At 42.5% G+C, this 71135-nt stretch overlaps 15 non-coding genes across 15 annotated transcripts; all 15 read left to right on the top strand.

Annotated features, from left to right (window-relative positions):
- The first annotated feature begins 6915 nt into the window (after window positions 1–6915).
- Window positions 6916–6997, top strand: TRNAL-AAG (transfer RNA leucine (anticodon AAG)). Its single transcript has one exon. It is a non-coding gene; the product is annotated as a tRNA-Leu (tRNA).
- A 21086-nt stretch (window positions 6998–28083) lies between these two features.
- On the top strand, window positions 28084–28165 carry TRNAL-AAG (transfer RNA leucine (anticodon AAG)). Its single transcript has one exon. It is a non-coding gene; the product is annotated as a tRNA-Leu (tRNA).
- A 1379-nt stretch (window positions 28166–29544) lies between these two features.
- Window positions 29545–29626, top strand: TRNAL-AAG (transfer RNA leucine (anticodon AAG)). The gene has a single exon. It is a non-coding gene; the product is annotated as a tRNA-Leu (tRNA).
- Window positions 29627–31630: 2004 nt separating this feature from the next.
- TRNAL-AAG (transfer RNA leucine (anticodon AAG)) lies at window positions 31631–31712 on the top strand. The gene has a single exon. It is a non-coding gene; the product is annotated as a tRNA-Leu (tRNA).
- A 1379-nt stretch (window positions 31713–33091) lies between these two features.
- TRNAL-AAG (transfer RNA leucine (anticodon AAG)) lies at window positions 33092–33173 on the top strand. Its single transcript has one exon. It is a non-coding gene; the product is annotated as a tRNA-Leu (tRNA).
- A 2833-nt stretch (window positions 33174–36006) lies between these two features.
- Window positions 36007–36088, top strand: TRNAL-AAG (transfer RNA leucine (anticodon AAG)). Its single transcript has one exon. It is a non-coding gene; the product is annotated as a tRNA-Leu (tRNA).
- Window positions 36089–37469: 1381 nt separating this feature from the next.
- On the top strand, window positions 37470–37551 carry TRNAL-AAG (transfer RNA leucine (anticodon AAG)). Its single transcript has one exon. It is a non-coding gene; the product is annotated as a tRNA-Leu (tRNA).
- A 1381-nt stretch (window positions 37552–38932) lies between these two features.
- Window positions 38933–39014, top strand: TRNAL-AAG (transfer RNA leucine (anticodon AAG)). Its single transcript has one exon. It is a non-coding gene; the product is annotated as a tRNA-Leu (tRNA).
- A 2838-nt stretch (window positions 39015–41852) lies between these two features.
- TRNAL-AAG (transfer RNA leucine (anticodon AAG)) lies at window positions 41853–41934 on the top strand. The gene has a single exon. It is a non-coding gene; the product is annotated as a tRNA-Leu (tRNA).
- A 12257-nt stretch (window positions 41935–54191) lies between these two features.
- Window positions 54192–54273, top strand: TRNAL-AAG (transfer RNA leucine (anticodon AAG)). Its single transcript has one exon. It is a non-coding gene; the product is annotated as a tRNA-Leu (tRNA).
- Window positions 54274–55653: 1380 nt separating this feature from the next.
- On the top strand, window positions 55654–55735 carry TRNAL-AAG (transfer RNA leucine (anticodon AAG)). The gene has a single exon. It is a non-coding gene; the product is annotated as a tRNA-Leu (tRNA).
- A 4490-nt stretch (window positions 55736–60225) lies between these two features.
- TRNAL-AAG (transfer RNA leucine (anticodon AAG)) lies at window positions 60226–60307 on the top strand. Its single transcript has one exon. It is a non-coding gene; the product is annotated as a tRNA-Leu (tRNA).
- A 1378-nt stretch (window positions 60308–61685) lies between these two features.
- On the top strand, window positions 61686–61767 carry TRNAL-AAG (transfer RNA leucine (anticodon AAG)). The gene has a single exon. It is a non-coding gene; the product is annotated as a tRNA-Leu (tRNA).
- A 2829-nt stretch (window positions 61768–64596) lies between these two features.
- Window positions 64597–64678, top strand: TRNAL-AAG (transfer RNA leucine (anticodon AAG)). Its single transcript has one exon. It is a non-coding gene; the product is annotated as a tRNA-Leu (tRNA).
- Window positions 64679–67708: 3030 nt separating this feature from the next.
- Window positions 67709–67790, top strand: TRNAL-AAG (transfer RNA leucine (anticodon AAG)). Its single transcript has one exon. It is a non-coding gene; the product is annotated as a tRNA-Leu (tRNA).
- The last annotated feature ends 3345 nt before the right edge of the window (window positions 67791–71135 follow it).

Here is a 71135-nt window from a genome sequence, read left to right as displayed (position 1 = left end):
CTATTTTTATTTGTTTTTTACAGGTTCTCGTTTTTTCCTTGTAACACATTAGTGCCTCCTTACTGTTTTCCTGTTTTAATCTCTTGAATGCCTCTTTTTTGCTATTTAACGCCCCTTTTACGTTCTTGTTCAACCATATTGGTTTCCTCTTATTTCTGGCCCCTTTATTCCCATACGGTATATACCTCTCGCACTGAGTATTCAGAATTCTTTTGAAGGTTTCCTCTTTACTATTCGTATTCCATTGATTAAGTATTTTGTCCCACTCAATAAGTTGAAGGTTTTCTATCAGCTGATCAAACTTCGCCCTCCTAAAGTTTAATGTTTTTGTTGTTCCCTTATTGATAACCCTACTGAAGGGCATTTTGAAGTCGATAATATTATGATCGCTATTACCTAGGTGCCCCCCTATCTGTACCTCAGTTATTCTATCAGGCCTATTAGTCAATATTAAGTCAAACACGGCCTTCCCTCTTGTTGGTTCCTGCACTAGTTGGGAGCGATAATTATCCTTAATATTTGTCAAGAACCTTTTTCCTTTCTGAGATCTACAGGTTTCTGTTTCCCAGTCAATATCCGTGTAGTTGAAATCCCCCATTACAATCACTTCATTATGTTTTGCTACTTTGTCTATTTGTCCTAATAGCAGATTCTCATTCTCCTCTGTTATATTTGGTGGCTTATAGCAGACCCCCAGTAATATTTTATTATTATTTTTTGCCCCCTCTATCTCTACCCACATGGACTCGACCCCCTCTTCTCCCTCTCCTATAGCTTCCCTTAATCTGGGTTTTAGGCATGACTTTACATATAAGCAGACTCCTCCGCCTTTTCCCTGTTTCCGGTCCCTTCTAAATAAACTATAATCTAATAAATTTACCGCCCAGTCGTAGCTATCGTCTAGCCAAGTCTCTGTTATACCTACGATGTCATACCTCTCCTCCGATATAAGCGCCCGCAGCTCATCCGCCTTATTGGTCAGGCTTCTTGCGTTGGTCAGCATGCAAGATAAAACTTTGGGGTTATTTAGCATCCTATTCTTCTCTAACAATCTAACTGTACTATCCCCACCCCCCTCTCCACCCTCATTATATTCACTTCTCCCCTTCCCCCTTGCTTCCATCACATCTCACCTATTTCCTTGGTTCCCCCCCCATCTCTAGTTTAAAAACTCCTCCAGATAGCTACATAGTAACATAGTAGCATAGTTTGTAAAGCCGAGTAAAGACTTGCGTCCATCAAGTTCGACCTGTTAGTTCTGTAATTGCTAAAGTTGATCCAGAGGAGGGCAAAAACCCCAAATGATTTAGCCAATCTTCACCTGAGGAAAAATTCCCTCCCGACTCTGAAACCAGCAGTCAGAATAAATCCCTGTATCAACCTACTATTTTATTTTATTTTTAATTATACGCTGAAATCTGCATGGTATCTAGAAATGCATCCAGTCCCCGCTTGAACTGGTGTACTGAATCCGACATTACCGTCTCATCACTCAGTGAATTCCATATTCTCACTGCTCTTACCGTAAAGAACCCCTTCCTATGCTGGTGCTGAAACCTTTTCTCTTCCAGTCTTAGTGAATGCCCTCTTGTTACCGTAATATCCCTCCTTTTGAACAATTCCCGGGCAAGATCTCTATACTGTCCCCTAACATATTTGTACACATTTATTATGTCCCCCCTCAACCTTCTCTTTTCCAGGCTGAATAGTCCTAGTTTTGCCAACCTCTCTGGGTATTGCAGTCCCTCCATTCCCTTTATTAATTTTGTTGCCCTCCTTTGTACCTTTTCAAGCTCATTTATATATTTTCTATATATTGGGGCCCATAACTGAGCACAGTATTCCAAGTGTGGTCTGACCAGTGCTTTGTACAGTGGAAGAACAATGTTCTCATCCTTTGCAGCAATACCTCTTCTGATACATCCAATTACCCTGTTTGCCCTTACAGCAGCGGCCTGACTTTGGGCACTCCAATTTAGTTTGCTATCAATCAAGATGCCCAAGTCCTTCTCCATCTCTGAATTCCCCAATGATTTCCCATTCAGTGAGTACTGGTGACTTCCATTTTTCCTTCCCATATGTATGACCTTACATTTATCCTCGTTAAACCTCATTTGCCATTTAATGCTCCACCTACCCAGCTTATCCAAGTCCCTCTGTAGGTCTGCACTGTCCTATTTTGTATTAATTGTTTTACATAACTTTGTGTCATCTGCAAATATTGATATTTTACTACTTATCCCGTTGACTATGTCGTTAATAAAGATATTAAATAACATTGGGCCTAGTACTGACCCCTGTGGTACCCCACTAGTGACGCTTACCCAATCTGAGTATATTCCATTTATAACCACCCTCTGCCTTCTATCCTTTAGCCAGTTAGCTACCCACTTGCAGACATTTTCCCCCAGCCCCATCATTCTCATTTTGTATACCAACCTATTATGTGGCACGCTATCGAACGCTTTTGAGAAGTCGAGATACACGACATCCACTGTTTCCCCCTGATCTACTCGAGAGCTAACCTCCTCGTAGAAGTCAATCAGGTTTGTTTGGCAGGAGCGATTCCTCATGAATCCATGTTGGTTCTCATTTTTTCCTTGTAACACATTAGTGCCTCCTTACTGTTTTTCCTGTTTTAATCTCTTGTATGCCTCTTTTTTGCTATTTAATGCCCCTTTTACGTTCTTGTTCAACCATATTGGTTTCCTCTTATTTCTGGCCCTTTTATTCCCATACGGTATATACCTCTCGCACTGAGTATTCAGAATTCTTTTGAAGGTTTCCTCTTTACTATTCGTATTCCATTGATTAAGTATTTTGTCCCAGTCAATAAGTTGAAGGTTTTCTATCAGCTGATCAAACTTCGCCCTCCTAAAGTTTAATGTTTTTGTTGTTCCCTTATTGATAACCCTACTGAAGGGCATTTTGAAGTCGATAATATTATGATCGCTATTACCTAGGTGCCCCCCTATCTGTACCTCAGTTATTCTATCAGGCCTATTAGTTAATATTAAGTCCAACACGGCCTTCCCTCTCGTTCGTGCCTGCACTAGTTGGGAGAGATAATTATCCTTAATATTTGTCAAGAACCTTTTTCCTTTCTGAGATCTACAGGTTTCTGTTTCCCAGTCAATATCCGAGTAGTTGAAATCCCCCATTACAATCACTTCATTATGTTTTGCGACTTTGTCTATTTGTCCTAATAGCAGATTCTCATTTTCCTCTGTTATATTTGGTGGCTTATAGCAGACCCCCAGTAATATTTTATTATTATTTTTTGCCCCCTCTATCTCTACCCACATGGACTCGACCCCCTCTTCTCCCTCTACTATATCTTCCCTTAGTCTGGGTTTTAGACATGACTTTACATATAAGCAGACTCCTCCGCCTTTCCCCTGTTTCCGGTCCCTTCTAAATAAACTATAGTCTAATAAATTTACCGCCCATTCGTAGCTATCATCTAACCAAGTCTCTGTTATACCTACGATGTCATACCTCTCCTCCGATATAAGCGCCCGCAGCTCATCCGCCTTATTGGTCAGGCTTCTTGCATTGGTCAGCATGCAAGATAAAACTTTGGGGTTATTTAGCATCCTCTTCTTCTCTAATGATCTAACTGTACAATCCCCACCCCCCTCTCCACCCTCATTATATTCACTTCTCCCCTTCCCCCTTGCTTGCCTCACATCCCACCTATTTCCTTGGCTCCCCCCCCGTCTCTAGTTTAAAAACTCCTCCAACCTATTACCCATATTCTTCCCCAGCACCGCTGCACCCTCCCCATTGAGGTGCAGCCCGTCCCTATGGTAGAGCCTGTAGCCGACCGCGAAGTAGGCCCAGTTCTCCATGAACCCAAACCCTTCTTCCTTGCACCAACTCTTTAGCCACTTATTCACCTCCCTAACTTCCCGTTGGTTTTCCTGTGTGGCTCGCGGGATTGGTAGTATTTCTGAGAAAACTACCTTGGAGGTCCTTGCCCTAAGCTTCCAACCTAGGTCCCTGAAATCATTTTTAAGGACCCTCCATCTACCACTCACTTTGTCATTGGTGCCGATGTGGACCATGACCGCTGGGTCTTCGCCAGCCCCACCCAGTAACCTGTCAACCCGATCCGCGATGTGCTGGACTCGAGCGCCAGAGAGTTAGCACACCCTTCGGCGATCCCGGTCTTTGTGACAGATTGCCCTGTCTGTCCCCCTAATAAAAGAGTCACCCACTACCAGAACCTGTCTTGCCTGCCCTACACTTCCCCCCTCCCCCTCATTACTGGAGCATACACTCCCCCGGCGGTCAGAGGATCTGTCGTGCTCCAATAATGACGGTTCTGAACCAGCCTTCAGATACTTCTTCCCTCTATCCCTCCTAACTGTTATCCAGCTCCCTGCCTGTTCAGCCTGCACTTCCCCTCTATGCTCCACCCCCAGTATTGACCCATTGAGTGTCTGCTCGGTGAGCAGCAAACTCCGTTCCATGTTGTCGATGCTCCTCAGTATCGCTATCTGAGCACTTAGGTCCAGAATTTGGGCTTCCAAGTGCACGATATGCTCACATCTCTCGCAGCAGTATGGATCCTCGAGCGGTTGCTCATGGAATGCAAACATTGCGCAAGATGTACACTGCACGGCTCCGGCCAACATGGACGTCATTCTAAATATGGGGATACAGTCAGTATATATATACAAGTACAAAACACAATTATTTATATATAGGTGTATGGACGGGGATCAATTAGGGATGTGCAAGTGTATCAATTAGATATCGGTGGGGGATCAGTTAAGTATGGACGGGGATTAATTAAGTACCAAGTATGGACGGGGGAATCAGCTAAGTAGGTCAGGTGGATAAATTAAGTAAAAAGTAAAGAAAGAATGAAATACAGTCAGCAATTCAGTCCTAAGTCCTCCCTTCCAATCTCCCTGAAAACAAAGTCACTGAAAAGCAAGTCACACACTTATTTTCGTTCGCACTTACGCTCCGGACACACGCAGCTTGTTCACACTTGCAAACTAAGAGATTTAGAGAGTTTTTTTTTTTTTCCAGCAATGCACCCTTCACCTCAATGCACTTCCATTGAGTGCTCTGCACTGCTGTATAATGTCTTCCTTGCTGCTGCTTCTGATTATCTGTTACGTACAGGCAGGGGTGTAGGACTCCTTCATGTTTGATTGTCCTGTATATGGGAGATCATAGCAAGTAATCTATATCACCTAATTCAGTGATATCTAAAAATTAGCGGATGAGCCAACAGAGGAAAGATTGGTTAAATATCTGGATACAAGTCATATGTTTTGTAAAATGGTGCCCCAGAGTCAATGTACAAACAAATCCATGATAATTACATTGCTGTTGCATAATAACATTTGTCTTTTTGTCTTATTGGATATAAAATATTTTCTGCCATTTACATCAAAAGCAAATTTCTGATTTAAAATAGTTTGAACATCCATGTGAGGTAGCGTGGCCGAGCGGTCTAAGGCGCTGGATTAAGGCTCCAGTCTCTCAGGATGCGTGGGTTCAAATCGCAACACTGCCATTATTTATTCAGATCTAACTTTTACCAAAAATTAGGAAACGGTTGAGGAAGTAAAGAGTAATGAGAATTTAGGAGGCAGCGTTCATGCTATCCTATAATTTTGAACTACAAAAGGTGAAAAACCTGCGAAAACTGAGATTTTAAGATTGGACTGTAGAAAGGCAGTTTTTAATGGACTCAGTAAAAAGAAAGGAAAGGTAGGATGTTCTAAAGCAAAGAAATGTCCAGAAAGGATGGGAGATTTTGCTAAATTAAATTCTCACTGCACAGTCAGTAACAATCCCAAAAAGAAGGAAGAATTGAAAGCATTTATGGAGGCCAGGATGGCTGAATACTGAACTTAAAAGCTTGCTAAAAAGGAACAAAGAAATGAATATCAAATGGAAAGAAGGGTTCATATCTAAAGAAGAATATAATGCTGTCTGCAGGGAAAGCTGGGCTAGCGTTAGAAGAGCTAAAGCCAGTAATGAATTGAGGCTTGCAAGAGAGACCAAAAGCAATAAGAAAGGATTTTGGAAGTAAGTCAAAAGTTAAAGAAAAGCCAAAGATGCTATAGGATTTTTAGAGGATGAAAAGAGCAAAGTGGGAAAAAATGATGTTGAGAAGACTGAACTTTTAAATTCCTATTTGGCTTCTGTGTTCTCTAAGAAAGCAAATGTAACATCACGTGATCTTCACTGTGCTGTAGAAGAAAAGGAACATGTGAACAAGTCATAAGTATGAATACTGCATATGAGTGGTCATGTTGGCTTTAGGCATCAGAATTAATTACATAATTTACCATCTATGTTACATCCATGTCAGACCAATCAATGATCAACCATTCTCAAAATTTGCCAAAATCAATCTTGGTCAAAAGATGTCTTACTGCTAGCTCATAACCCTGCTGCCTTTTTAGGGTTATCAATACAGGATGAGCAGAGTGATTAGCAAACATAAACAGAGCCATGCTGCTTCTGCTGCTTTCCAGTAAGTCACCCTAGTGATGGATTCATAGCTACATTGCTCTGCACAGCTGTATAATGTCTTCCTTGCTGCTGCTTCTGATTATTTGTTACGTACAGGCAGGGGTGTAGGAATACTTCATGTTTGAGTGTCCTGTATATGGGAGATCATAGCAAGTAATCTATACCACCTAATTCAGTGATATCTAAAAATTAGCAGATGAGCCCACAGAGGAAAGATTAGTTAAATATCTGGATAAAAGTCATATGTTTTGTCAAATGGTGCCCCAGAGTCAATGTTCAAACAAATCCCTGATGACTACTTTGCTCATGCATAAGAACATTTGTATTTTTGTCTAATTAGATATACAATGTTTTCTGCCACTTATATCATTAGCAAATTTCTGATTTAAATAAGTTTATTCAACCATATGAGGTAGCATGGCCGAGCGGTCTAAGGTGCTGGATTAAGACTTCAGTCTCTCTAGAGGAGTGGGTTCAAATCCCACCGCTGCCATTATTTATTTGGATCTAATTTTTACCAAAAATTAGGAAATGGTTGAGGAAGTAAAGGGGATTGAGAACTTAGGAGGCAGCGATCATGCTATCCTACAATTTTGAACTACAAAACGTGGAAAACCTGAGAAAACTGAGATTTTAAGATTGGACTGTAGAAAGGCCGTTTTTAATGGACTCAGTAAAAACGAAGGAAAGGTAGGATGTTCTAAAGTAAAGAAATGTCCAGGAAGGATGGGAGATTTTGCTAAATTAAATTCTCACTGCACAATCAGTAACAATCCCGAAAAGAAGCAATATAATGCTGTCTGCAGGGAAAGCTAGGCTAGCGTTAGAAGAGCTAAAGCAAGTAATGAAGAGAGGCTGGCAAGAGAGACCAAAAGCAATAAGAAAGGATTTTGGAAGTAAGTCAAAAGTTAAAGAAAAGCCAAAGATGCTAAAGGATTTTTAAAGGATGAAAAGGGTAAAGTGGTCAATAATGATGTTGAGAAGACTGAACTTTTAAATTCCTGTTTTGCTACGGTGTTCTCTTAGAAAGCAAATGTAACATCAAGTGATCTTCACTGTGCTGTAAAAGAAAAGGAACATGTGAGCAAATCATGCGTATGAATACTGCATATGAGTGGTCATGTTGGCTTTAGGCAACAGAATTAATTACATAATTTACCATCTATGTTACATCCATGTCAGTTCAATCAATGATCAACCATTCTCAAAATTTGCCAAAATCAATCTTGGTCAAAAGAAGTCTAACTGCTAGCTCATTTCCCTGCTGCCTTTTTAGGGTTATCAATACAGGATGAGCAGAGTGATTAGCAAACATAAACAGAGCCATGCTGCTTCTGCTGCTTTCCAGTAAGTCACCCTAGTGATGGATTCATAGCTACACTGCTCTGTACTGCTGTATAATGTCTTCCTTGCTGCTACTTCTGATTATCTGTTACGTACAGGCAGGGATGAAGCAATCCTTCATGTTTGAGTGTCCTGTATATGGGAGATCATAGCAAGTAATCTATACCACCTAATTCAGTGATATCTAAAAATTAGCGGATGAGCCAACAGAGGAAAGATTAGTTAAATATCTGGATACAAGTCATATGTTTTGTAAAATGGTGCACCAGACTCAATGTACAAACCAATCCCTGATAATTACGCTGCTGTTGCATAATAACATTTGTATTTTTGTCTTATTGGATATAAAATATTTTCTGCCACTTACATCAAAAGCAAACTTCTAATATAAATAACTTTAAATTCTGTAATAGGTAGCGTGGCCGAGCAGTCTAAGGGGCTGGATGTAGGCTCCAGTCTCTTTGGGGACGTGGGTTCAAATCCCACTGCTGCCAATATTTATTTGGATCAAATTTTTACCAAAAATTAGGAAGCGGTTGAGGAAGTAAAGGGGATTCAGAACTTAGGAGGCAGCGATCATGCTATCCTATTATTTTGAAATACAAAAGGAAGAAATCCTGCGAAAACTGAGATTTTAAGAATGGACTGTAGAAAGGCAGTTTTTAATGGACTCAGTAAAAAGGAAGGAAAGGTAGCATGTTCTAAAGGAAAGAAATGTCCAGGAAGGATGGGAGATTTTGCTAAATTAAATTCTCACTGCACAATCAGTAACCATCCCGAAAAGAACGAAGAATGGAAATCATTTATGGAGACCAGGATGGCTGAATACTGAACTTAAAAGCTTGCTAAAAAGGAACAAAGAAATGAATATCAAATGTAAAGAAGGGTTCATATCTAAAGAAGAATGTAATGCTGTCTGCAGGGAAAGCTGGGCTAACATTAGAAGCGCTAAAGCAAGTAATGAATTGAGGCTTGCAAGAGAGACCAAAAGCAATAAGAAAGGATTTTGGAAGTAAGTCAAAAGTTAAAGAAAAGCCAAAGATGCTATAGGATTTTTAAAGGATGAAAAGGGTAAAGTGGTCAATAATGATGTTGAAAAGACAGAACTTTTAAATTCCTAATTTGCTTCTGTGTTCTCTAAGAAAGCAAAAGTAACATCAAGTGATCTTCACTGTGCTGTAGAAGAAAAGGAACATGTGAGCAAGTCATACATAAGAATACGGCATATGAATAGTCATTTTGGCTTTAGGTATCAGAATTAATTACATAATTTACAATCTATGTTACATCGATGTCAGTTCAATCAATGATCAACCATTCTCAAAATTTGCCAAAATCAATCTTGGTCAAAAGAAGTCTAACTGCTAGCTCATATCCCTGCTGCCTTTTTAGGATTATCAACACAGGATGAGTAGAGTGATTAGCAAACATAAACAGAGCCATGCTGCTTCTGCTGCTTTCCAGTAAGTCACCCTAGTGATGGATTCATAGCTACACTGCTCTGCACTGCTGTATAATGTCTTCCTTGCTGCTTCTGATTATCTGTTACATACAGGCAGGGGTGTAGGAATCCTTCATGTTTGAGGGTCCTGTATATGGGAGATCATAGCAAGTAATCTATACCACCTAATTCAGTGATATCTAAAAATTAGCGGATGAGCCAACAGCATAAAGATTAGTTAAATATCTGGATACAAGTCATATGTTTTTTAAAATGGTGCCCCAGAGTCAATGTACAAACAAATCCGTGATAACTGCGTTGCTCATGCATTATAACATTTGTATTTTTGTCTAATTGGTTATACAATGTTTTCCGCAACTTATATCATTAGCAAATTTCTGATTTAAATAAGATTGAACATCCGTTTGAGGTAGCGTGGCCGAGCGGTCTAAGGCGCTCAATTAAGGCTACAGTCTCTCTGGAGGCGTGGGTTCAAATCCCACCGCTGCCATTATTTATTTGGATCTAATTTTTACCAAAAATTAGGAAACAGTTGAGGAAGTATAGGGGATTGAGAATTTAGGAGGCATCGTTAATTTTATCCTATACTTTTGAACTACAAAAGGTGGAAAACCTGCTAAAACTGAGATTTTAAGATTGGACTGTAGAAAGGCAGTTTTTAATGGACTCAGTAAAAAGGAAGGAAAAGTAGGATGTTCTAAAGGAAAGAAATGTCCAGGAAGGATGGGAGATTTTGCTAAATTAAATTCTCACTGCACAATCAGTAACAATCCCAAAAAGAAGGAAGAATGGAAAGCATTGATGGAGACCAGGATGGCTGAATACTGAACTTAAAAGCTGGCTAAAAAGGAACAAAGAAATGAATATCAAATGAAAAGAAGGGTTCATATCTAAAGAAGAATATAATGCTGTCTGCAGGGAAAGGTGGGCTAGCGTTAGAAGAGCTAAAGCCAGTAATGAAGTGAGGCTTGCAAGAGAGACCAAAAGCAATAAGAAAGGATTTTGGAAGTAAGTCAAAAGTTAAAGAAAAGCCAAAGATGCTATAGGATTTTTAAAGGATGAAAAGGGTAAAGTGGTCAATAATCATGTTGAGAAGACTGAACTTTTAAATTCCTGTTTTGCTTCTGTGTTTTCTAAGAAAGCAAATGTAACATCAAGTGATCTTCACTGTGCTGTAGAAGAAAAGGAACATGTGAGCAAGTCATACATAAGAATACGGCATATGAATAGTCATGTTGGCTTTAGGCATCAGAATTGTTATGTTCTGCTACCAGAGCTAAGGAAAGAGAGGAGATCTGTCCCTACGATAGAACTCAGCTTAATCCCTACGAGGTAACAGGGGACCTGATCCTGCGATCAGACCTCCTAAAGTCCTTAGCTCGTCTGTACGGAGACCTCTAGATGTGGGGAAGGAATCCCTACAAGTACTAAGGACTGGGAGGAATATGGGACACCTCCTAACAGAACTAGTAGCAGACAGACGAACAAACAAAATATATAGAACATAGAGGTCAGTAGACCAAGCAAACTAACAGAGCAAGACACAGAGCACAGGCTAGCTAGAAAGTAGATATACAATGAAGTCCAGCAAAGCCAGAAGGGCGGAGCAGGCTTAAATAGGCCAACAAGGTCATGTGACCAGCAAAGGAAAAAAAACCTAAGAGCAAGGTTCTAACAGTACCCCCACTTCTAAGAGGATCCTCCGGATCCCCTAGGACCAGGCTTATCAGGAAATCTCCTGTGAAACGCTCTGATAAGTCTGGACGCGGAAACATCATCCGACCACACCCAAGAGTTATCCTCGGGTCCGAAACCTTTCCAGGCCACAAGATACTGCAAACTACCTCTATACAGTCTAGAGTTAAGGATGCGAGAAATTTCATATTCCCCGTCCTCCACCACCGGAGGAACAGAGGCAGAGGCGTCACAATCCGATACAACAGCTTTTTTCAACAGAGAGACATGAAATACCGGATTAATTCTCCAGGAGGTAGGAACCTCCAACCTAACAGCAGATTGGTTGACAACCTGAAGCACCTTAAAGGGCCCTACAAACTTGGGACCCAATTTCTTAGAAGGAATCCTCAACCGCAGATTCCTAGAGGACAACCAAACCATGTCACCAACAGCGAACAAAACCTCCTGTCGTTTCCTATCAAAGTAGTCCTTAGATTTTCTGTTGGCCTCCTGAAGATTACCACGCACATCCATCCAAACTCTCTCCAAATCACCGGAAAAATTCTCCTCCTCAGGCACGGCAGATCCCAACTTGGAGAACGACCCAAATGACGGATGTCTCCCAGAACAACAAAAAAAAGGCGAACAACCAGCAGAAGAAGATGTATGATTGTTCAGAGCAAATTCAGCAAGTGGCAGAAACTCAGACCACCCCTCTTGATTGTCTGCCACAAAACAACGCAAGAACTGCTCAACATCCTGGTTTTTCCTTTCTGTCTGGCCATTAGATTCAGGATGATATCCGGACGAGAACGATAAATTAACTCCCAACCTGTCACAAAAGGCACGCCAAAAACGAGCCACGAACTGAGGACCCCTATCAGAAACAATGTCAGTAGGAACGCCATGAAGTCTGACAATTTCCTTGACAAAGGCCTTAGCGAGAGTTTTAGCGCAGGGCAGTTTGACAAAGGGAACCAAGTAACACATCTTGCTAAAACGGTCCACGACCACCCAGATGACAGTAAAACCCTCAGAGGGGGGAAGGTCAGTTATAAAGTCCATAGCCAAATGTGTCCAAGGAGCACTGGGAACCTCCAAAGGACAAAGCAACCCCGTAGCAGGAGTATGTGAGGACTTAGATCTAGCATATATAGTACATTGACGCACCCACTTAACGACTTCCTTCTGCCATCCAGGCCACCAAAAACTGCGACCCACCAGTCTCTTGGTCTCAGAGATTCCGGGATGACCTGCCAACCGAGATTCGTGACACTCAACAAACAAATCTCTCCTAAAGGTCCCAGGCACAAACAACCTCCCATGAGGAGTGTTAGAAGGGGCATTCTCCTGTGCTTTAAGAATCTCATTTTCCAAAACGGAGTCCAAAGCAGCTATCACAACACCTTCTTGTAAAATGTTCTCCTCTTTCTCAGCACCGACTATGGGAGAAAAACTGCGAGACAAGGCAGCCGCCTTAACATTCTTAGTACCAGGGATGTAAGTAACGGAGAAATTAAACCGCGAGAAAAACAGTGCCCACCTAGCCTGACGGGCATTCAGGCGCTTGGCAGCATCAAGATATATCAGATTTTTATGATCCGTAAGAAGCTGAACGGGAAATTCCGCACCTTCCAAGAAGTGGCGCCAGTGTTCAAATGCGAGTTTAATAGCCAATAATTCCCGATTACCAATATCGTAATTCAGTTCAGTCTCCGAAAAATTTTTTGAAAAAAAGACACAGGGATGTAATCCATCCCCGTTATCCTGAGACAATACTGCGCCAACCCCCACAGAGGAAGCATCAACCTCAACCAAAAACGGCCTAGTAACATCAGGCTGCATAAGGACAGGAGCAGAGGTGAACCTCTCCTTGAGATACACAAAAGCTTCAATGGCCTCAGAAGACCACTGAACCGCATCAGCACCTTTCCTGGTGAGATCAGTCAGAGGTTTGACAATACTAGAAAAAAATTTTATGAATTTTCTGTAGTAATTGGCGAAACCCAAAAACCTCTGTATCGATTTCAAGCCAATAGGCCTAGGCCATTCCTGCACAGCTTGAACCTTAACCGGATCCATCTCAAAACCTTTGCTGGAGATAATGTAGCCCAAAAAACTAATTCTCTGTACAGCGAACTCACATTTCTCCAGCTTAGCAAAAAGCGAATTGTCCATTAATAACTGTAATACCTCACGCACGCTCCGCCAATGAGACTCCAGATCCGGCGAATAAATCAAAATGTCATCCAAATACACAACCACATTTTTGCCGATCAAAGGTCTAAGGATGTCATTAATCAGATTCTGAAAAAATGCAGGAGCATTAGTAAGACCAAAAGGCATAACCAGATTCTCAAAATGACCCACAGGAGTGTTAAAAGCAGTCTTCCATTCGTCACCCTCCTTCATGCGCAACAAATTGTATGCCCCCTTAAGGTTAATTTTAGAGAACCACTTGGCCCCCATTAACTGGTTAAACAGATCAGGAATCAATGGCAGTGGGTAAGGATTGCGTACAGTAATTTTGTTAATCTCACGAAAATCCAGACAAGGACGTAAACCGCCGTCCTTTTTTTTTAAAAAAAAAAAAATCCAACCGCCACAGGAGACTTAGAGGGCCTAATGTGACCGGCGGCCAAACTTGTCTGTATGTATTCCTCCAAAGCCTTCCTCTCAGGAATAGTAAGGTTAAATAAACGACTTTTAGGAAGAGTCGCTCCAGGGACAAATTCAATAGAACAATCATAGTCTCTATGGGGAGGCAAAACCTGCGATACCTTCTCAGAAAAAACTCTCCAAAAATCCTGAATAGGAACAGGCAATTCTCCCCTATCCAAAGCTGCAATACGCCTGTTACAACACTTGTCATAACATTTATGGCTCCAGGATTTAATTTCACTGGTAGACCAATCCAGTACAGGATTGTGAAATTTTAACCAGGGCAATCCCAATATTACTGGAGAAGGCAAGTTATTCAACACTACCAAATCCAATTTCTCATAGTGAACACCATTAATAGTGAGAGGAAATTCACAGACCTTGAGAGTAATATTCTTCAAAGGGGAACCATCCACAGAAACCACAGCAATGGGGGATGATAAAGGTTCAGGTTTTAAATTGAGTCTTTCCACGAATCCCCCATCAATTACATTCAGAGTAGACCCGCAATCAACAAAAACCCGAAATTCCATTAATTTTTTCTGAGCAATCGTGGAAGCAGCTAAAAATATACCCTTGGAATTTAAACAGGCAATACGGGCGTGACTGACCATTTTTTTTTCTTTCTTCATACGAAGCTCACAACCTTTAATCAAATGACCAGATTTTCCGCAATAGAAACACAAGCCTTCAGAAAATCGACGGTCTTTTTCTTGAGAGCGAGGTGCCACCGATCCAATCTCCATCGGTTCACCACTGTTAGTACACACATTCTCATAACCAGAAACTGACATAGCAGAGGATTTGCTCTCATTAACCCTTGCACGCAGTCTTCTATCCACCCGTATAGCTAATTGCATAGCCTGTTGCAAATCTTCAGGTGTAGGATAAGCAATTAGCAGGTCTTTAACCCTTTCACTGAGCCCAGCAAGAAATAGACTTTTCAGAGCAGAATAGTTCCACCCTGTTTGAGTAGACCAACGACGGAAATGAGTACAATATTTTTCCACATTACCTGATCCCTGTTTTAAATGTCTCAACTCAGTCTCAGCTGATGCGACACGGTCAGGATCATCATATAATAGTCCCAAAGCATAAAAAAAACTATCCACTGATCTGAAGCATGTATCACTAGGTTGCAAAGAAAAGGCCCACTCCTGAGGCTCTTTGCGCAAAAGTGACATTATGAACCCTACGCGCTGGGATTCATCCCCAGAGGACTTAGGTCTCAAACGAAAATACAATAAGCAAGCATTTTTAAATGAAAAAAATTCTCGGTGTTCACCAAAAAATAAATCTGGCAAACATACCTTAGGCTCCAAGAAATGTGCTCCAGGACAGTTACTCACGTGCTGACGGAGCTCGGCCACCTCCAGAGAGAGTACCTGCAGGCGATGAACCAAATCCTGAACCGACACCATGATGGAACAGAAAAATCTTTCCTTAGAGAATTTTCTGGCTGGACTTACTGTTATGTTCTGCTACCAGAGCTAAGGAAAGAGAGGAGATCTGTCCCTACGATAGAACTCAGCTTAATCCCTACGATGTAACAGGGGACCTGATCCTGCGACCAGACCTGCTAAAGTCCTAAGCTAGTCTGTACGGAGACCTATAGATGTGGGGAAGGAATCCCTACAAGTACTAAGGACTGGGAGGAATATGGGACACCTCCTAACAGAAATAGTAGCAGACAGACGAACAAACAAAATATATAGAACATAGAGGTCAGTAGACCAAGCAAACTAACAGAGCAAGACACAGAGCACAGGCTAGCTAGAAAGTAGATATACAATGAAGTCCAGCAAAGCCAGAAGGGCGGAGCAGGCTTAAATAGGCGAACAAGGTCATGTGACCAGCAAAGGAAAAAAAACCTAAGAGCAAGGTTCTAACAAGAATTAATTACATAATTTACCATCTATTTTACATCGATGTCAGTTCAATCAATGATCAACGATTCTCAAAATTTGCCAAAATCAGTCTTGGTCAAATGAAGTCTAACTGCTAGGTCATATCCCTGCTGCCTTTTTAGGATTATCAATACAGGATGAGCAGAGTGATTAGCAAACATAAACAGAGCCATGCTGCTTCTGCTGCTTTCCAGTAAGTCACCCTAGTGATGGATTCATAGCTACGCTGCTCTGCACTGCTGTATAATGTCTTCCTTGCTGCTGCTTCTGATTATCTGTTACGGACAGGCAGGGGTGAAGGAATCCTTCATGTTTGAGTGTCCTGTATGGGGGAGATCATAGCAAGTAATCTATACCACCTAATTCTGTGATATCTAAAAATTAGCGGATGAGCCAACAGAGGAAAGATTAGTTAAATATCTGGATACAAGTCATATGTTTTGCAAAATAATGCCCCAGAGTCAATGTACAAACAAATCCCTGATAACTGCGTTGCTCATGCATAATAACATTTGTATTTTTGTCTAATTAGTTATACAATGTTTTCCGCAACTTATATCAATAGCAAATTTCTGATTTAAATAAGATTAAACATCCGTCTGAGGAAGCGTGGCTGAGCTGTCTAAAGCGCTGGATTAAGGCTCCAGTCTCTCTGGAGGCGTGGGTTCAAATCCCACCCCTGCCATTATTTATTTGGATCTAATTTTTACCAAAAATTAGGAAACAGTTGAGGAAGTATAGGGGGTTGAGAATTTAGGAGGCAGCGTTAATTTTATCCTATACTTTTGAACTACAAAAGGTGGAAAACCTGCGAAAACTGAGATTTTAAGATTGCACTGTAGAAAGGCAGTTTTTAATGGACTGAGTAAAAAGGAAGGAAAAGTAGGATGTACTAAAGGAAAGAAATGTCCAGGAAGGATGCGAGATTTTGCTAATTTAAATTCTCACTGCACAATCAGTAACAATCCCAAAAAGAAGGAAGAATGGAAAGCATTGATGGAGACCAGGATGGCTGAATACTGAACTTAAAAGCTTGCTAAAAAGGAACAAAGAAATGAATATCAAATGAAAGGAAGGGTTCATATCTAAAGAAGAATATAATGCTGTCTGCAGGGAAAGGTGGGCTAGCGTTAGAAGAGCTAAAGCCAGTAATGAAGTGAGGCTTGCAAGAGAGACCAAAAGCAATAAGAAAGGATTTTGGAAGTAAGTCAAAAGTTAAAGAAAAGCCAAATATGCTATAGGATTTTTAAAGGATTAAAAGGGTAAAGTGGTCAATAATGATGTTGAGAAGACTGAACTTTTAAATTCCTGTTTTGCTTCTGTGTTCTCTAAGAAAGCAAATGTAACATCAAGTGATCTTCACTGTGCTGTAGAAGAAAAGGAACATGTGAGCAAGTCATACATAAGAATACGGCATATGAATAGTCATGTTGGCTTTAGGCATCAGAATTAATTACATAATTTACCATCTATGTTACATCGATGTCAGTTCAATCAATGATCAACGATTCTCAAAATTTGCCAAAATCAATCTTGGTCAAATGAAGTCTAACTGCTAGCTCATATCCCTGCTGCCTTTTTAGGATTATCAATACAGGATGAGCAGAGTGATTAGCAAACATAAACAGAGCCATGCTGCTTCTGCTGCTTTCCAGTAAGTCACCCTAGTGATGAATAGAGATGAGCGTTGTTCTACTCGAACTGTTCGCCAATCTCAAATTCGAGCTGTTTTGGGCGGTGTTCGAGCCGGTCGGCGAACACGAACAATTTGAGAAAAATTCGGCTGTTCGAGGTTATGTTCGATAACTGTTCGTGCACCAAAATCATAACTGGATTTTTTCTCAGTAATGATGAAAATTAATGTTAATACGCAGTTTGAGTGTACAGCGGGGCGGGGGGAGGGGCAGGGGATGGATCTCTGCAGGAACAATGAAGATCTCCATTTTTTTTTCTCTTTCCCGCATTTGCAGTGGGGAGGTGCAATCTGTCAGCCTATCAGCAGCGCACACACGGAGCGAAGTGCTTTTTTTCACACAAGCAAGGGCATGTGTGATTGGCAGTGTATGTCACATGTCCTTGCCCTATAAGACCAAGCCATTTTCCCCGTCGCCACCATTTTCTCACTGCTGCAGCTGCGTGTTAGACGGCACCGCTGTTGCTGTGTGCGCTATACCTTGTTAATTTCAAGCCAATTTTCGCACAAATATACAGATAGCTTGGGAGTAGGGAATAGTTGTGATTGCAGTCCTTTTAAGGACTAGGTTACAGCATTTCCTACGACTTTTATCAGGCAGGTCTGTGCTCTTAAATAGATAGATTGTGGGAGTAAAGACTAATTGTAATTGGAGTCCTTTTCAGGACTAGGTTACATCAGTTCCTATCAGTTTTTGCCAGGCAGGTCTGTGCCAGTGCTGTGCAAGTTTTTTTCACAGCATTTGGCTGAATCTAGCAAAGCTAATCCTTTTTGGCCAATTGCAGAGTGTGTTAGTCAGTGGAGTAGCCTATCTGTGTTGCAAGATATACCACCTGTGTATAGAATACCAATTTTTTTACTGCACCTAGTGAAGTAAAATCTTTTGGGCATAGCATCATTCTATTAGTCCATCTATACTGACCTCCATCAGGTTGCAAACTGAATATAATTTTTTTCTGCATCTAGCTCTGAAAAAATATTTGGGCTTCTAGCGGTGTGTGGGACTTGGTCTATTAGTCCATCTATACTGACCTCCATCAGGTTGCAAATTAAAAATAATTTTTTTCTGCATCTAGCTCTGAAAAAATATTTGGGCTTCTAGCAGTGTGTGGAACTTGGTCTATTAGTCCATCTATACTGACCTCCATCAGGTTGCAAATTAAAAATAATTTTTTTCTTCATTTAGCTCTGAAAAAATATTTGGGCTTCTAACAGTGTGTGGGACTTGTTCTATTAGTCCTTCTATACTGACGTCCAGCAGGTTGCAAATTGAATATAATTTTTTTCTGCATCTAGCTCTGAAAAAATATTTGGGCTTCTAGCGGTGTGTGGGACTTGGTCTATTAGTCCATCTATACTGACCTCCATCAGGTTGCAAATTAAAAATAATTTTTTTCTGCATCTAGCTCTGAAAAAATATTTGGGCTTCTAGCAGTGTGTGGGACTTGGTCTATTAGTCCATCTATACTGACCTCCATCAGGTTGCAAATTAAAAATAATTTTTTTCTGCATCTAGCTCTGAAAAAATATTTGGGCTTCTAGCAGTGTGTGGGACTTGGTCTATTAGTCCATCTATACTGACCTCCATCAGGTTGCAAATTAAAAATAATTTTTTTCTGCATGTAGCTCTGAAAAAATATTTGGGCTTCTAGCTGTGTGTGGGACTTGGTCTATTAGTCCATCTATACTGACCTCCATCAGGTTGCAAATTGAATAAAAAAAATTTCTGCATCTAGCTCTGAAAAAATATTTGGGCTTCTAGCGGTGTGTGGGACTTGGTCTATTAGTCCATCTATACTCACCTCCATCAGGTTGCAAATTGAATAAAAAAATTTTCTGCATCTAGCTCTGAAAAAATATTTGGGCTTCTAGCGGTGTGTGGGACTTGGTCTATTAGTCCATCTATACTGACCTCCATCAGGTTGCAAATTAAAAATATTTTTTTTCTGCATCTAGCTCTGAAAAAATATTTGGGCTTCTAGCAGTGTGTGGGACTTGGTCTATTAGTCCATCTATACTGACCTCCATCAGGTTGCAAATTGAATAAAAAAATTTTCTGCATCTAGCTCTGAAAAAATATTTGGGCTTCTAGCGGTGTGTGGGACTTGGTCTATTAGTCCATCTATACTGACCTCCATCAGGTTGCAAATTAAAAATAATTTTTTTCTGCATCTAACCCAGCCAATAGTTTTGGCCTAATACCACAGTTTGGCCACTCAGCTCTGCTCGGTTACCATCCATTGTTTTTTTGTGCAAACAACTCCAGAGTTGTGAATTAGTTAACCACCAAAATGAGTGGAAAAAGGCCTGCTGCTGGTGGAAAGGGGAATAGGCGTGTTGGGAAGGGGAAAAAAGGTTGTGTCCATGGGGTAGGTGCAGAAGAAAGACCATCTTCCAGCCAAACTAAAATGTCTACTTCTTTTAGCGGACAATGTGATAAGATTCCTTTCTTACGGCCACGCCAATCGCTACAAATTCCAGATGAGGCACAAAAACAGCAGGTGCTTCAACGGATATCAAGTGCTCCTTTAAGTGGGCTCTCCTCCACATCAACTTCAACATCACAAATACTCCAGTCCTCAAAGGTGTCACCCAAATCGCACTTGCTTCCTCACAGCTCCCAAATCTCCAGCTGCCCATCTGAGTATGAGGTAGAACAGATGGTTGAGTCTGCAGAGCTGTTTACTCATACTATAGCCTGGGAATCAGAGGTCGACTCCAGCGCTTCTGTGAATCCAGACGAGGAAATGATCTGCACTGATGCCCAGAATCTTTATGAGTCGGATCCAGGACCAGACGCAGAAGGTTCTGACCATAATGTAGACCCTCATTCCCAAACTGTAACTCCTGTTGGTGGAGACAATGAGGAAGACGATGATAAGACTCAAATACCTGATTGGAGCGACAACTTTAGTTTTTTGTCAGGGCAGGAACAGGTTGGCTCTGAGGACGACGGGTGTGATAACGCACAGGGTGATGATGATGAGGTCGGAGATCCCACTTACTGTCAACCCACAGTCAGCCAAGAGATGAGGTCAGCAGAGGAGGTGGAGGAAGATGCTAGTGACGACGAGGTCAGGTTGCGCCTTCCTGGACAGAGACGTAGTACTGGAAGCACGTCAACAACTGCATCCTCAAACACAACTCTGCCTCTCACCACAAGTCGTGGTGGCTCTTCAGGTCGCATGGGTGCTAAGCCTTGCATAGCCTGGGCATTTTTTCAGATCGATAAAGATGACCCAACTCGTGTTATCTGTAACATTTGTCAGCAAAAGCTAAGTAGAGGCCAAAAAATACATAGTTTGAGTACTTCATGCATGAACCGGCACATGGACATGAAGCATAAGTTGCAGTGGGAAGCCCAGTGTGCTACAATGCGGTCTAGCCGGCCGGGCCAACCACCGTCTGCCATATCTTGTGCATCCGCGGCCTCTTCATCCTCTGTGACTGGGGGGACAGCAGTCACACCTGTTTTGGGGCGCAGACCTGCCACCTCTTTACCCGCAACAGCCAGCGTGATTGGCAGGTCATCATTTTCTTTGGAGGTGGTAACACCAGCTGGTCTTGAGCGCTGTCCGACATCGATAGCACCACCTTTGGATCAAGGCAACCTAACATGTCCGCCTGCATCTTCCTCACAGACCGGCAGTTTGCCGGGGACACCCTTATCAACCCCGTCTAAGCACAATAGCCAGCCCTCGGTCCCTCAGATGTGGACAAGTAAAAGACCATTTCCTCCTAGCCATGAGAAAGCTAAGAGGTTGAATTTCACCATCTGCAAGCTCTTGGCTACAGAAATGCTGCCTTTCCGCCTGGTGGACACAGAGGATTTTCGAGACCTTATGTCCGTCGCAGTGCCCCAGTACCAGATGCCCAGTCGGCACTACTTCTCAAAGAAAGGTGTGCCTGCGCTCCACCAGCATGTCGCACACAACATCACCGCTTCTTTGAGAAACTCTGTGTGTGACAGGGTGCATTTCACCACAGACACTTGGACGAGTAGGCATGGACAGGGGCGTTACATGTCGCTGACTGGGCACTGGGTAACTATGGTGACAGCAGGACAAGGGGCTGCTGTCCAAGTCTTGCCGTCCCCACGAGTTGTGCGTCAATCCTCTTTATGTCATTTTTCCTCCACTGCTTCTGCCTCCTCAACCTCCTCTCGGTCTTCCACCTGCACCCAAAGCCTGTCTGGTCATGCCACAAGCTTTCTAACTGCGCAGAAGGGATCCTGCACACCTCCTTACTATGCTGGCAGTAGGGCTCAACGTCATCAGGCGGTTTTTACATTGAAATGTCTGGGAAATGTGAGTCACACAGCTGAGGAGTTGTGGTCAGCTCTGGAGAACCAATTTCATGAATGGTTGTCTCCACTGGACCTGAAACCAGGGAAGGCCGTGTGCGACAATGCTGCAAACCTGGGTGCGGCCCTTCGCCGGGGCAATGTCACACACGTGCCTTGTATGGCTCACGTGTTGAACCTGGTTGTCCAGCAATTTTTAGCCCACTATCCCAGACTAGATGGCCTTCTGCAGAGGGCACGGTCGCTGTGTGCTCACTTCCGCCGTTCGCATCCCGCAGCTCAGCGACTTACATCTCTACAGAAGTCGTTGGGCCTGCCACTTCACCGGCTAAAATGCGATGTGCCTACCCGGTGGAATTCAACTCTGCACATGTTGCAGCGACTGTGGCAGCACCGACAAGCCCTGGTGCAATACGTTCTGACGTATAGCCTGGGCCAACGAGATTCAGAGGTGGGGCAAATCACGCTGGAGGAGTGTTCTCAGATCAGGGACCTATGCACCCTTCTGCACAGTTTTGAAATGGCGACAAAGATGTTTAGTGCTGACGATGCCATTATCAGCATGACTATTCCGGTGATTTACATGCTGGAGCACATGTTAAACAGAATTCGGAGTCAGGTGGTGGCACAAGAGGAGGTGGAGGAAGTAGAGGAGGAGGAGTTGTATGCGGAAGGGCTAACATCTGCAAGGTCCAGACGGTCGGCAGCACCAAGGCGGCAGGCATGTGAGGGTGGGGGAGATGGTTTAAGCAGGGCACATGGTAGCAGCCAAACTAGTGAGGAAGGTGCAGGAGCCCAGGAAGAAGTGGAGGACGAACTGATGGAAGACTCATCAGATGAGGGAGACCTTGATCACATTTCTGTTGTGCGAGGTTGGGGGGAGAGGACAGAGGAAGGAAGCATGATTGTTACCTCGCCACCAACACAACAGGGACTTGGTGCTCCTGGATGCGCAACACACATGAGTGCCTTCTTGCTGCACTACCTGCAACATGACCCTCGAATTGTGAGAATTAGAAATAATCCTGACTACTGGGTTGCCACACTGTTAGATCCCCGGTACAAAAGTAAATTTGCAGAAATTATTCCTGCCATAGAAAGGGATGCACGCATGCAGGAGTATCAGCAGAGACTGTTGCAGAATCTTACATGTGCTTTTCCACAAAATACCAGTGGTGCACGTAGTGAATCTCACAGTTCCAACTTGCCAACCGTGGGACCGTCAAGTGTTCAGCACTCAAACCGTAACAGAACCACAGTATCTGCTGGTAACATCAATTTTGCGGAATCATTTCACCACTTTTTTAGCCCATCCTTTGCAAGGCCACAGGAGACAAGAAGTCTGACACATAGTCAACGCCTAGAGACGATGGTACAGGAGTATCTCCAAGTAAACATTGAAGCCACGACTGTGTCACTGGACCCTTGCTCTTTTTGGGCTTCCAATCTGGATAAATGGCCGGAGCTAGCCACTTACGCCTTGGAGATCTTGTCATGCCCCGCAGCCAGCGTTCTGTCTGAACGTGTGTTCAGCGCTGCTGGTGGTGTGCTGACAGATAAGCGCACGCGGCTCTCCACTGATAATGTAGACAGACTCACGTTCATAAAGATGAACAAATCATGGATCCGAAACGACTTTTCTACCCCTGTGTCATCCTGGGGAGAGTAAAAGCTTGATGATTGGTTAAAATCACCCTACCAACCGTTTTAAGCTTTCAAATTACTAATCATGTTTATCTGTATCTTGACTGGAAAATAATTTGGGCTTTGTAGCAGTGTGCAGCACTGATCCTATTAGGCCATCTATAATAAGCTTCACCAGATTTAAAATTAAAAATAATTTTTAGCTGCATCTAGCCCGGAAAATAATTTTGGGGCTCCGAGATGCGCAAGACACATAAGTGCCTTCTTGCTGCACTACCTGCAGCATGACCCTCATATTGTCAGAATTCGAAGTAATCATGACTACTGGGTTGCCACACTCTTAGATCCCCCAAACTTTTCGATCAACCTTTTCATTTTAATAAAGACCAAAAAAATGGTCATTTTTGAAATTATAAGCATTAGCAGGTTGTTAGAAACTGATATCAAACAGTTTTCAACTCAAAACTTTATTCTAGGTGATGTTACATTTTCACATAGGACCCCTTGTTCGAAAGGAGCTTCTGAACTCTCTCGTCCATTCAATTTGTCAGGTTTTGGATGGTTTCTGCTTCAATTGTTTTGCATGAGGACAGAATACCCTCCCAGAGCTGTTGCTTAGATGTGAACAGCCTCCCGCCATCATAGACACTCCTTTTAATGATGCTCCAAAGGTTCTGAATGGGGTAGAGGTCAGGGGAGCATGGGGGTCACACCATAAGTTTGTCCCCTTTTATGCCCATATCAGCCAGAGATGCAGATGTTTTATGTGCAGCATGAGATGGTGCATTATCATGCAGAAAAATGATCTTGCTGTGAAATACACGGTTCTTCTTCTTGAACCATGGCAGGAAGTGCTGTTTGAGAAAATCCACATACATTATGGAGTTCATCTTTAGCGCCTTCAGGGATCCTAAAGGGGCCGACAATCTCTCTCCCCATGATTCCAGCCCAAAACATTACTCCACCTCCTCCTTGTTGGCGCTGTAGCCGTGTTTGCGTGGGGTGTCCATCAACCAGCCATCCTCCACTCCATTCATCTGGACCATCGAGCGCTGCACGGCACTCATCCGTGAACAAAACAGTTTTGAAATCAGTCTTCATGTAATGTTTGGCCCACTGGAGCCGTTTCTGCTTGTGTGAAGTGGATAGAGGAGGTCGACAGGATGGCGTATGCACAGCTGCAAACCTCTGAAGGACCCTGCATCTTGTTGTTCGGGGGACGTTGGAGGCACAAGCAGCTTCAAAAACTTGTCTGCTGCTATGACAAGGCTTTTTTGCCGCTGCTCTTTCAACCTGACGTAATTGCCTGTAGGAAAGAGTCCTCAATTTGCCCTTATCAGCACGCACACGTGTGTACTGTGAATCAGCTACATACTTCTTGATTGCCAAGACACTTCATCCTGATCATCGCACAATGTTGATTGTAGTCATGCCTTGACCTAAACACTCCACAATTTGTTGCTTCTCAGCAGCCGACACATCCTTTTTCTTTCCCATTTTGGCAGAAAATGTAGGCTGCTTAATAATGTGAGAGAGCCTTCTTAAGTAGTCTTGCCTTTCATTGGACACACCTGCCAAACTAATTAGCACAGGTGTCTGCAATTGCTTACAGTGATATAAAGAGCTCTGACACACATCACCATCAATGAGTTTAACTGACAAACAAACAAATTCTTCCCTTATCACTCCTAAACACTTTTTGCATAATAATTTGGAACGCGGTGTACATGTGCTTTTCCACAAAACACCAGTGGTTCACGTAGTGAATCTTACAGTTCTACGTTGCCAACCGTGGTCTGTATGGAATTGTTCAATAAAGGGCCCAAAATTAAGATAACATAGATGGGAGAGGTCTCTATGAATAGGAATTCCTAAGTATTTGATACCCTGTGAGGGCCAGGCAAAGGGAAAGTTGGACTGGATGGAATCCTATATGGATTTAGGGAGGGAGACATCGAGGGCCTCAGACTTCGCTGCATTGATTTTAAAATTTTACCATGTAACAAAGTGATCTATTTCAGCCATAACAGCAGGGATGGATATATGTGATTGAGTGATATATACTAGGACATCATCAGCAAATAGAGAGCACTTGTACTCGGTGCCTCCCACCTCAATCCACCTAATATTGGGGTTATGGCGAATTGATGAGAGCAGGTGCTCCGTCACTAGGATGTATAAGAGAGGGGACAGAGGACATCCCTGCCTTGTCCCATTGGTGATTGTGAAAGGTGATGAAAATGTTCTGACGCACCCCCTGGGCCTTGGGACACCCGGAGCCGGACCCTTTTTGGTGGATGCTGGTGGTTGTAGTCTTCGTGGCGGCGATCCGGTTCCGTGGCTCAGGGCGGTCAAACCAGTGGCGGAACTATTTATGTGGTTTTGATGTTTAAATGTCCGACTACGCCACCCGTGGATTGCGGTCAGAGTGAACCGCCGCTACAGGGCAGACCGCTAAGGCTGGTGTTGTGGGTGCAGCAGAGCGTAGCATAACTCCCCACGGGAGGAGTATAGCCTCAGGGCAGTGTATGCGGAGGATGGGGGTGATGGTGCAGGGCAGCAGCAGTAACGACACGGAGTCAGTGATGCAGTTCAGGGCCTTTACTCACAGTTCTTATTATCCAGACCACGTCTGCAGGTAACGGCTGCCCACGTCGTACTGTGCTCACCAGGTGAGGGGCTCAGACAACTCCCAGATAACTTTGGAGTGCTTCACAGGACCCCCTTTGTGTGTCCTTTGTCTGGCCTTTCTTACCAACACTTCTGTCCGGCTGCCTCGGGCCTCCTCTTGGTAAACTTGGCGCCAGTTTCCCTGACCCTATGTGGTGCCTTCCTAGCGGGTGGAGCAAGGGGCTGCGCCACATAAAATGTCAGAGCCTCCGGTTTCTAGCTGAGGGTCGTTTCCTGCCTCCACTAGTTCGGGGACCGGTCTCCCCCTTTGGCCTGACCCCTCCACGCAGGTGGATTCGGGCGTGCGGTGGCGACTCGCCCATCCGCACCCCTGGGATCCCCTCATTCCTCGTTCCTGGAGCCTTCTCCGCTCCTCTTCCTTCCTTCTCCCTCTTGCAGGCCTGGGCCTCTGTTACTAGGCCCGCCTCCGGAGCAGAGCTCATGCAGAGCCCCTGCTCCCTGCCACTTCTGCTCAGACTTCTCTGCACTGAACTAAGATGGTGCCCACCTTTTATACTCCCTTCTCAATGCACCCAGGAACTGCTTCCTCCCTGCTCCTGCACTGCAGGGTTCCCCTTCCTCAGTGTTCCCTCCCCCCACTCCAGCCAGGGACAGGGACTGTTGTGCCCATCTCAGGGGCATATTGGTCGCCCTGCCCCACGGCAATGTGGTGTAATGCATGCAGGTGTCGGGTCCTGATCCACACTCCATCCTTATCTGAGAGTGAGATATCACACCTCTGGGTGAGGTGCAATACGTCTGTAGCAACCGAGCCCTCGGTGCTACAGTTCCATTTATCTTCAGCCTAGGTGACGTATTGTGGTACAGGGCCGTGATTTTGGCTATAAAAGGGTCCCCTAGACCCCTACCCCAAGCTTTTTAAGAGAATCATATATGGCGTGCCAGGAGACTCTATGGAATGCTTTCTCAGCATCCAACGAGAGTATCTACTTACAAATTTTTAACTGCATCTAGCCCAGGAAATACTTTGTGCCTAGTAGCAGTGTCTGCTAGTCAGCGGATTATCCAGGCTGTTAAGCAAGCTACACCACCTGTAGTTTGGACACTTAATTTTTTCAAAGGAAATGCTTCGGGACCACGGGATACTTAGTGAAGAGCATCAGGAGGCACCCCAAGGCATAGGGGCTAGGACTGGCACTAGGATGCCTTGAGGTGGACAGCCGAGCTCGATCCTTATAAAAGCTTTTTAACTGCAGCAGCTTTAGTGGACGCTACTGGAGCTGGAATTACGCGGCTGCTGGCATGAGACTTGCCCTCCAATAGATCCTTGTAAATGGATTTAAAGTGTATTCATTCAAATTAGAGGGACAATTTAAATTAAAAAGCTTAGAGCTGCCTCCACCACAGGGGGGCTCTCTCGACCCACCAGCGGACAGGCACCAGTATTGGGAGAGGGGGGCTGGCCGTCAGGGTTCACCGCGGCTCTGGCACAAACCCGGCGACACGGAGGTGGCACGGGCAGGAGCGGACTGGCCGTCTCGGCTTCTCACTTTTTGGATTTTAGAAGGGCATGACATGCCTATATCTGTGTCTCCCCCTCCTTTTACTCCTCCACCTCTTTTCTTTTCGCATGACTATATGTACTTGTCACTTTTCCATGTGTTAGTTGTGTCTTCTGAGCAGTTTGTCAGCTTTTGGACACCTTTGAAGGTGTTTTCTATATGTTTCTATGTGTTTTTGTTTGCCTGCCATTGGTTTTAACGGTGTTCGAAGGTGTTCGACGAACAGTTCGACGAACAGTTCGGCGAACACACGGGTGTTCGACGAACCGAACTCGAACACTACGGGGGTGGCTCAACACTAGTGATGAATTCATAGCTACACTGCTCTGCACTGCTGTATAATGTCTTCCTTGCTGCTTCTGATTATCTGTTACGTACAGGCAGGGGTGTAGGAATCCTTCATGTTTGAGGGTCCTGTATATGGGAGATCATAGCAAGTAATCTATACCACCTAATTCAGTGATATCTAAAAATTAGTGGATGAGCCAACAGAGGAAAGATTAGTTAAATATCTGGATACAAGTCATATGTTTTGTAAAATGGTGCCCCAGAGTCAATGTACAAACAAATCCCTGATAACTGCATTGCTCATGCATAATAACATTTGTATTTTTGTCTAATTAGTTATACAATATTTCCCACAACTTATATCATTAGCAAATTTCTGATTTAAATAAGTTTGAACGTCTATATGAGGTAGAGTGGCCGAGTGGTCTAAGGCGCTGGTTTAAGGCTCCAGTCTCTCTGGAGGCGTGGGTTCAAATCTCACCACTGCCATTATTTATTTGGATCTAATTTTTACCAAAAATTAGGAAACAGTTGAGGAAGTAAAGGGGATTGAGAATTTAGGAGACAGCGGTAATTCTATCCTATACTTTTGAACTACAAAAGGTGGAAAACCTGCGAAAACTGAGATTTTAAGATTGGACTGTAGAAAGGCAGTTTTTAATGGACTCAGTAAAATGGAAGGAAAGGTAGAATGTTCTAAAGGAAAGAAATGTCCAGGAAGGATGGGAGGTTTTGATAAATTAAATTCTCACTGCACAATCAGTAACAATCCCGAAAAGAAGGAAGAAAGGAAAGCATTTATGGAGACCAGGATGGCTGAATACTGAACTTAAAAGCTTGCTAAAAAGGAACAAAGAAATGAATATCAAGTGAAAAGAAGGGTTCATATCTAAAGAAGAATATAATGCTGTCTGCAGGGAAAGGTGTGCTAGCGTTAGATGAGCTAAAGCCAGTAATGAATTGAGGTTTGCAAGAGAGACCAAAAGCAATAAGAAAGGATTTTGGAAGTAAGTCAAAAGTTAAAGAAAAGCCAAAGATGCTATAGGATTTTTAAAGGATGAAAACGGTAAAGTGGTCAATAATGATGTTGAGAAGACTGAACTTTTAAATTCCTGTTTTGCTTCTGTGTTCTCTAAGAAAGCAAATGTAACATCAAGTGATCTTCACTGTGCTGTAGAAGAAAAGGAACATGTGAGCAAGTCATACGTATGCATACGGCATATGAATAGTCATGTTGGCTTTAGGCATCAGAATTAACTACATAATTTACCATCTATGTTACATCCATGTCAGTTCAATCAATGATCAAGCATTCTCAAAATTTGCCAAAATCAATCTTGGTCAAAAGAAGTCTAACTGCTAGCTCATATCCCTGCTGCCTTTTTAGGATTATCAATACAGGATGAGTAGAGTGATTAGCAAACATAAACAGAGCCATGCTGCTTCTGCTGCTTTCCAGTAAGTCACCCTAGTGATGGATTCATAGCTACACTGCTCTGCACTGCTGTATAATGTCTTCCTTGCTGCTGCTTCTGATTATCTGTTACGTACAGGCAGGGGTGTAGGAATCCTTCATGTTTGAGGGTCCTGTATATGGGAGATCATAGCAAGTAATCTATACCACCTAATTCAGTGATATCTAAAAATTAGCGGATGAGCCAACAGAGGAAAGATTAGTTAAATATCTGGATACAAGTAATATGTTTTGTAAAATGGTGCCCCAGAGTCAATGTACAAACAAATCCCTGATAACTGCGTTGCTCATGCATAATAACATTTGTATTTTTGTCTAATTAGTTATACAATGTTTTCCGCAACTTATATCATTAGCAAATTTCTGATTTAAATAAGATTAAACATCCGTCTGAGGTAGCGTGGCCGAGCGGTCTAAAGCTCTGGATTAAGGCTCCAGTCTCTCTGGAGGCATGGGTTCAAATCCCACCGCTGCCATTATTTATTTGGATCTAATTTTTACCAAAAATTAGGAAACAGTTGAGGAAGTATAGGGGGTTGAGAATTTAGGAGGCAGCGTTAATTTTATCCTATACTTTTGAACTACAAAAGGTGGAAAACCTGCGAAAACTGAGATTTTAAGATTGCACTGTAGAAAGACAGTTTTTAATGGACTGAGTAAAAAGGAAGGAAAAGTAGGATGTACTAAAGGAAAGAAATGTCCAGGAAGGATGGGAGATTTTGCTAAATTAAATTCTCTCTGCACAATCAGTAACAATCCCAAAAAGAAGGAAGAATGGAAAGCATTGATGGAGACCAGGATGGCTGAATACTGAACTTAAAAGCTTGCTAAAAAGGAACAAAGAAATGAATATCAAATGAAAAGAAGGGTTCATATCTAAAGAAGGATATAATGCTGTCTGCAGAGAAAGGTGGGCTAGCGTTAGAAGAGCTAAAGCCAGTAATGAAGTGAGGCTTGCAAGAGAGACCAAAATCAATAAGAAAGGATTTTGGAAGTAAGTCAAAAGTTAAAGAAAAGCCAAAGATGCTATAGGATTTTTAAAGGATGAAAAGGGTAAAGTGGTCAATAATGATGTTGAGGAGACTGAACTTTTAAATTCCTGTTTTGCTTCTGTGTTCTCTAAGAAAGCAAATGTAACATCAAGTGATCTTCACTGTGCTGTAGAAGAAAAGGAACATGTGAGCAAGTCATACATAAGAATACGGCATATGAATAGTCATGTTGGCTTTAGGCATCAGAATTAATTACATAATTTACCATCTATGTTACATCGATGTCAGTTCAATCAATGATCAACGATTCTCAAAATTTGCCAAAATCAATCTTGGTCAAATGAAGTCTAACTGCTAGCTCATATCCCTGCTGACTTTTTAGGATTATCAATACAGGATGAGCAGAGTGATTAGCAAACATAAACAGAGCCATGCTGCTTCTGCTGCTTTCCAGTAAGTCACCCTAGTGATGGATTCATAGCTACTCTGCTCTGCACTGCTGTATAATGTCTTCCTTGCTGCTGCTTCTGATTATCTGTTACGTACAGGCAGGGGTGTAGGAATCCTTCATGATTGAGTGTCCTGTATGTGGGAGATCATAGCAAGTAATCTTTACCACCTAATTCAGTGATATCTAAAAATTAGCGGTTGAGCCAACAGAGGAAAGATTAGTTAAATATCTGGATACAAGTCATATGTTTTGCAAAATGGTGCCCCAGAGTCAATGTACAAACAAATCCCTGATAATTACGTTGCTCATGCAAAATAACATTTGTATTTTTGTCACTGTGCTGTAGAAGAAAAGGAACATGTGAAAAAGTCATACGTATGAATACTGCATATGAGTGGTCATGTGAGCTTTAGGCATCAGAATTAATTACATAATTTACCATCTATGTTACATCCATGTCAGTTCAATCAATGATCAACCATTCTCAAAATTTGTCAAAATCAATCTTGGTCAAATGAAGTCTAACTGCTAGCTCATATCCCTGCTGCCTTTTTAGGATTATCAATACAGGATGAGCAGAGTGATTAGCAAACATACACAGAGCCATGCGGCTTCTGCTGCTTTCCAGTAAGTCACCCTAGTGATGGATTCATAGCTACACTGCTCTGCACTGCTGTATAATGTCTTCCTTGCTGCTGCTTCTGATTATCTGTTACGTACAGGCAGGGGTGAAGGAATCCTTCATGTTTGAGTGTCCTGTATGTGGGAGATCATAGCAAGTAATCTATACCACCTAATTCAGTGATATCTAAAAATTAGCGGATGAGCCAACAGAGGAAAGATTAGTTAAATATCTGGATACAAGTCATATGTTTTGTAAAATGGTGCCCCAGAGTCAATGTACAAACAAATCCCTAATAACTGCATTGCTCATGCATAATAACATTTGTATTTTTGTCTAATTAGTTATACAATGTTTCCCGCAACTTATATCATTAGCAAATTTCTGATTTAAATAAGTTTGAACATCAATATGAGGTAGAGTGGACGAGCGGTCTAAGGCGCTGGATTAAGGCTCCAGTCTCTCTGGAGGCGTGGGTTCAAATCCCACCCCTGCCATTATTTATTTGGATCTAATTTTTACCAAAAATTAGGAAACAGTTGAGGAAGTAAAGGGGATTGAGAATTTAGGATACAGCGGTAATTCTATCCTATACTTTTGAACTACAAAAGGTGGAAAACCTGCGAAAACTGAGATTTTAAGATTGGACTGTAGAAAGGCAGTTTTTAATGGACTCAGTAAAATGGAAGGAAAGGTAGAATGTTCTAAAGGAAAGAAATGTCCAGGAAGGATGGGAGGTTTTGCTAAATTAAATTCTCACTGCACAATCAGTAACAATCCAAAAAAGAAGGAAGAATGTAAAGCATTGATGGAGACCAGTATGGCTGAATACTGAACTTAAAAGCTGGCTAAAAAGGAACAAAGAAATGAATATCAAATGAAAAGAAGGGTTCATATCTAAAGAAGAATATAATGCTGTCTGCAGGGAAAGGTGGGCTAGCGTTAGAAGAGCTAAAGCCAGTAATGAAGTGAGGCTTGCAAGAGAGACCAAAAGCAATAAGAAAGGATTTTGGAAGTAAGTCAAAAGTTAAAGAAAAGCCAAAGATGCTATAGGATTTTTAAAGGATGAAAAGGGTAAAGTGGTCAATAATCATGTTGAGAAGACTGAACTTTTAAATTCCTGTTTTGCTTCTGTGTTCTCTAAGAAAGCAAATGTAACATCAAGAGATCTTCATTGTGCTGTAGAAGAAAAGGAACATGTGAGCAAGTCATACATAAGAATACGGCATATGAATAGTCATGTTGGCTTTAGGCATCGGAATTAATTACATAATTTACCATCTATGTTACATCGATGTCAGTTCAATCAATGATCAACGATTCTCAAAATTTGCCAAAATCAGTCTTGGTCAAATGAAGTCTAACTGCTAGGTCATATCCCTGCTGCCTTTTTAGGATTATCAATACAGGATGAGCAGAGTGATTAGCAAACATAAACAGAGCCATGCTGCTTCTGCTGCTTTCCAGTAAGTCACCCTAGTGATAGATTCATAGCTACGCTGCTCTGCACTGCTGTATAATGTCTTCCTTGCTGCTGCTTCTGATTATCTGTTACGTACAGGCAGGGGTGAAGGAATCCTTCATGTTTGAGTGTCCTGTATGTGGGAGATCATAGCAAGTAATCTATACCACCTAATTCAGTGATATCTAAAAATTAGCGGATGAGCCAACAGAGGAAAGATTAGTTAAATATCTGGATACAAGTCATATGTTTTGCAAAATAATGCTCCAGAGTCAATGTACAAACAAATCCCTGATAACTGCGTTGCTCATGCATAATAACATTTGTATTTTTGTCTAATTAGTTATACAATGTTTTCCGCAACTTATATCATTAGCAAATTTCTGATTTAAATAAGATTAAGCATCTGTCTGAGGTAGCGTGGCTGAGCGGTCTGAAGCGCTGGATTAAGGCTCCAGTCTCTCTGGAGGCATGGGTTCAAATCCCACTGCTGCCATTATTTATTTGGATCTAATTTTTACCAAAAATTAGGAAACAGTTGAGGAAGTATAGGGGGTTGAGAATTTAGGAGGCAGCGTTTATTTTATCCTATACTTTTGAACTACAAAAGGTGGAAAACCTGCGAAAACTGAGATTTTAAGATTGCACTGTAGAAAGGCAGTTTTTAATGGACTGAGTAAAAAGGAAGGAAAAGAAGGATGTACTAAAGGAAAGAAATGTCCAGGAAGGATGCGAGATTTTGCTAAATTAAATTCTCACTGCACAATCAGTAACAATCCCAAAAAGAAGGAAGAATGGAAAGCATTGATGGAGACCAGGATGGCTGAATACTGAACTTAAAAGCTTGATAAAAAGGAACAAAGAAATGAATATCAAATGAGAAGAAGGGTTCATATCTAAAGAAGAACATAATGCTGTCTGCAGGGAAAGGTGGGCTAGCGTTAGAAGAGCTAAAACCAGTAATGAAGTGAGGCTTGCAAGAGAGACCAAAAGAAATAAGAAAGGATTTTGGAAGTAAGTCAAAAGTTAAAGAAAAGCCAAAGATGCTCTAGGATTTTTAAAGGATTAAAAGGGTAAAGTGGTCAATAATGATGTTGAGAAGACTGAACTTTTAAATTCCTGTTTTGCTTCTGTGTTCTCTAAGAAAGCAAATGTAAAATCAAGTGATCTTCACTGTGCTGTAGAAGAAAGGAACCTGTGAGCAAGTCATACATAAGAATACGGCATATGAATAGTCATGTTGGCTTTAGGCATCAGAATTAATTACATAATTTACCATCTATGTTACATCGATGTCAGTTCAATCAATGATCAACGATTCTCAAAATTTGCCAAAATCAATCTTGGTCAAATGAAGTCTAACTGCTAGCTCATATCCCTGCTGCCTTTTTAGGATTATCAATACAGCATGAGCAGAGTGATTAGCAAACATAAACAGAGCCATGCTGCTTCTGCTGCTTTCCAGTAAGTCACCCTAGTGATGAATTCATAGCTACACTGCTCTGCACTGCTGTATAATGTCTTCCTTGCTGCTTCTGATTATCTGTTACGTACAGGCAGGGGTGTAGGAATCCTTCATGCTTGAGGGTCCTGTATATGGGAGATCATAGCAAGTAATCTATACCACCTAATTCAGTGATATCTAAAAATTAGTGGATGAGCCAACAGAGGAAAGATAAGTTAAATATCTGGATACAAGTCATATGTTTTGTAAAATGGTGCACCAGAGTCAATGTACAAACAAATCCCTGATAACTGCATTGCTCATGCATAATAACATTTGTATTTTTGTCTAATTAGTTATACAATGTTTCCCGCAACTTATATCATTAGCAAATTTCTGATTTAAATAAGTTTGAACATCTATATGAGGTAGAGGGGCCGAGCGGTCTAAGGCACTGGATTAAGGCTCCAGTCTCTCTGGAGGCGTGGGTTCAAATCCCACCGCTGCTATTATTTATTTGGATCTAATTTTTACCAAAAATTAGGAAACAGTTGAGGAAGTAAAGGGGATTGAGAATTTAGGATACAGCGGTAATTCTATCCTATACTTTTGAACTACAAAAGGTGGAAAACCTGCGAAAACTGAGATTTTAAGATTGGACTGTAGAAAGGCAGTTTTTAATGGACTTAGTAAAATGGAAGGAAAGGTAGAATTTTCTAAAGGAAAGAAATGTCCAGGAAGGATGGGAGGTTTTGCTAAATTAAATTCTCACTGCACAATTAGTAACAATCCCGAAAAGAAGGAAGAATGGAAAGCATTTATGGAGACAAGGATGGCTGAATACTGAACTTAAAAGCTTGCTAAAAAGGAAAAAATAAATGAATATCAAGTGAAAAGAAGGGTTCATATCTAAAGAAGAATATAATGCTGTCTGCAGGGAAAGCTGGGCTAGCGTTAGAACAGCTAAAGCCAGTAATGAATTGAGGCTTGCAAGAGAGACCAAAAGCAATAAGATAGGATTTTGGAAGTAAGTCAAAAGTTAAAGAAAAGCCAAAGATGCTATAGGATTTTTAAAGGATGAAAAGGGTAAAGTGGTCAATAATGATGTTGAGAAGACTGAACTTTTAAATTCCTGTTTTGCTTCTGTGTTCTCTAAGAAAGCAAATGTAACATCAAGTGATCTTCACTGTGCTGTAGAAGAAAAGGAACATGTGAGCAAGTCATACATATGAATACGGCATATGAATAGTCATGTTGGCTTTAGGCATCGGAATTAACTACATAATTTACCATCTATGTTACATCCATGTCAGTTCAATCAAGGATCAACCATTCTCAAAATTTGCCAAAATCAATCTTGGTCAAAAGAAGTCTAACTGCTAGCTCATATCCCTGCTGCCTTTTTAGAATTATCAATACAGGATGAGTAGAGTGATTAGCAAACATAAACAGAGCCATGCTGCTTCTGCTGCTTTCCAGTAAGTCACCCTAGTGATGAATTCAAAGCTACACTGCTCTGCACTGCTGTATAATGTCTTCCTTGCTGCTTCTGATTATCTGTTACGTACAGGCAGGGGTGTAGGAATCCTTCATGTTTGAGGGTCCTGTATATGGGAGATCATAGCAAGTAATCTATACCACCTAATTCAGTGATATCTAAAAATTTGTTTATGAGCCAACAGAGGAGAGACTAGATAAATATCTGGATACAAGTCATATGTTTTGTAATATGGTGCCCCAGAGTCAATGTACAAACAAATCCCTGATAACTGCGTTGCTCATGCATAATAACATTTGTATTTTTGTCTAATTAGTTATACAATGTTTCCCGCAACTTATATCATAAGCAAATTTCTGATTTAAATAAGTTTGAACATCCGTATGAGGTAGCGTGGCCGAGCGGTCTAAGGCGCTTGATTAAGGCTCCAGTCTCTCTGGAGGCGTGGGTTCAAATCCCACCGCTGCCATCATTTATTTGGATCTAATTTTTACCAAAAATTAGGAAACAGTTGAGGAAGTAAAGGGGATAGAGATTTTAGGAGGCAGCGGTAATTCTATTCTATACTTTTGAACTACAAAAGGAGGAAAACCTGCGAAAACTGAGATTTTAAGATTGGACTGTAGAAAGGCAGTTTTTAATGGACTCAGTAAAAAGGAAGGAAAAGTAGGATGTTCTAAAGGAAAGAAATGTCCAGGAAGGATGGGAGATTTTGCTAAATTAAATTCTCACTGCACAATCAGTAACAATCCCAAAAAGAAGGAAGAATGGAAAGCATTTATGGAGACCAGGATGGCTGAATACTGAACTTAAAAGCTTGCTAAAAAGGAACAAAGAAATGAATATCAAATGAAAAGAAGGGTTCATATCTAAAGAAGAATATAATGCTGTCTGCAGGGAAAGGTGGGCTAGCGTTAGAAGAGCTAAAGCCAGTAATGAAGTGAGGCTTGCAAGAGAGACCAAAAGCAATAAGAAAGGATTTTGGAAGTAAGTCAAAAGTTAAAGAAAAGCCAAAGATGCTATAGGATTTTTAAAAGATGAAAAGGGTAATGTGGTCAATAATGATGTTGAGAAGACTGAACTTTTAAATTCCTATTTGGCTTCTCTGTTCTCTAAGAAAGCAAATGTAACATCAAGTGATCTTCACTGTGCTGTAGAAGAAAAGGAACATGTGAAAAAGTCATACGTATGAATACTGCATATGAGTGGTCATGTTAGCTTTAGGCATCAGAATTAATTACATAATTTACCATCTATGTTACATCCATGTCAGTTCAATCAATGATCAACCATTCTCAAAATTTGCCAAAAATCAATCTTGGTCAAAAGAAGTCTAACTGCTAGCTCATATCCCTGCAGCCTTTTTTAGGGTTATCAATACAGGATGAGCAGAGTGATTAGCAAACATACACAGAGCCATGCTGCTTCTGCTGCTTTCCAGTAAGTCACCCTAGTGATGAACTCATAGCTACATTGCTTTGCACTGCTGTATAATGTCTTCCTTGCTGCTGCTTCTGATTATCTGTTACGTACAGGCAGGGGTGTAGGAATCCTTCATGTTTGAGTGTCCTATATATGGGAGATCATAGCAAGTAATCTATACCACCTAATAAAGTGATATCTAAAAATTAGCGGATGAGCCAACAGAGGAAAGATTACTTAAATATCTGGATACAAGTCATATGTTTTGTAAAATGGTGACCCAGAGGCAATGTACAAACAAATCCCTGATAACTACGTTTCTCATGCATAATAACATTTGTATTTTTGTCTAATTAGTTATACAATGTTTTCCACAACTTATATCATTAGCAAATTTCTGATTTAAATAAGTTTGAACTTCTGTATGAGGTAGCGTGGCCGAGTGGTCTAAGGCGCTGGATTAAGGCTCCAGTCTCTTTGGAGGCGTGGGTTCAAATCCCACCGCTGCCATTATTTATTTGGATCTAATTTTTACCAAAAATTAGGAAACAATTGAGGAATTAAAGGGGATTGAGAATTTAGGAGACAGCGGTAATTCTATCCTATACTTTTGAACTACAAAAGGTGGAAAACCTGCGAAAACTGAGATTTTAAGATTGGACTGTAGAAAGGCAGTTTTTAATGGACTCAGTAAAAAGGAAGGAAAGGTAGAATGTTCTAAAGGAAAGAAATGTCCAGGAAGGATGGGAGATTTTGCTAAATTAAATTCTCACTGCACAATCAGTAACAATCCCAAAAAGAAGGAAGAATGGAAAGCATTTATGGAGACCAGGATGGCTGAATACTGAACTTAAAAGCTTGCTAAAAAGGAACAAAGAAATGAATATCAAATGAAAAGAAGGGTTCATATCTAAAGAAGAATATAATGCTGTCTGCAGGGAAAGGTGGGCTAGCGTTAGAAGAGCTAAAGCCAGTAATGAAGTGAGGCTTGCAAGAGAGACCAAAAGCAATAAGAAAGGATTTTGGAAGTAAGTCAAAAGTTAAAGAAAAGCCAAAGATGCTATAGGATTTTTAAAAGATGAAAAGGGTAATGTGGTCAATAATGATGTTGAGAAGACTGAACTTTTAAATTCCTATTTGGCTTCTCTGTTCTCTAAGAAAGCAAATGTAACATCAAGTGATCTTCACTGTGCTGTAGAAGAAAAGGAACATGTGAAAAAGTCATACGTATGAATACTGCATATGAGTGGTCATGTTAGCTTTAGGCATCAGAATTAATTACATAATTTACCATCTATGTTACATCCATGTCAGTTCAATCAATGATCAACCATTCTCAAAATTTGCCAAAAATCAATCTTGGTCAAAAGAAGTCTAACTGCTAGCTCATATCCCTGCAGCCTTTTTTAGGGTTATCAATACAGGATGAGCAGAGTGATTAGCAAACATACACAGAGCCATGCTGCTTCTGCTGCTTTCCAGTAAGTCACCCTAGTGATGAACTCATAGCTACATTGCTTTGCACTGCTGTATAATGTCTTCCTTGCTGCTGCTTCTGATTATCTGTTACGTACAGGCAGGGGTGTAGGAATCCTTCATGTTTGAGTGTCCTATATATGGGAGATCATAGCAAGTAATCTATACCACCTAATAAAGTGATATCTAAAAATTAGCGGATGAGCTAACAGAGGAAAGATTACTTAAATATCTGGATACAAGTCATATGTTTTGTAAAATGGTGACCCAGAGGCAATGTACAAACAAATCCCTGATAACTACGTTTCTCATGCATAATAACATTTGTATTTTTGTCTAATTAGTTATACAATGTTTTCCACAACTTATATCATTAGCAAATTTCTGATTTAAATAAGTTTGAACTTCTGTATGAGGTAGCGTGGCCGAGTGGTCTAAGGCGCTGGATTAAGGCTCCAGTCTCTCTGGAGGCGTGGGTTCAAATCCCACCGCTGCCATTATTTATTTGGATCTAATTTTTACCAAAAATTAGGAAACAATTGAGGAATTAAAGGGGATTGAGAATTTAGGAGACAGCGGTAATTCTATCCTATACTTTTGAACTACAAAAGGTGGAAAACCTGCGAAAACTGAGATTTTAAGATTGGACTGTAGAAAGGCAGTTTTTAATGGACTCAGTAAAAAGGAAGGAAAGGTAGAATGTTCTAAAGGAAAGAAATGTCCAGGAAGGATGGGAGATTTAGTTAAATTAAATTCTCACTGCACAATCAGTAACAATCCCGAAAAGAAGGAAGAATGGAAAGCATTTATGGAGACCAGGATGGCTGAATACTGAACTTAAAAGCTTGCTAAAAAGGAACAAAGAAATGAATATCAAGTGAAAAAAGGGTTCATATCTAAAGAAGAATATAATGCTGTCTGCAAGGAAAGCTGGGCTAGCGTTAGAACAGCTAAAGCCAGTAATGAATTGAGGCTTGCAAGAGAGACCAAAAGCAATAAGATAGGATTTTGGAAGTAAGTCAAAAGTTAAAGAAAAGCCAAAGATGCTATAGGATTTTTAAAGGATGAAAAGGGTAAAGTGGTCAATAATGATGTTGAGAAGACTGAACTTTTAAATTCCTGTTTTGCTTCTGTGTTCTCTAAGAAAGCAAATGTAACATCAAGTGATCTTCACTGTGCTGTAGAAGAAAAGGAACATGTGAGCAAGTCATACATATGAATACGTCATATGAATAGTCATGTTGGCTTTAGGCATCGGAATTAACTACATAATTTACCATCTATGTTACATCCATGTCAGTTCAATCAAGGATCAACCATTCTCAAAATTTGCCAAAATGAATCTTGGTCAAAAGAAGTCTAACTGCTAGCTCATATCCCTGCTGCCTTTTTAGGATTATCAATACAGGATGAGTAGAGTGATTAGCAAACATAAACAGAGCCATGCTGCTTCTGCTGCTTTCCAGTAAGTCACCCTAGTGATGAACTCATAGCTACATTGCTCTGCACTGCTGTATAATGTCTTCCTTGCTGCTCCTTCTGATTATCTGTTACGTACAGGCAGGGGTGTAGGAATCCTTCATGTTTGAGGGTCCTGTATATGGGAGATCATAGCAAGTAATCTATACCACCTAATTCAGTGATATCTAAAAATTAGCGGATGAGCCAACAGAGGAAAGATTAGTTAAATATCTGGATACAAGTCATATGTTTTGTAAAATGGTGCCCCAGAGTCAATGTACAAACAAATCCCTGATAACTGCGTTGCTCATGCATAATAACATTTGTATTTTTGTCTAATTAGTTATACAATGTTTTCCCCCACTTATATCATTAGCAAATTTCTGATTTAAATAAGTTTGAACATCCTTATGAGGTATCGTGGCCGAGCAGTCTAAGACGCTGGATTAAGGTTCCAGTCTCTCTGGATGTGTTGGTTCAAATCCCCCTGCTGCCATTATTTATTTGGATCTAATTTTTACCAAAAATTAGCAAACAGTTGAGGAAGTATAGGGGGTTGAGAATTTAGGAGGCAGCGGTAATTTTATCCTATACTTTTGAACTACAAAAGGTGGAAAACGTGCGAAAACTGAGATTTTAAGATTGGACTGTAGAAAGGCAGTTTTTAATGGACTCAGTAAAAAGGAAGGAAAGGTAGAATGTTCTAAAGGAAAGAAATGTCCAGGAAGGATGGGAGATTTTGCTAAATTAAATTCTCACTGCACAATCAGTAACAATCCCGAAAAGAAGGAAGAATGGAAAGCATTTATGGAGACCAGGATGGCTGAATACTGAACTTAAAAGCTTGCTAAAAAGGAACAAAGAAATAAATATCAAGTGAAAAAAGGGTTCATATCTAAAGAAGAATATAATGCTGTCTGCAGGGAAAGCTGGGCTAGCGTTAGAAGAGCTAAAGCCAGTAATGAATTGAGGCTTGCAAGAGAGACCAAAAGCAATAAGAAAGGATTTTGGAAGTAAGTTAAAAGTTAAAGAAAAGCAAAAGATGCTATAGGATTTTTAAAGGATGAAAAGGGTAAAGTGGTCAACAATGATGTTGAGAAGACTGAACTTTTAAATTCCTGTTATGCTTCTGTTTTCTCTAAGAAAGCATATGTAACATCAAGTGATCTTCACTGTGCTGTAGAAGAAAAGGAACATGTGAGCAAGTCATACATATGAATACGGCATATGAATAGTCATGTTGGCTTTAGGCATCAGAATTAATTACATAATTTACCATCTATGTTACATCGATGTCAGTTCAATGAATGATCAACGATTCTCAAAATTTGCCAAAATCAATCTTGGTCAAATGAAGTCTAACTGCTAGCTCATATCCCTTCTGCCTTTTTAGGATTATCAATACAGGATGAGCAGAGTGATTAGCAAACAAAAACAGAGCCATGCTGCTTCTGCTGCTTTCCAGTAAGTCACCCTAGTGATGGATTCATAGCTACACTGCTCTGCACTGCTGTATAATGTCTTCCTTGCTGCTGCTTCTGATTATCTGTTACGTAAAGGCAGGGGTGTAGGAATCCTTCATGTTTGAGTGTCCTGTATGTGGGAGATCATAGCAAGTAATCTATACCACCTAATTCAGTGATATCTAAAAATTAGCAGTTGAGCCAACAGAGGAAAGATTAGTTAAATATCTGGATACAAGTCATATGTTTTGCAAAATGGTGCCCCAGAGTCAATGTACAAACAAATCCCTGATAATTATGTTGATCATGCATAATAACATTTGTATTTTTGTCTAATTAGTTATACAATGTTTTCCTCAACTTATATCATTAGCAAATTTCTGATTTAAATAAGTTTGAACATCCGTATGAGGTAGCGTGGCCGAGCGGTCTAAGGCGCTGGATTAAGGCTCCAGTCTCTCTGGAGGCGTGGGTTCAAATCCCACCGCTGTTATTATTTATTTGGATCTAATTTTTACCAAAAATTAGGAAACAGTTGAGGAAGTATAGGGCGTTGAGAATGTAGGAGGCAGCGGTAATTTTATCCTATACTTTTGAACTACAAAAGGTGGAAAACCTGCGAAAACTGAGATTTTAAGATTGGACTGTAGAAAGGCAGTTTTTAATGGACTCAGTAAAAAGCAAGGAAAAGTAGGATGTTCTAAAGGAAAGAAATGTCCAGCAAGGATGGGAGATTTTGCTAAATTAAACTCTCACTGCACAATCAGTAACAATCCCAAAAAGAAGGAAGAATGGAAAGCATTTATGGAGACCAGGATGGCTGAATACTGAACTTAAAAGCTTGCTAAAAAGGAACAAAGAAATGAATATCAAATGAAAAGAAGGGTTCATATCTAAAGAAGAATATGATGCTGTCTGCAGGGAAAGGTGGGCTAGCGTTAGAAGAGCTAAAGCCAGTAATGAAGTGAGGCTTGCAAGAGAGACCAAAAGCAATAAGAAAGGATTTTGGAAGTAAGTCAAAAGTTAAAGAAAAGCCAAAGATGCTATAGGATTTTTAAAGGATGAAAAGGGTAAAGTGGTCAATAATGATGTTGAGAAGACTGAACTTTTAAATTCCTGTTTTGCTTCTGTGTTCTCGAAGAAAGCAAATGTAACATCAAGTGATCTTCGCTGTGCTGTAGAAGAAAAGGAACATGTGAGAAAGTCATACGTATGAATACGGCATATGAATAGTCATGTTGGCTTTAGGCATCAGAATTAACTACATAATTTACCATCTATGTTACATCCATGTGTAACGGGTCCGGGAGGCGGAACCTCTGAGCTACTGTAGCGCTGGCGTCCCTGCCCTCTGCTAGGCAGGGACGCTGCTCCCCTCACCGCTCTGCTCCGTCCTCTCCCCGCTCTGCTGTCAGCGCGCGCTCCGTCCCGGCGTCCTCCTCCTGCTCTGCTCTCGGCGCGCGCTCCTTCCCGGCCCCTGTGCTTAGGGCGCGCGCGCTCCCCTCCTCTTAAAGGGGCCGCGCGCGCCGCCCTAAAGAGTCCCCGGCCAATGGCCGGAGGACTTCATCATATAAAAGGCACCTCCTCCAAAATGGAGGTGCCCGAGCAATGTTGTTTGCACCTGTGTCTCACCTGTGCTTCAGCCCTCAGGTCCCGTTGCCAGTTACCTGCCAGTTACCTGCCAGTTTCCTGCCAGTTTCCTGCTAGTTACCTGCCTGATTCCTGCCTGAATACTTGTTACCTGCCTGCCTGCCTGAGGTCCGACGGTCCGCCTTACAACTCCGGTCAGTCTGTCTAAGGACCAACTTGTCCGCTCACCTGGGAGCGCACATCAGCTACCTGCCTGCTTGCCTGAGGTCCGACGGTCTGCCTTACAACTCCGGTCAGTCTGTCTATGGACCAGCTTGCCCGCTCACCTGGGAGCGCTTCTCCGCTACCTGCCTGCTTGCCAGCCCGGAGGCTCCGTTGTCACGTGCTGTGACCACCAGCTATCTCAGAGACTCTTGCCCGCTCACCTGGGAGCGCATCTCCGTTACCTGCCTGCTTGCCAGCCCGGAGGTCCCGTTGTCACTTGCGGTGACCACCAGCTATTCCAGAGACTCTTGCCCGCTCACCTGGGAGCGCTTCTCCGTTACCTACCTGCCTGCCAGCCCGGAGGTTCCGCCGTCACGTGCCGTGACCACCTGCTATTCCAGAGACTCTCGCTTGCTCACCTGGGAGCACACATCTACCATCTGCCTGCTAGCCTACCCGGAGGCTCTGCCATCACAGGTCGTACCTACCCCATACCCAGAGACTGCCCTGATCACTTGCCGTAACTCCCTGTCCGTTCACCCAGAGACTGCCACCCGCTCCCTTACAAGGGCCGCCCCCTTGTATAGTAGCTCAGAGGTTCCGCCTCCCGGACCCGTTACAGTTTGCTCGGGCCATGGAACCCGGTGGCACCCAAGCTCCCTCGCTCTCGGACCTCTGTCTTGAACTGTCCCGTCAGAGGTCCCAACAGGAGACCATCCTGGGTCACCTGCGGAATGTTAATACTCGCCTGAACACTCTGTCTGATCCACCAACAACCTCCGCCAGTACCATGGTATCCTTTTCCGGACCCCGGCTCTCTGCACCTCCTCGCTTCGGAGGCGACTCCGTCCTGGCTCGGGGCTTCATAAATCAGTGCACCCTGCATTTTGAACTATTATCCCACCAGTTTAACTCCGACCGAGCCAAAATTGCCTTTATCATGTCCCATCTCACCGGGGAGGCCCTGGCCTGGCTAAATCCTCTATGGGAGAGAGGAGATCCCCTGGTGTCCGACTTGCCTGCCTTTCTCATGGCTTTCCGGAAAGCCTTCGACGAACCCGGACGGAGGACCTCATCCGCATCTTCTCTGCTTCGCCTCCGTCAGGGAAGTCTCACCGTGGGCCAATATGCCATACGGTTCCGTACCCTTGCCTCGGAGCTGGCCTGGGATAACGAAACCCTGGTATCCGTCTTCTGGGAGGGTCTGTCCGGCCGTATTAAAGATGAACTTGCTGGTCGGGACATTCCTACCACTCTCGATGATCTAATAACCCTTGCCACCCGGATTGACCTACGGTTCCAGGAGCGTGCCAAAGAGGTCACCCGTGAGAGAAGGATTCCACGTCTAGCTCCTGCTTTCCAGGAACCCGTCATTCCTTCCGTTTCTCCACAGGTACACTCTCCTGAGCCTATGCAGGTCGACCAGACCAAGATGGTCAAATCCCGTCAGGATTTCCGCCGTGCCGAGGGGAGCTGCTTCTACTGTGGCAGTAAGGAGCATCTGATCCGTGCCTGCCCGGAGAGGTCGGGAGAACGCCTGTATCTAGGTTAACTCAGAGGGGTCGATCTAGACAAAAATAAATCCTCTCCATCCCTGCTGTTGTCAGTCTCAATCATCTGCGGGGAGAATCGTTATTCCGAACTAGCCCAACTTGACTCTGGAGCAGCCGGAAATCTTATTTCACAGTCCCTGGTGGAGAAATTCCGCATCCCCACCAAACCTCTGGCTGTACCCTTGTCTGTTGTTGCCGTGGATGGGGGCCTCTTACCTCGCCCCATCCAATTCATCACCGAATCCATTACTCTGCAGGTAGGAATGCTGCATTCAGAGAGTATCTCCTTTCACGTTCTGCCTGGTCTCCCTCACGCCCTCTTGCTAGGTCTGCCTTGGCTCCAGAGACATGCACCCGTGCTTGACTGGCAAACCGGAGAAGTCCTTCACTGGGGACAGGCCTGTCATAAAACCTGCCTGGTTCCCGTCCATTCCGTCCGTCCCTCTCCTATCCCAGCTAATCTACCTGGACTTCCGATTCCTTATTGGTCTAGTGCTGATGTCTTTGTTAAGGAGGAGGCAGAGACATCACCACCTCATAGACCATGTGACTGCCCCATCGATCCCGCCAGAGTAATGCAGGTGGCTCCCGTGAGTCTAAATTGTCTCCCTCCTGGTAAGACGTTCGTATCGGTACCTGATCGGGAGAGAATCCTACACTGGGGTCATTCGTCTAAACTAGCTGACCACGCCGGTCGGAAAAAGACCCTCCAGCTTATTACCCGACACTACTGGTGGCCTAACCTGCACAAGGATGTTATGGACTTTGTTTCTGCCTGTGTATCCTGCGCCCGCAACAAAGTTCCGAGACACCTGTCGGCCGGCCGCCTTCTTCCTCTGCCAGTACCTGCTGCCCCCTGGCAGCATTTAGCGATGGACCCTCCTCAATTCCGTCCTGGGGATAAAGTCTGGCTCTCGTCCAAATATGTCCGACTCAAGATCCCTTCCTATAAGTTAGGGTCTCGGTTCATCGGCCCACTGGTGGTCATCGGTCAGATCAACCCGGTAGCCTATAAATTGAAACTCCCGGCCAACTTACGGATCCCTAACTCCTTCCATGTATCTCTCCTCAAACCTGTGGTACTTAACTCTTTTTCTAAGTCTACAGGTACGCCTCCTGCTCTGGTTTCTGCTGAGGACAAGTTTGAGGTAGAGAACATTCTTGCCAGCAAAAGGGTAAGAGGAAAGACCTTTTTTCTGGTAGATTGGAGGGGGTTTGGTCCTGAGGAGAGAACGTGGGAGCCCCGGGAGAACATCCATGCCCCTCTCATCCTAGCTAAATTTCTGTCTGGCCTAAAAAAGGGGGGGCCTAAAGGGGGGGGTACTGTAGCGCTGGCGTCCCTGCCCTCTGCTAGGCAGGGACGCTGCTCCCCTCACCGCTCTGCTCCGTGCCCGGCGTCCTCTCCCCGCTCTGCTGTCAGCGCGCGCTCCGTCCCGGCGTCCTCCTCCTGCTCTGCTCTCGGCGCGCGCTCCTTCCCGGCCCCTGTGCTTAGGGCGCGCGCGCGCGCGCTCCCCTCCTCTTAAAGGGGCCGCGCGCGCCGCCCTAAAGAGTCCCCGGCCAATGGCCGGAGGACTTCATCATATAAAAGGCACCTCCTCCAAAATGGAGGTGCCCGAGCAATGTTGTTTGCACCTGTGTCTCACCTGTGCTTCAGCCCTCAGGTCCCGTTGCCAGTTACCTGCCAGTTACCTGCCAGTTTCCTGCCAGTTTCCTGCTAGTTACCTGCCTGATTCCTGCCTGAATACTTGTTACCTGCCTGCCTGCCTGAGGTCCGACGGTCTGCCTTACAACTCCGGTCAGTCTGTCTAAGGACCAACTTGTCCGCTCACCTGGGAGCGCACATCAGCTACCTGCCTGCTTGCCTGAGGTCCGACGGTCTGCCTTACAACTCCGGTCAGTCTGTCTATGGACCAGCTTGCCCGCTCACCTGGGAGCGCTTCTCCGCTACCTGCCTGCTTGCCAGCCCGGAGGCTCCGTTGTCACGTGCTGTGACCACCAGCTATCTCAGAGACTCTTGCCCGCTCACCTGGGAGCGCATCTCCGTTACCTGCCTGCTTGCCAGCCCGGAGGTCCCGTTGTCACTTGCGGTGACCACCAGCTATTCCAGAGACTCTTGCCCGCTCACCTGGGAGCGCTTCTCCGTTACCTACCTGCCTGCCAGCCCGGAGGTTCCGCCGTCACGTGCCGTGACCACCTGCTATTCCAGAGACTCTCGCTTGCTCACCTGGGAGCACACATCTACCATCTGCCTGCTAGCCTACCCGGAGGCTCTGCCATCACAGGTCGTACCTACCCCTTACCCAGAGACTGCCCTGATCACTTGCCGTAACTCCCTGTCCGTTCACCCAGAGACTGCCACCCGCTCCCTTACAAGGGCCGCCCCCTTGTATAGTAGCTCAGAGGTTCCGCCTCCCGGACCCGTTACAGCTACTATACAAGGGGGCGGCCCTTGTAAGGGAGCGGGTGGCAGTCTCTGGGTGAACGGACAGGGAGTTACGGCAAGTGATCAGGGCAGTCTCTGGGTAAGGGGTAGGTACGACCTGTGATGGCGGAGCCTCCGGGTAGGCTAGCAGGCAGATGGTAGATGTGTGCTCCCAGGTGAGCAAGCGAGAGTCTCTGGAATAGCAGGTGGTCACGGCACGTGACGGCGGAACCTCCGGGCTGGCAGGCAGGTAGGTAACGGAGAAGCGCTCCCAGGTGAGCGGGCAAGTGTCTCTGGAATAGCTGGTGGTCACCGCACGTGACAACGGGACCTCCGGGCTGGCAAGCAGGCAGGTAACGGAGATGCGCTCCCAGGTGAGCGGGCAAGAGTCTCTGAGATAGCTGGTGGTCACAGCACGTGACAACGGAGCCTCCGGGCTGGCAAGCAGGCAGGTAGCGGAGAAGCGCTCCCAGGTGAGCGGGCAAGCTGGTCCATAGACAGACTGACCGGAGTAGTAAGGCAGACCGTCGGACCTCAGGCAAGCAGGCAGATAGCTGATGTGCGCTCCCAGGTGAGCGGACAAGTTGGTCCTTAGACAGACTGACCGGAGTTGTAAGGCAGACCGTCGGACCTCAGGCAGGCAGGCAGGTAACAAGTATTCAGGCAGGAATCAGGCAGGTAACTAGCAGGAAACTGGCAGGAAACTGGCAGGTAACTGGCAGGTAACTGGCAACGGGACCTGAGGGCTGAAGCACAGGTGAGACACAGGTGCAAACAACATTGCTCGGGCACCTCCATTTTGGAGGAGGTGCCTTATATATGATGAAGTCCTCCGGCCATTGGCCGGGGACTCTTTAGGGCGGCGCGCGCGGCCCCTTTAAGAGGAGGGAAGCGCGCGCGCGCCCTAAGCACAGGGGCCGGGAAGGAGCGCGCGCTGAGAGCAGAGCAGGAGGAGGACGCCGGGACGGAGCGCGCGCTGACAGCAGAGCGGTGAGGGGAGCAGCGTCCCTGCCTAGCAGAGGGCAGGGACGCCAGCGCTACAGTACCCCCCCCTTTAGGCCCCCCCTTTTTTAGGCCAGACAGAAATTTAGCTAGGATGAGAGGGGCATGGATATTCTCCCGGAGCTCCCACGTTCTCTCCTCAGGACCAAACCCCCTCCAATCTACCAAGAAAAAGGTCTTTCCTCTTACCCTTTTGGTGGCAAGAATGTTCTCTACCTCAAACTCGTCCTCAGCAGAAACCGGAGCAAGAGGCATACCTGTAGACTTAGAAAAAGAGTTAAGTACCACAGGTTTGAGGAGAGATACATGGAAGGAGTTAGGGATCCGTAAGTTGGCCGGGAGTTTCAATTTATAGGCCACCGGGTTGATCTGACTGATAACCTCCAGTGGGCCGATGAACCGAGGCCCCAACTTATAGGAAGGGATCTTGAGCCGGACATATTTGGACGAGAGCCAGACTTTATCCCCAGGACGGAATTGAGGAGGATCCAGACGTCCTTTGTCAGCGTGCCTTTTCATACGCTCGGATGACAGAAGGAGTGCGGACCGGGTACTCTCCCATATGGAGGAAGACTCGCTCTCGTGATTGTTGTACGAGAATTCGGCCCATGGCAGGAGATCCACCCAGTCAGAATGGTGAGCATTAACGAAGTGCCGGAGGTAACTGGTCAGGTTCTGATTGATCCGCTCCACTTGACCATTAGACTGTGGGTGGTAAGCGGAGGAGAAGTCCAGAGTGACGTCTAGCAATTTACAAGTGGCTCTCCAGAAACGAGAAGTGAACTGTACTCCTCGATCCGACACGATGTGACGGGGCAGGCCATGAAGACGGAAGATGTGGCGGATAAAGATTCTAGCCAGCTCGGGTGCAGACGGAAGACCTGGCAGGGGAATGAAGTGAGCCATCTTGGAAAAGCGGTCAGCGACCACCCAAATGACCGTACAACCGGCAGAGACGGGCAGATCAGTTACGAAGTCCATCGCTATATGCTGCCAGGGGGCAGCAGGTGCTGGCAGAGGAAGAAGGCGGCCGGCCGACAGGTGTCTCGGAACCTTGTTGCGGGCGCAGGACACACAGGCAGAAACAAAGTCCATAACATCCTTGTGCAGGTTAGGCCACCAGTAGTGCCGGGTAATAAGCTGGAGGGTCTTTTTCTGACCGGCGTGGCCAGCTAGTTTAGACGAATGACCCCAGTGTAGGATCCTCTCCCGATCAGGTACCGATACGAACGTCTTACCAGGAGGGAGACAATTTAGACTCACGGGGGCCACCTGCATTACTCTGGCGGGATCGATGGGGCAGTCACATGGTCTATGAAGTGGTAATGTCTCTGCCTCCTCCATATCAAAGACATCAGCACAAGACCAATAAGGAATCGGAAGTCCAGGGAGATTAGCTGGGATAGGAGAGGGACGGACGGAATGGACGGGAACCAGACAGGTTTTATGACAGTCTTGTCCCCAGCGAAGGACCTCTCCGGTTTGCCAGTCAAGCACGGGTGCATGTCTCTGGAGCCAAGGCAGACCTAGCAAGAGGGCGTGAGAGAGTCCAGGCAGAACATGAAGGGAGATACTCTCTGAATGCAGCATACCCACTTGCAGAGTAATGGATTCGGTGATGAATTGGATGGGGCGAGATAAGAGGACCCCATCCACGGCAACAACAGACAAGGGTACAGCCAGAGGTTTGGTGGGGATGCGGTATTTCTCCACCAGGGACAGTGAAATAAGATTTCCGGCTGCTCCAGAGTCAAGTTGGGCTAGTTCGGAATAACGATTCTCCCCGCAGATGATTGAGACAGACAGCAGCAGGGATGGAGAGGATTTATTTTTGTCTAGATCAAGTCCTCTGAGCGAACCTAGACACAGGCGTTCTCCCGACCTCTCCGGGCAGGCACGGATCCGATGCTCCTTACTGCCACAGTAGAAGCAGCTCCCCTCGGCACGGCGAAAGTCCTGACGGGATTTGACCATCTTGGTCTGGTCGACCTGCATAGGCTCAGGAGAGTGTACCTGGGGAGAAACGGAAGGAGTGACGGGTTTCAGAAAAGTAGGAACCAGACGTGGAAGCCCCTTTTCACGGGTGACCTCTTTGGCACGTTCCTGGAACCGTAGGTCAATCCGGGTGGCAAGAGTTATTAGGTCATCGAGAGTGGTAGGAATGTCCCGACCAGCAAGTTCATCTTTAATACGGCCGGACAGACCCTCCCAGAAGACGGATACCAGAGCTTCGTTATCCCAGGCCAGCTCCGAGGCAAGGGTACGGAACCGTATGGCATATTGACCCACGGTGAGGCTTCCCTGACGGAGGCGTAGCAGAGATGATGCGGATGAGGTCCTCCGTCCGGGTTCGTCGAAGGCTTTCCGGAAAGCCGTGAGAAAGGCAGGCAAGTCGGACACCAGGGGGTCTCCTCTCTCCCATAGAGGATTTAGCCAGGCCAGAGCCTCCCCGGTGAGATGGGACATGATGAATGCAATTTTGGCTCGGTCGGAGTTAAACTGGTGGGACAATAGTTCAAAATGCAGGGTGCACTGATTTATGAAGCCCCGAGCCAGGACGGAGTCGCCTCCGAAGCGAGGAGGTGCAGAGACCCGGGGTCCGGAAAAGGATACCATGGTACTGGCCGTAGTTGCAGGTGGTGTTGTCAGAGTATCCAGGCGAGTATTGACATTCCGCAGGTGACCCAGGATGGACTCCTGTTGGGACCTTTGACGGGACAGTTCATGACACAGGTCCGTGAGCGAGGGAGCTTGGGTGCCACCGGGTTCCATGGCCCGAGCAAACTGTAACGGGTCCGGGAGGCGGAACCTCTGAGCTACTATACAAGGGGGCGGCCCTTGTAAGGGAGCGGGTGGCAGTCTCTGGGTGAACGGACAGAGAGTTACGGCAAGTGATCAGGGCAGTCTCTGGGTAAGGGGTAGGTACGACCTGTGATGGCGGAGCCTCCGGGTAGGCTAGCAGGCAGATGGTAGATGTGTGCTCCCAGGTGAGCAAGCGAGAGTCTCTGGAATAGCAGGTGGTCACGGCACGTGACGGCGGAACCTCCGGGCTGGCAGGCAGGTAGGTAACGGAGAAGCGCTCCCAGGTGAGCGGGCAAGAGTCTCTGGAATAGCTGGTGGTCACCGCACGTGACAACGGGACCTCCGGGCTGGCAAGCAGGCAGGTAACGGAGATGCGCTCCCAGGTGAGCGGGCAAGAGTCTCTGAGATAGCTGGTGGTCACAGCACGTGACAACGGAGCCTCCGGGCTGGCAAGCAGGCAGGTAGCGGAGAAGCGCTCCCAGGTGAGCGGGCAAGCTGGTCCATAGACAGACTGACCGGAGTAGTAAGGCAGACCGTCGGACCTCAGGCAAGCAGGCAGATAGCTGATGTGCGCTCCCAGGTGAGCGGACAAGTTGGTCCTTAGACAGACTGACCGGAGTTGTAAGGCAGACCGTCGGACCTCAGGCAGGCAGGCAGGTAACAAGTATTCAGGCAGGAATCAGGCAGGTAACTAGCAGGAAACTGGCAGGAAACTGGCAGGTAACTGGCAGGTAACTGGCAACGGGACCTGAGGGCTGAAGCACAGGTGAGACACAGGTGCAAACAACATTGCTCGGGCACCTCCATTTTGGAGGAGGTGCCTTATATATGATGAAGTCCTCCGGCCATTGGCCGTGGACTCTTTAGGGCGGCGCGCGCGGCCCCTTTAAGAGGAGGGAAGCGCGCGCCCTAAGCACAGGGGCCGGGAAGGAGCGCGCGCTGAGAGCAGAGCAGGAGGAGGACGCCGGGACGGAGCGCGCGCTGACAGCAGAGCAGGAGGAGGACGCCGGGACGGAGCGCGCGCTGACAGCAGAGCGGGGAGAGGACGCCGGGATGGAGCGCGCGCTGACAGCAGAGCGGTGAGGGGAGCAGCGTCCCTGCCTAGCAGAGGGCAGGGACGCCAGCGCTACACCATGTCAGTTCAATCAATGATCAACCATTCTCAAAATTTGCCAAAATCAATCTTGGTCAAAAGAAGTCTAACTGCTAGCTCATATCCCTGCTGCCTTTTTAGGATTATCAAAACAGGATGAGTAGAGTGATTAGCAAACATAAACAGAGCCATGCTGCTTCTGCTGCTTTCCAGTAAGTCACCCTAGTGAAGGATTCATAGCTACACTGCTCTGCACTGCTGTATAATGTCTTCCTTGCTGCTGCTTCTGATTATCTGTTACGTACAGGCAGGGGTGTAGGAATCCTTCATGTTTGAGGGTCCTGTATATGGGAGATCATAGCAAGTAATCTATACCACCTAATTCAGTGATATCTAAAAATTAGCAGATGAGCCAACAGAAGAAAGATTAGTTAAATATCTGGATACAAGTCATATGTTTTGTAAAATGGTGCCCCAGAGTCAATGTACAAACAAATCCCTAATAATTACGTTGCTGTTGCATAATAACATTTGTTTTTTGTATTATTGGATATAAAATATTTTCTGCCACTTACATCAAAAGCAAACTTTTGATATAAATAACCTTAAACATATGTAAGAGGTAGCGTGGCCGAGCGGTCCAAGGCGCTGGATTTAGGCTCCAGTCTCTCTGGAGGCGGAGGTTCAAATCCCACCACTGCCATTATTTATTTCGATCTAATTTTTACCAAAAATTAGGAAACGGTTGAGGAAGTAAAGGGGATTGAGAACTTAGGAGGCAGCGATCATGCTATCCTATAATTTTGAACTACAAAAGGAGGAAAACCTGCGAAAACTGAGATTTTAAGATTGGACTGTAGAAAGGCAGTTTTTAATGGACTCAGTAAAAAGGAAGGAAAGGTAGGATGTTCTAAAGGAAAGAAATGTCCAGGAAGGATGGGAGATTTTGCTAAATTTAATTCTCACTGCACAATCAGTAACAATCCCGAAAAGAAGGAAGAATGGAAAGCATTTATTGAGACCAGGATGGCTGAATACTGAACTTAAAAGCTTGCTAAAAAGGAACAAAGAAATGAGTATCACATGGAAAGAAGGGTTCATATCTAAAGAAGAATATAATGCTGTCTGCAGGGAAAGCTGGGCTAGCGTTAGAAGAGTGAAAGCCAGTAATGAATTGAGGCTTGCAAGAGAGACCAAAAGCAATAAGAAAGGATTTTGGAAGTAAGTCAAAAGTTAAAGAAAAGCCAAAGTTGCTATAGGATTTTTAAAAGATGAAAAGGGTAATGTGGTCAATAATGATGTTGAGAAGACTGAACTTTTAAATTCCTATTTGGCTTCTCTGTTCTCTAAGAAAGCAAATGTAACATCAAGTGATCTTCACTGTGCTGTAGAAGAAAAGGAACATGTGAAAAAGTCATACGTATGAATACTGCATATGAGTGGTCATGTTAGCTTTAGGCATCAGAATTAATTACATAATTTACCATCTATGTTACATCCATGTCAGTTCAATCAATGATCAACCATTCTCAAAATTTGCCAAAAATCAATCTTGGTCAAAAGAAGTCTAACTGCTAGCTCATATCCCTGCAGCCTTTTTTAGGGTTATCAATACAGGATGAGCAGAGTGATTAGCAAACATACACAGAGCCATGCTGCTTCTGCTGCTTTCCAGTAAGTCACCCTAGTGATGAACTCATAGCTACATTGCTCTGCACTGCTGTATAATGTCTTCCTTGCTGCTGCTTCTGATTATCTGTTACGTACAGGCAGGGGTGTAGGAATCCTTCATGTTTGAGTGTCCTATATATGGGAGATCATAGCAAGTAATCTATACCACCTAATAAAGTGATATCTAAAAATTAGCGGATGAGCCAACAGAGGAAAGATTAGTTAATTATCTGGATACAAGTCATATGTTTTGTAAAATGGTGACCCAGAGGCAATGTACAAACAAATCCCTGATAACTACGTTTCTCATGCATAATAACATTTGTATTTTTGTCTAATTAGTTATACAATGTTTTCCACAACTTATATCATTAGCAAATTTCTGATTTAAATAAGGTTGAACTTCCGTATGAGGTAGCGTGGCCGAGCGGTCTATGGCGCTGGATTAAGGCTCCAGTCTCTCTGGAGGCGTGGGTTTAAATCCCACCGCTGCCATTATTCATATGGATCTAATTTTTACCAAAAATTGGGAAACAGTTGAGGAAGTATAGGGGGTTGAGAATTTAGGAGGCAGCGGTAATTTTATCCTATACTTTTGAACTACAAAAGGTGGAAAACCTGCAAAAACTGAGATTTTAAGATTGGACTGTAGAAAGGCAGTTTTTAATGGACTCAGTAAAAAGGAAGGAAAAGTAGGATGTTCTAAAGGAAAGAAATGTCCAGGAAGGATGGGAGATTTTGCTAAATTTAATTCTCACTGCACAATCAGTAACAATTCCGAAAAGAAGGAAGAATGGAAAGCATTTATTGAGACCAGGATGGCTGAATACTGAACTTAAAAGCTTGCTAAAAAGGAACAAAGAAATGATTATCACATGGAAAGAAGGGTTCATATCTAAAGAAGAATATAATGCTGTCTGCAGGGAAAGCTGGGCTAGCGTTAGAAGAGCGAAAGCCAGTAATGAATTGAGGCTTGCAAGAGAGACCAAAAGCAATAAGAAAGGATTTTGGAAGTAAGTCAAAAGTTAAAGAAAAGCCAAAGTTGCTATAGGATTTTTAAAAGATGAAAAGGGTAATGTGGTCAATAATGATGTTGAGAAGACTGAACTTTTAAATTCCTATTTGGCTTCTCTGTTCTCTAAGAAAGCAAATGTAACATCAAGTGATCTTCACTGTGCTGTAGAAGAAAAGGAACATGTGAAAAAGTCATACGTATTAATACTGCATATGAGTGGTCATGTTAGCTTTAGGCATCAGAATTAATTACATAATTTACCATCTATGTTACATCCATGTCAGTACAATCAATGATCAACCATTCTCAAAATTTGCCAAAAATCAATCTTGGTCAAAAGAAGTCTAACTGCTAGCTCATATCCCTGCAGCCTTTTTTAGGGTTATCAATACAGGATGAGCAGAGTGATTAGCAAACATACACAGAGCCATGCTGCTTCTGCTGCTTTCCAGTAAGTCATCCTAGTGATGAACTCATAGCTACATTGCTCTGCACTGCTGTATAATGTCTTCCTTGCTGCTGCTTCTGATTATCTGTTACGTACAGGCAGGGGTGTAGGAATCCTTCATGTTTGAGTGTCCTATATATGGGAGATCATAGCAAGTAATCTATACCACCTAATAAAGTGATATCTAAAAATTAGCGATGAGCCAACAGAGGAAAGATTAGTTAATTATCTGGATACAAGTCATATGTTTTGTAAAATGGTGACCCAGAGGCAATGTACAAACAAATCCCTGATAACTACGTTTCTCATGCATAATAACATTTGTATTTTTGTCTAATTAGTTATACAATGTTTTCCACAACTTATATCATTAGCAAATTTCTGATTTAAATAAGTTTGAACTTCTGTATGAGGTAGCGTGGCCGAGCGGTCTATGGCGCTGGATTAAGGCTCCAGTCTCTCTGGAGGCGTGGGTTCAAATCCCACCGCTGCCATTATTTATTTGGATCTAATTTTTACCAAAAATTAGGAAACAGTTGAGGAATTAAAGGGGATTGAGAATTTAGGAGACAGCGGTAATTCTATCCTATACTTTTGAACTACAAAAGGTGGAAAACCTGCGAAAACTGAGATTTTAAGATTGGACTGTAGAAAGGCAGTTTTTAATGGACTCAGTAAAAAGGAAGGAAAGGTAGAATGTTCTAAAGGAAAGAAATGTCCAGGAAGGATGGGAGATTTTGTTAAATTAAATTCTCACTGCACAATCAGTAACAATCCCGAAAAGAAGGAAGAATGGAAAGCATTTATGGAGACCAGGATGGCTGAATACTGAACTTAAAAGCTTGCTAAAAAGGAACAAAGAAATGAATATCAAGTGAAAAAAGGGTTCATATCTAAAGAAGAATATAATGCTGTCTGCAGGGAAAGCTGGGCTAGCGTTAGAAGAGCTAAAGCCAGTAATGAATTGAGGCTTGCAAGAGAGACCAAAAGCAATAAGAAAGGATTTTGGAAGTAAGTCAAAAGTTAAAGCAAAGCCAAAGATGCTATAGGATTTTTAAAGGATGAAAATGGTAAAGTGGTCAATAATGATGTTGAGAAGACTGAACTTTGAAATTCCTGTTTTGCTTCTGTGTTCTCTAAGAAAGCAAATGTAACATCAAGTGATCTTCACTGTGCTGTAGAAGAAAAGGAACATGTGAGCAAGTCATACGTATGAATACGGCATATGAATAGTCATGTTGGCTTTAGGCATCAGAATTAACTACATAATTTACCATCTATGTTACATCCATGTCAGTTCAATCAAGGATCAACCATTCTCAAAATTTGCCAAAATCAATCTTGGTCAAAAGAAGTCTAACTGCTAGCTCATATCCCTGCTGCCTTTTTAGGATTATCAATACAGGATGAGTAGAGTGATTAGCAAACATAAACAGAGCCATGCTGCTTCTGCTGCTTTCCAGTAAGTCACCCTAGTGATGAACTCATAGCTACATTGCTCTGCACTGCTGTATAATGTCTTCCTTGCTGCTCCTTCTGATTATCTGTTACGTACAGGCAGGGGTGTAGGAATCCTTCATGTTTGAGGGTCCTGTATATGGGAGATCATAGCAAGTAATCTATACCACCTAATTCAGTGATATCTAAAAATTAGCGGATGAGCCAACAGAGGAAAGATTAGTTAAATATCTGGATACAAGTCATATGTTTTGTAAAATGGTGCCCCAGAGTCAATGTACAAACAAATCCCTGATAAATGCGTTGCTCATGCATAATAACATTTGTATTTTTGTCTAATTAGTTATACAATGTTTTCCCCCACTTATATCATTAGCAAATTTCTGATTTAAATAAGTTTGAACATCCGTATGAGGTAGCGTGGCCGAGCAGTCTAAGACGCTGGATTAATGTTCCAGTCTCTCTGGATGTGTGGGTTCAAATCCCCCTGCTGCCATTATTTATTTGGATCTAATTTTTACCAAAAATCAGCAAACAGTTGAGGAAGTATAGGGGGTTGAGAATTTAGGAGGCAGCGGTAATTTTATCCTATACTTTTGAACTACAAAAGGTGGAAAACCTGCGAAAACTGAGATTTTAAGATTGGACTGTAGAAAGGCAGTTTTTAATGGACTCAGTAAAAAGGAAGGAAAAGTAGGATGTTCTAAAGGAAAGAAATGTCCAGGAAGGATGGGAGATTTTGCTAAATTTAATTCTCACTGCACAATCAGTAACAATCCCGAAAAGAAGGAAGAATGGAAAGCATTTATGGAGACCAGGATGGCTGAATACTGAACTTAAAAGCTTGCTAAAAAGGAACAAAGAAATGAATATCAAATGAAAAGAAGGGTTCATATCTAAACAAGAATATAATGCTGTCTGCAGGGAAAGCTGGGCTAGTGTTAGAAGAGCTAAAGCCAGTAATGAAGTGAGGCTTGCAAGAGCGACCAAAAGCTATAAGAAAGGATTTTGGAAGTAAGTCAAAAGTTAAAGAAAAGCCAAGATGCTATAGGATTTTTAAAGGATGAAAAGGGTAAAGTGGTCAATAATGATGTTGAGAAGACTGAACTTTGAAATTCCTGTTTTGCTTCTGTGTTCTCTAAGAAAGCAAATGTAACATCAAGTGATCTTCACTGTGCTGCAGAAGAAAAGGAACATGTGAGCAAGTCATACGTATGAATATGGCATATGAATAGTCATGTTGGCTTTAGGCATCAGAATTAACTACATAATTTACCATCTATTTTAAATCCATGTCAGTTCAATCAATGATCAACCATTCTCAAAATTTGCCAAGATCAATCTTTGTCAAAAGAAGTCTAACTGCTAGCTCATATCCCTGATGCCTTTTTAAGATTATCAATACATGATGAGTAGAGTGATTAGCAAACATAAACAGAGCCATGCTGCTTCTGCTGCTTTCCAGTAAGTCACCCTAGTGATGAACTCATAGCTACAGTCATATGAAAAAGTTTGGGCACCCCTATTAATCTTAAGCTTAATGTTTTATAAAAATTGGTGTTTTTGCAACAGCTATTTCAGTTTGATATATGTAATAACTGTTGGACACAGTAATGTTTCTGCCTTGAAATGAGGTTTATTGTACTAACAGAAAATGTGCAATCTGCATTCAAACAAAATTTGAATGGTGCATAAGTATGGGCACCCTTATCATTTTCTTGTTTTAAATACTCCTACCTACTTTTTACTGACTTACTAAAGCACTTTTTTTGGTTTTGTAACCTCATGGAGCTTTGAACTTTATAGCCAGGTGTATGCAATCATGAGAAAAGCTACTTAAAGTGGCCACTTGCAAGTTGTTCTCCTGTTTGAATCTCCTCTGAAGAGTGGCATCATGTGCTCCTCAAAACAACTGTCAAATGATCTGAAAACAAAGATTATTCAACATAGTTGTTCAGGGGAAGCATACAAAAAGCTGTCTCAGAGATTTAACCTGTCAGTTTCCACTGTGAGGAACATAGTAAGGAAATGGAAGAACACAGGGACAGTTCTTGTTAAGGCCAGAAGTGGCAGGCCAAGAAAAACATCAGAAAGGCAGAGAAGAAGAATGGTGAGATCAGTCAAGGACAATCCTCAGACCACCTCCAGAGAGCTGCAGCATCAACTTGCTGCAGATGGTGTCACTGTGCATCGGTCAACTATACAAGGCACTTTGCACAAGGAGAAGCTGTATGGGAGAGTGATGCGAAAGAAGCCGTTTCTGCAAGCACGCCACAAACAGAGTTGGCTGAGGTATGCAAAAGCACATTTGGAGAAGCCAATTTCTTTTTGGAAGAAGGTCCTGTGGACTGATGAAATCAAGATAGAGTTATTTGGTCATACAAAAAGGCGTTATGCATGGTGGCAAAAAAACACAGCATTCCAAGAAAAACACTTGCTACCCACAGTAAAATTTGGTGGAGGTTCCATCATGCTTTGGGGCTGTGTGGTCAATGCTGGCACTGGGAATCTTGTTAAAGTTGAGGGACGCATGGATTCCACTCAGTATCAGCAGATTCTTGACAATAGTGTTCAAGAATCAGTGATAAATATGAAGTTACAAAGTGGATGGATCTTTCAGCAAGACAATGATCCAAAACACCGCTCCAAATCTACTCAGGCATTCATGCAGAGGAACAACTACAATGTTCTGGAATGGCCATCCCAGTCCCCAGACCTGAATATCATTGAACATCTGTGGGATCATTTGAAGAGGGCTGTCCATGCTCGGCGACCATCAAACTTAACTGAACTGGAATTGTTTTGTAAAGAGGAATGGTCAAAAATACCTTCATCCAGGATCCAGGAACTCATTAAAAGCTACAGGAAGCGACTAGAGGCTGTTATTTTTGCAAAAGGAGGATCTACTAACTATTAATGTCACTTTTCTGGTGAGGTGCCCATACTTATGCACCTGTCAAATTTTGTTTGCATGCAGATTGCACATTTTCTGTTAGTACAATGAACCTCATTTCAAGGCAGAAACATTACTGTATCCTACAGTTATTACATATATCAAACTGAAATAGCTGTTGCAAAAACACCAATTTTTATAGAACATTAAGCTTAAGATTAATAGGGGTGCCGAAACTTTTTCATATGACTGTACATTGCTCTGCACTGCTGTATAATGTCTTCCTTGTTGCTGCTTCTGATTATCTGTTACGTACAGGCAGGGGTGTAGGAATCCTTCATGTTTGAGTGTCCTATATATGGGAGATCATAGCAAGTAATCTATACCACCTAATAAAGTGATATCTAAAAATTAGCGGATGAGCCAACAGAGGAAAGATTAGTTAAATATCTGGATACAAGTCATATGTTTTGTAAAATGGTGACCCAGAGGCAATGTACAAACAAATCCCTGATAACTACGTTTTTCTTGCATAATAACATTTGTATTTTTGTCTAATTAGTTATACAATGTTTTCCACAACTTATATCATTAGCAAATTTCTGATTTAAATAAGTTTGAACTTCCGTATGAGGTAGCGTGGCCGAGCGGTCTAAGGCGCTGGATTAAGGCTCCAGTCTCTCTGGAGGCGTGGGTTCAAATCCCACCGCTGCCATTATTTATTTGGATCTAATTTTTACCAAAAATTAGGAAACAGTTGAGGAATTAAAGGGGATTGAGAATTTAGGAGACAGCGGTAATTCTATCCTATACTTTTGAACTACAAAAGGTGGAAAACCTGCGAAAACTGAGATTTTAAGATTGGACTGTAGAAAGGCAGTTTTTAATGGACTCAGTAAAAAGGAAGGAAAGGTAGAATGTTCTAAAGGAAAGAAATGTCCAGGAAGGATGGGAGATTTTGTTAAATTAAATTCTCACTGCACAATCAGAAACAATCCCGAAAAGAAGGAAGAATGGAAAGCATTTATGGAGACCAGGATGGCTGAATACTGAACTTAAAAGCTAGCTAAAAAGGAACAAAGAAATGAATATCAAGTGAAAAAAGGGTTCATATCTAAAGAAGAATATAATGCTGTCTGCAGGGAAAGCTGGGCTAGCGTTAGAAGAGCTAAAGCCAGTAATGAATTGAGGCTTGCAAGAGAGACCAAAAGCAATAAGAAAGGATTTTGGAAGTAAGTCAAAAGTTAAAGAAAAGCCAAAGATGCTATAGGATTTTTAAAGGATGAAAAGGGTAAAGTGGTCAATAATGATGTTGAGAAGACTGAACTTTTAAATTCCTGTTTTGCTTCTGTGTTCTCTAAGAAAGCAAATGTAACATCAAGTGATCTTCACTGTGCTGTAGAAGAAAAGGAACATGTGAGCAAGTCATACATATGAATACGGCATATGAATAGTCATGTTGGCTTTAGGCATCAGAATTAACTACATAATTTACCATCTATGTTACATCCATGTCAGTTCAATCAAGGATCAACCATTCTCAAAATTTGCCAAAATCAATCTTGGTCAAAAGAAGTCTAACTGCTGGCTCATATCCCTGCTGCCTTTTTAGGATTATCAATACAGGATGAGTAGAGTGATTAGCAAACATAAACAGAGCCATGCTGCTTCTGCTGCTTTCCAGTAAGTCACCCTAGTGATGAACTCATAGCTACATTGCTCTGCACTGCTGTATAATGTCTTCCTTGCTGCTCCTTCTGATTATCTGTTACGTACAGGCAGGGGTGTAGGAATCCTTCATGTTTGAGGGTCCTGTATATGGGAGATCATAGCAAGTAATCTATACCACCTAATTCAGTGATATCTAAAAATTAGCGGTTGAGCCAACAGAGGAAAGATTAGTTAAATATCTGGATACAAGTCATATGTTTTGCAAAATGGTGCCCCAGAGTCAATGTACAAACAAATCCCTGATAATAATGTTGATCATGCATAATAACATTTGTATTTTTGTCTAATTAGTTATACAATGTTTTCCGCAACTTATATCATTAGCAAATTTCTGATTTAAATAAGTTTGAACATCCGTATGAGGTAGCGTGGCCGAGCGGTCTAAGGCGCTGGATTAAGGCTCCAGTTTCTCTGGAGGCGTGGCTTCAAATCCCATCGTTGTCATTATTTATTTGGATCTAATTTTTACCAAAAATTAGGAAACAGTTGAGGAAGTATAGGGGGTTGAGAATTTAGGAGGCAGCGGTAATTTTATCCTATACTTTTGAACTACAAAAGGTGGAAAACCTGCGAAAACTGAGATTTTAAGATTGGACTGTAGAAAGGCAGTTTTTAATGGACTCAGTAAAAAGCAAGGAAAAGTAGGATGTTCTAAAGGAAAGAAATGTCCAGGAAGGATGGGAGATTTTGCTAAATTAAACTCTCACTGCACAATCAGTAACAATCCCAAAAAGAAGGAAGAATGGAAAGCATTTATGGAGACCAGGATGGCTGAATACTGAACTTAAAAGCTTGCTAAAAAGGAACAAAGAAATGAATATCAAATGGAAAGAAGGGTTCATATCTAAAGAAGAATATGATGCTGTCTGCAGGGAAAGGTGGGCTAGCGTTAGAAGAGCTAAAGCCAGTAATGAAGTGAGGCTTGCAAGAGAGACCTAAAACAATAAGAAAGGATTTTGGAAGTAAGTCAAAAGTTAAAGAAAAGCCAAAGATGCTATAGGATTTTTAAAGGATGAAAAGGGTAAAGTGGTCAATAATGATGTTGAGAAGACTGAACTTTTAAATTCCTGTTTTGCTTCTGTGTTCTCGAAGAAAGCAAATGTAACATCAAGTGATCTTCACTGTGCTGTAGAAGAAAAGGAACATGTGAGAAAGTCATACGTACGAATACGGCATATGAATAGTCATGTTGGCTTTAGGCATCAGAATTAACTACATAATTTACCATCTATGTTACATCCATGTCAGTTCAATCAATGATCAACCATTCTCAAAATTTGCCAAAATCAATCTTGGTCAAAAGAAGTCTAACTGCTAGCTCATATCCCTGCTGCCTTTTTAGGATTATCAAAACAGGATGAGTAGAGTGATTAGCAAACATAAACAGAGCCATGCTGCTTCTGCTGCTTTCCAGTAAGTCACCCTAGTGAAGGATTCATAGCTACACTGCTCTGCACTGCTGTATAATGTCTTCCTTGCTGCTGCTTCTGATTATCTGTTACGTACAGGCAGGGGTGTAGGAATCCTTCATGTTTGAGGGTCCTGTATATGGGAGATCATAGCAAGTAATCTATACCACCTAATTCAGTGATATCTAAAAATTAGCAGATGAGCCAACAGAAGAAAGATTAGTTAAATATCTGGATACAAGTCATATGTTTTGTAAAATGGTGCCCTAGAGTCAATGTACAAACAAATCCCTAATAATTACGTTGCTGTTGCATAATAACATTTGTTTTTTGTATTATTGGATATAAAATATTTTCTGCCACTTACATCAAAAGCAAACTTTTGATATAAATAACCTTAAACATATGTAAGAGGGAGCGGTCCAAGGCGCTGGATTTAGGCTCCAGTCTCTCTGGAGGCGGAGGTTCAAATCCCACCACTGCAATTATTTATTTCGATCTAATTTTTACCAAAAATTAGGAAACGGTTGAGGAAGTAAAGGGGATTGAGAACTTAGGAGGCAGCGATCATGCTATCCTATAATTTTGAACTACAAAAGGAAGAAAACTTGCAAAAACTGAGATTTTAAGATTGGACTGTAGAAAGGCAGTTTTTAATTGACTCAGTAAAAAGGAAGGCAAGGTGGGATGTTCTAAAGGAAAGAAATGTCAAGGAAGGATGGGAGATTTTGCTAAATTTAATTCTCACTGCACAATCAGTAACAATCCCGAAAAGAAGGAAGAATGGAACGCATTTATTGAGACCAGGATGGCTGAATACTGAACTTAAAAGCTTGCTAAAAAGGAACAAAGAAATGAGTATCACATGGAAAGAAGGGTTCATATCTAAAGAAGAATATAATGCTGTCTGCAAGGAAAGCTGGGCTAGCGTTAGAAGAGCGAAAGCCAGTAATGAATTGAGGCTTGCAAGAGAGACCAAAAGCAATAAGAAAGGATTTTGGAAGTAAGTCAAAAGTTAAAGGAAAGCCAAAGTTGCTATAGGATTTTTAAAAGATGAAAAGGGTAATGTGGTCAATAATGATGTTGAGAAGATTGAACTTTTTAATTCCTATTTGGCTTCTCTGTTCTCTAAGAAAGCAAATGTAACATCAAGTGATCTTCACTGAGCTGTAGAAGTAAAGGAACATGTGAACAAATCATACGTATGAATACTGCATATGAGTGGTCATGTTAGCTTTAGGCATCAGAATTAATTACATAATTTACCATCTATGTTACATCCATGTCAGTTCAATCAATGATCAACCATTCTCAAAATTTGCCAAAATCAATCTTGGTCAAAAGAAGTCTAACTTCTAGCTCATATCCCTGCAGCCGTTTTAGGGTTATCAATAGAGGATGAGCAGAGTGATTAGCAAACATACACAGAGCCATGCTGCTTCTGCTGCTTTCCAATAAGTCACCCTAGTGATGATCTCATAGCTACATTGCTCTGCACTGCTGTATAATGTCTTCCTTGCTGCTGCTTCTGATTATCTGTTACGTACAGGCAGGGGTGTAGGAATCCTTCATGTTTGAGTGTCCTATATATGGGAGATCATAGCAAGTAATCTATACCACCCAATACAGTGATATCTAAAAATTAGCGGATGAGCCAACAGAGGAAAGATTAGTTAAATATCTGGATACAAGTCATATGTTTTGTAAAATGGCGCCCCAGAGTCAATGTGCAAACCACTCCCTGATAACTACGTTGCTCATGCATAATAACATTTGTATTTTTGTCTAATTAGTTATACAATGCTTTCCGCAACTTATATCATTAGCAAATTTCTGATTTAAATAAGTTTGAACATCCGTATGAGGTAGCGTGGCCGAGCGGTCTAAGGCGCTGGATTAAGGCTCCAGTCTCTGTGGAGGCGTGGGTTCAAATCCCACCGCTGCCATTATTTATTTGCATCTAATTTTTACCAAAAATTGGGAAACAGTTGAGGAAGTATAGGGGGTTGAGAATTTAGGAGGCAGCGGTAATTTTATCCTATACTTTTGAACTACAAAAGGTGGAAAACCTGCGAAAACTGAGATTTTAAGATTGGACTGTAGAAAGGCAGTTTTTAATGGACTCAGTAAAAAGGAAGGAAAAGTAGGATGTTCTAAAGGAAAGAAATGTCCAGGAAGGATGGGAGATTTTGCTAAATTTAATTCTCACTGCACAATCAGTAACAATCCCGAAAAGAAGGAAGAATGGAAAGCATTTATGGAGACCAGGATGGCTGAATACTGAACTTAAAAGCTTGCTAAAAAGGAACAAAGAAATGAATATCAAATGAAAAGAAGGGTTCATATCTAAAGAAGAATATAATGCTGTCTGCAGGGAAAGCTGGGCTAGTGTTAGAAGAGCTAAAGCCAGTAATGAAGTGAGGCTTGCAAGAGCGACCAAAAGCAATAAGAAAGGATTTTGGAAGTAAGTCAAAAGTTAAAGAAAAGCCAAGATGCTATAGGATTTTTAAAGGATGAAAAGGGTAAAGTGGTCAATAATGATGTTGAGAAGACTGAACTTTGAAATTCCTGTTTTGCTTCTGTGTTCTCTAAGAAAGCAAATGTAACATCAAGTGATCTTCACTGTGCTGCAGAAGAAAAGGAACATGTGAGCAAGTCATACGTATGAATACGGCATATGAATAGTCATGTTGGCTTTAGGCATCAGAATTAACTACATAATTTACCATCTATTTTAAATCCATGTCAGTTCAATCAATGATCAACCATTCTCAAAATTTGCCAAGATCAATCTTGGTCAAAAGAAGTCTAACTGCTAGCTCATATCCCTGATGCCTTTTTAGGATTATCAATACATGATGAGTAGAGTGATTAGCAAACATAAACAGAGCCATGCTGCTTCTGCTGCTTTCCAGTAAGTCACCCTAGTGATGAACTCATAGCTACAGTCATATGAAAAAGTTTGGGCACCCCTATTAATCTTAAGCTTAATGTTTTATAAAAATTGGTGTTTTTGCAACAGCTATTTCAGTTTGATATATGTAATAACTGTTGGACACAGTAATGTTTCTGCCTTGAAATGAGGTTTATTGTACTAACAGAAAATGTGCAATCTGCATTCAAACAAAATTTGAAAGGTGCATAAGTATGGGCACCCTTATCATTTTCTTGTTTTAAATACTCCTACCTACTTTTTACTGACTTACTAAAGCACTTTTTTTGGTTTTGTAACCTCATGGAGCTTTGAACTTTATAGCCAGGTGTATGCAATCATGAGAAAAGCTACTTAAAGTGGCCACTTGCAAGTTGTTCTCCTGTTTGAATCTCCTCTGAGGAGTGGCATCATGTGCTCCTCAAAACAACTGTCAAATGATCTGAAAACAAAGATTATTCAACATAGTTGTTCAGGGGAAGCATACAAAAAGCTGTCTCAGAGATTTAACCTGTCAGTTTCCACTGTGAGGAACATAGTAAGGAAATGGAAGAACACAGGGACAGTTCTTGTTAAGGCCAGAAGTGGCAGGCCAAGAAAAACATCAGAAAGGCAGAGAAGAAGAATGGTGAGATCAGTCAAGGACAATCCTCAGACCACCTCCAGAGAGCTGCAGCATCAACTTGCTGCAGATGGTGTCACTGTGCATCGGTCAACTATACAAGGCACTTTGCACAAGGAGAAGCTGTATGGGAGAGTGATGCGAAAGAAGCCGTTTCTGCAAGCACGCCACAAACAGAGTTGGCTGAGGTATGCAAAAGCACATTTGGAGAAGCCAATTTCTTTTTGGAAGAAGGTCCTGTGGACTGATGAAATCAAGATTGAGTTATTTGGTCATACAAAAAGGCGTTATGCATGGTGGCAAAAAAACACAGCATTCCAAGAAAAACACTTGCTACCCACAGTAAAATTTGGTGGAGGTTCCATCATGCTTTGGGGCTGTGTGGTCAATGCTGGCACTGGGAATCTTGTTAAAGTTGAGGGACGCATGGATTCCACTCAGTATCAGCAGATTCTTGACAATAGTGTTCAAGAATCAGTGATAAATATGAAGTTACAAAGTGGATGGATCTTTCAGCAAGACAATGATCCAAAACACCGCTCCAAATCTACTCAGGCATTCATGCAGAGGAACAACTACAATGTTCTGGAATGGCCATCCCAGTCCCCAGACCTGAATATCATTGAACATCTGTGGGATCATTTGAAGAGGGCTGTCCATGCTCGGCGACCATCAAACTTAACTGAACTGGAATTGTTTTGTAAAGAGGAATGGTCAAAAATACCTTCATCCAGGATCCAGGAACGCATTAAAAGCTACAGGAAGCGACTAGAGGCTGTTATTTTTGCAAAAGGAGGATCTACTAACTATTAATGTCACTTTTCTGGTGAGGTGCCCATACTTATGCACCTGTCAAATTTTGTTTGCATGCAGATTGCACATTTTCTGTTAGTACAATGAACCTCATTTCAAGGCAGAAACATTACTGTATCCTACAGTTATTACATATATCAAACTGAAATAGCTGTTGCAAAAACACCAATTTTTATAGAACATTAAGCTTAAGATTAATAGGGGTGCCGAAACTTTTTCATATGACTGTACATTGCTCTGCACTGCTGTATAATGTCTTCCTTGTTGCTGCTTCTGATTATCTGTTACGTACAGGCAGGGGTGTAGGAATCCTTCATGTTTGAGTGTCCTATATATGGGAGATCATAGCAAGTAATCTATACCACCTAATAAAGTGATATCTAAAAATTAGCGGATGAGCCAACAGAGGAAAGATTAGTTAAATATCTGGATACAAGTCATATGTTTTGTAAAATGGTGACCCAGAGGCAATGTACAAACAAATCCCTGATAACTACGTTTTTCTTGCATAATAACATTTGTATTTTTGTCTAATTAGTTATACAATGTTTTCCACAACTTATATCATTAGCAAATTTCTGATTTAAATAAGTTTGAACTTCCGTATGAGGTAGCGTGGCCGAGCGGTCTAAGGCGCTGGATTAAGGCTCCAGTCTCTCTGGAGGCGTGGGTTCAAATCCCACCGCTGCCATTATTTATTTGGATCTAATTTTTACCAAAAATTAGGAAACAGTTGAGGAATTAAAGGGGATTGAGAATTTAGGAGACAGCGGTAATTCTATCCTATACTTTTGAACTACAAAAGGTGGAAAACCTGCGAAAACTGAGATTTTAAGATTGGACTGTAGAAAGGCAGTTTTTAATGGACTCAGTAAAAAGGAAGGAAAGGTAGAATGTTCTAAAGGAAAGAAATGTCCAGGAAGGATGGGAGATTTTGTTAAATTAAATTCTCACTGCACAATCAGTAACAATCCCGAAAAGAAGGAAGAATGGAAAGAATTTATGGAAACCAGGATGGCTGAATACTGAACTTAAAAGCTTGCTAAAAAGGAACAAAGAAATGAATATCAAGTGAAAAAAGGGTTCATATCTAAAGAAGAATATAATGCTGTCTGCAGGGAAAGTTGGGCTAGCGTTAGAAGAGCTAAAGCCAGTAATGAATTGAGGCTTGCAAGAGAGACCAAAAGCAATAAGAAAGGATTTTGGAAGTAAGTCAAAAGTTAAAGAAAAGCCAAAGATGCTATAGGATTTTTAAAGGATGAAAAGGGTAAAGTGGTCAATAATGATGTTGAGAAGACTGAACTTTTAAATTCCTGTTTTGCTTCTGTGTTCTCTAAGAAAGCAAATGTAACATCAAGTGATCTTCACTGTGCTGTAGAAGAAAAGGAACATGTGAGCAAGTCATACATATGAATACGGCATATGAATAGTCATGTTGGCTTTAGGCATCAGAATTAACTACATAATTTACCATCTATGTTACATCCATGTCAGTTCAATCAAGGATCAACCATTCTCAAAATTTGCCAAAATCAATCTTGGTCAAAAGAAGTCTAACTGCTGGCTCATATCCCTGCTGCCTTTTTAGGATTATCAATACAGGATGAGTAGAGTGATTAGCAAACATAAACAGAGCCATGCTGCTTCTGCTGCTTTCCAGTAAGTCACCCTAGTAATGAACTCATAGCTACATTGCTCTGCACTGCTGTATAATGTCTTCCTTGCTGCTCCTTCTGATTATCTGTTACGTACAGGCAGGGGTGTAGGAATCCTTCATGTTTGAGGGTCCTGTATATGGGAGATCATAGCAAGTAATCTATACCACCTAATTCAGTGATATCTAAAAATTAGCGGATGAGCCAACAGAGGAAAGATTAGTTAAATATCTGGATACAAGTCATATGTTTTGTAAAATGGTGCCCCAGAGTCAATGTACAAACAAATCCCTGATAACTGCGTTGCTCATGCATAATAACATTTGTATTTTTGTCTAATTAGTTATACAATGTTTTCCCCCACTTATATCATTAGCAAATTTCTGATTTAAATCAGTTTGAACATCCGTATGAGGTAGCGTGGCCGAGCAGTCTAAGACGCTGGATTAAGGTTCCAGTCTCTCTGGATGTGTGGGTTCAAATCCCCCTGCTGCCATTATTTATTTGGATCTAATTTTTACCAAAAATTAGCAAACAGTTGAGGAAGTATAGTGGGTTGAGAATTTAGGAGGCAGCGGTAATTTTATCCTGTATTTTTGAACTACAAAAGGTGGAAAACCTGCAAAAACTGAGATTTTAAGATTGGACCGTAGAAAGGCAGTTTTTAATGGACTCAGTAAAAAGCAAGGAAAAGTAGGATGTTCTAAAGGAAAGAAATGTCCAGGAAGGATGGGAGATTTTGCTAAATTAAACTCTCACTGCACAATCAGTAACAATCCCAAAAAGAAGGAAGAATGGAAAGCATTTATGGAGACCAGGATGGCTGAATACTGAACTTAAAAGCTTGCTAAAAAGGAACAAAGAAATGAATATCAAATGAAAAGAAGGGTTCATATCTAAAGAAGAATATGATGCTGTCTGCAGGGAAAGGTGGGCTAGCGTTAGAAGAGCTAAAGCCAGTAATGAAGTGAGGCTTGCAAGAGAGACCAAAAGCAATAAGAAAGGATTTTGGAAGTAAGTCAAAAGTTAAAGAAAAGCCAAAGATGCTATAGGATTTTTAAAGGATGAAAAGGGTAAAGTGGTCAATAATGATGTTGAGAAGACTGAACTTTTAAATTCCTGTTTTGCTTCTGTGTTCTCGAAGAAAGCAAATGTAACATCAAGTGATCTTCACTGTGCTGTAGAAGAAAAGGAACATGTGAGAAAGTCATACGTATGAATACGGCATATGAATAGTCATGTTGGCTTTAGGCATCAGAATTAACTACATAATTTACCATCTATGTTACATCCATGTCAGTTCAATCAATGATCAACCATTCTCAAAATTTGCCAAAATCAATCTTGGTCAAAAGAAGTCTAACTGCTAGCTCATATCTCTGCTGCCTTTTTAGGATTATCAAAACAGGATGAGTAGAGTGATTAGCAAACATAAACAGAGCCATGCTGCTTCTGCTGCTTTCCAGTAAGTCACCCTAGTGAAGGATTCATAGCTACACTGCTCTGCACTGCTGTATAATGTCTTCCTTGCTGCTGCTTCTGATTACCTGTTACGTACAGGCAGGGGTGTAGGAATCCTTCATGTTTGAGGGTCCTGTATATGGGAGATCATAGCAAGTAATCTATACCACCTAATTCAGTGATATCTAAAAATTAGCAGATGAGCCAACAGAAGAAAGATTAGTTAAATATCTGGATACAAGTCATATGTTTTGTAAAATGGTGCCCCAGAGTCAATGTACAAACAAATCCCTAATAATTACGTTGCTGTTGCATAATAACATTTGTCTTTTTGTCATATTGGATATAAAATATTTTCTGCCACTTACATCAAAAGCAAACTTTTGATATAAATAACATTAAACATATGTAAGAGGTAGCGTGGCTGAGCGGTCCAAGGCGCTGGATTTAGGCTCCAGTCTCTCTGGAGGCGGAGGTTCAAATCCCACCACTGCCATTATTTATTTCGATCTAATTTTTACCAAAAATTAGGAAACGGTTGAGGAAGTAAAGGGGGTTGAGAACTTAGGAGGCAGCGATCATGCTATCCTATAATTTTGAACTACAAAAGGAGGAAAACCTGCGAAAACTGAGATTTTAAGATTGGACTGTAGTAAGGCAGTTTTTAATGGACTCAGTAAAAAGGAAGGAAAGGTAGGATGTTCTAAATTAAAGAAATGTCCAGGAAGGATGGGAGATTTTGCTAAATTTAATTCTCACTGCACAATCAGTAACAATCCCGAAAAGAAGGAAGAATGGAAAGCATTTATTGAGACCAGGATGGCTGAATACTGAACTTAAAAGATTGCTAAAAAGGAACAAAGAAATGAGTATCACATGGAAAGAAGGGTTCATATCTAAAGAAGAATATAATGCTGTCT

The sequence above is a fragment of the Phyllobates terribilis genome, unplaced genomic scaffold, assembly GCF_046119375.1.
Source record: "Phyllobates terribilis strain yellow unplaced genomic scaffold, ASM4611937v1 Scaffold_11__3_contigs__length_659146591, whole genome shotgun sequence".
Taxonomy (NCBI): Eukaryota; Metazoa; Chordata; class Amphibia; order Anura; family Dendrobatidae; genus Phyllobates; species Phyllobates terribilis.
This window is presented reverse-complemented; position numbering and strand designations above follow the sequence as displayed.